At 37.4% G+C, this 60948-nt stretch overlaps 1 protein-coding gene and 4 pseudogenes across 1 annotated transcript; all 5 read left to right on the plus strand.

Annotated features, from left to right (window-relative positions):
- The first annotated feature begins 4333 nt into the window (after window positions 1-4333).
- Window positions 4334-5258, plus strand: LOC113178619 (olfactory receptor 7A17-like; annotated as a pseudogene).
- Window positions 5259-14097: 8839 nt separating this feature from the next.
- Window positions 14098-14502, plus strand: LOC113178183 (vesicle transport protein GOT1B pseudogene; annotated as a pseudogene).
- A 4964-nt stretch (window positions 14503-19466) lies between these two features.
- On the plus strand, window positions 19467-27553 carry LOC113178394 (putative gustatory receptor clone PTE01 pseudogene; annotated as a pseudogene).
- Window positions 27554-42201: 14648 nt separating this feature from the next.
- LOC113178660 (olfactory receptor 7E178-like) lies at window positions 42202-43083 on the plus strand (annotated as a pseudogene).
- Window positions 43084-50226: 7143 nt separating this feature from the next.
- On the plus strand, window positions 50227-56500 carry LOC144253564 (olfactory receptor 7E24-like). The gene is made up of 2 exons (XM_077795792.1): window positions 50227-50255; window positions 55558-56500. Exons 1-2 carry the CDS (start codon window positions 50227-50229, stop codon window positions 56498-56500), a joined length of 972 nt encoding a protein of 323 aa, XP_077651918.1.
- Window positions 56501-60948: the final 4448 nt, after the last annotated feature.

Raw genomic sequence — 60948 nt, forward strand, 5'->3', positions numbered from 1 at the left:
GTGCCACTGAACCATGCACTGAAAAATCGTGACAATGGCATATTTTTCTATTTATATTTTACCACAATAAAAATTAATAAAAAGTTTAAAAAAACACTTGAAATATTTAAAAAGTAGATTCTGAGATCTTTCCCTGAAGATATTGACAAGATAAATCTTGAATAGAGTAGGAGGCTGTATATTAGCAAAGCCCAAGGTGATGCTTTTGAGAAACCTAAATCCTAGGACAGTGTTTCTCAAAAGACTGTCCTGGGGGCTGCGAATGTGGCTCAAGTGGTAGCGTGCTCACCTGGCATGTGCAGGGCACTGGATTCTATCCTCAGCACCACATAAAAGTAAAATAAAAATGTTGTGTCTACCGAAAACTAAAAAATAAATACTAAAAATTCTCTCTCTCTCTCTCTTTTAAAAAAATTGATACTTGAGCAAAATGCAAATTATCAGACTTAAAATCAGACCTACTGAGACAGAAACTGGGGGTGAGTGGGTCTCATTACTCTGAATTTAAACAAGTCCTCATGGTCATCCTGGTGTAGGCCAAATTTTGAGAATTCCTACCCTAGAGAATCCTGAGACCCTTTGCTACTCAGCCATCTGCCTGATTAGGAAACTGTAAGTGGAAAATGGTGACATTTGTCACCAAGAGGGAATCTAACAAGACTAGTGACTCTTCCCAGAGGAGAGGAACACAGGAGAGAGGAATCCTGATGGACCTACAGTTAGCCTCCCTGGAATAAGGAATTGAGGAGTTAGAGACTTCTTCCTGTGTATTCCTGCCCTTATGGAGCCAGACTGATCAAGGAAGGAACATACCATTGATCAATTTGTTTAATAAACTTCAGTGGGGATACAGCCTCTGGGGTGCAACTTGAAACTCATCAGCTAATAGTCACCAAGGCCTTTAAGTGCCAGGCTAAGACACTCATGCCTTCTCCAGAAGACGTCAACCAGACCCATACCATATGCCTGGCTCTGTCTCCTGCTCTTTCAGTGGACAGATCTTCTGTCTTCATCAGAGAACACAACTTGAGGAAGTTGGCCCTGCAGTGGGTCCATGCTGCCAAGCCTACATAGCCCAGTAAGTGATGAGGGAACAGAGATGTTATTCATGGAGAGGGAGCTCTCAAGAATATTTGCTTGGAAAGTAGAATGACTAGATTAGTTGCTTAATGTTGCCTTTGTATAGTGAAGTTTTACTTTGATTGTATAGTATTTGGGTGGATAGCTGAGGAGGTTATGGGGAGGGTTACTCTGTGTTGGTCATCAGGGCACCCTGACAGCTTGCTGTGGATAACACAGTCCAGTGTTAGAGTTACCAGTCTGGGTTTTACAAATGGATGCTTTGTGGTAAAGTCTTGGTCTTTTCTAGTCATTCTTTTTGTTGTCTGACCCACGAACTCCAAAGTCTTCATTCTTCCTTACCTAGAACAAGCCTTTCTGAATTCTGCTGTCACTGTCACATGCTTAGTAACACCCCTGCTTCTCCTGAGAGACCTGGCCTTCTTCCCCACTTCACCTGTATCCATGGTTCTCAGTAGAAACATTTAAGGGAGAAGTGCTTTCATAAAAGCACTTCCCTTCTAAAACCTGAATGTTTGTGTAGGCTATATATCTTTTTCTCAGAGGACCTAATATAGAGCTGAGAAGAGATTCCAGCTTCAGAGGCCAATCCTTTCATTAACTATTCCCCAAATCAGCAAAGGTCATAAGAATACTTTGGAGTACTCTCTTCTCTTGTGCTCATTAATTACTTGTAGAAGACTGATATCCCACTATTCTCATAGGCATCTGAATGGATGGGGGGATGCTTGGCATAGCACTGGGAAGGAGAGGAGGGCATTTTCCCAGCATGGCTCTTTTCTTATTTATGTTCTGAGGCTCCTGCAATCAGACACAGCAGAGGGAATGTTCTCATCCATTTGCCTTCTATTTTTCTCTTTGGGAAAGTGGTGTTTGGGGAGAGAACACAGAGAGAGGACTTCCTCACTCAGAGATGGAAAGTATTCAGCTGTTCTACATGCAAGTGGAAGGACAAATATAAACACTGAGGTACTTCCAAGACAGGAATGGAAATGATGACACTCCTTATTTATAATCCCACCAGAACTAATGTTATAACAGTTCTTTGTGAATTTCATATAAATGTGTGATTTCTCTATTTATTATTCCTTTTGTTTTCATTGTAAAAGAGGACAGAAACCCAGGGACATGTATGTAAGTGACTCAGACAAAACTTGTGGAGAGGAAGTTGCTGATGTTTCCATGGGAAAGGATTCCTGGTGAGAGAGTAAGTAGAAGGGCAAGAGAAGATGGGCTGGCTACACTGTTGCTTCTTGGGATGTGCTAACTTGGGGATATATCCTGCCTAGGCTTGAGAGGAGGGCCTGGTTATTTAATGAGTAAAAGCACATTCCCTCTTCTCTCTTCCTTTCCTATTTCAAAACTTTTGATTCCTTTTATCACATCTCTGTATATGAACTCCCTTGGGGGCAAGGGTTGCTGAAGATTTTGGAGTAACAGACACCCAGCGTATACTAGATGAGTCACAGCAATGGAATAAATTGTGGGCTCATCCATTCATTAATTTAGCCCCAAACAATATGAGTTATCCTCTATGCCAAGAAATCAATTGGAATTGAGGATGGATGGGGTTGGAAATAGCCTAAACAGGGGAGAGCTGTGTCAAGTATAGAAATACAGGAAGAAATTAGAAGGAAGAGTGTTTGAAAATCATGGTTATATAAGAGGCTCTATCCCATTTTGTTACAAGGAAGGTTTTCAGTATGTTCAGAATTTAGAGTAACATTTGAAAAGTGCTGAGAAATGAGGCTGTAGAATCAGAGTGGACCCATGATAGATCAAGAATTCCAGATATTTTCAGAATGACTGACCTGAAAAAGATTCACATGTTGAAATCCTAACCCTCAAGGCCATGGTATTAGGAGATGGGACCTCTTGGCAGGTAATTATATCTTGAGAGTGAAGCTTAATGAATGGGATCAGTGTCCTTATAGAATAGGCTAGAAGGAGCTTTTTCACCTTCTCCCACCTTGTGAGGACACATCAAGATAGTGCCATCTATGAACAAAGAAAATGGGCTCCCATAAGACACTGGGTCCCTCAGTGCTTTGATGGTGGACTTTCCAGTCATCAGAACAGAGAGAAATACATTTCTGTTGTTTGTTAACCATGGAGTTGTGATATTTTGTTGTATCATCCTGAACACCATCAGAAAGACATGTAAAAATTTCAGTCAGGGAAATAAAATAACCAGTTTTTCATTTTAGAAATATTGGCAGCCTGGGCAACTTATTGAGAACTTGTATCAAAATAAAAAATAAAGAGAACTGGGATTGTAGCTCAATGTTAGCATGTGAGAGTCCCTGTGTTTGATCCTTAATACAAGCAAGCAAAACAAAACAAGAACAGTAAAAAACCCCATACAATAGCAACAACTACTCACCCCCAAACTCCCCAAACCAAAATGAAAACCAAACCAAAATAAAAAATCAAAACCTGGGCCAAATGGTAATCCCCACATCTCTTTGTGAACTTTTCCATGTCTTTTCTTATAGCATTTCAATGGTTTAGACCTTGATAATTATGTTTTCCTTGACTGTTTGACCAATCAGTTGATTTATTATAGGTTAAGAGCACCTGTACAATACCATGTAGCAAATGTGCAGAAAGACTTGTTTCTGTAGAATGTTGAGGGTCACAGGTACACTACCTACTAGTCATTTGTTAACATGGTTTATTATTTGTTGAAAATATTTTCATTTCCTCCCTCCTGCCCTTCCTCTCTCCCTTCCTTCCTTCTGACCTCCTCTTCTGTTATTTCTTCCTTTCCTTTGGAAACTGAAATCCTACTCATCCTGCTCATCCTGAAGTATTTTTTCAGATATTTCCCCTCCTCTCAAATTTTCTTATTGCTCAGAGTCATCTGATCCTCCTCTGAGTCCCAGTCCTGCCACACACAAGGAAGATAACTCAGACCTTTCTTTAGGTCTCTGGGCCCCATGTGTATTGGAGCAGGTGTGGGTTGTTTTATCCCTAAGATCTAAAATTCCTTCTAACTTTCTGTAGTTATTAATTCTAAGACAGAGACAAAGGGAATGGGTGAGTCTCCTCCCATAGGCCAATAGATGTGGATTTGTCAATATCATGAAATGTTGCCTATAATGAATGACAGAATGTAGGTTTTCTAGATTCTATAATATTAAGGATTTCATGCCCAATTTTTTTACCTCAAGAAATAAAGAAGCTGAGTTAGTCTGTCTGGTGTCTATTTCATATTCTTTCTCTTTAATTGTCTAGCTGATGTGTCAACAACATGGGACTAGGAAATCAAACAAATGTTTTAGAATTTGTACTCCTGGGACTTTTCGAAGACTCAGAGCATCAACTGATGTTATTTGGATTGTTCCTATCCATGTTTATTGTCATCTTCCTTGGGAACTTGTTCATCATCATAACCATTTTCTCAGATTCCCATCTTCATATGCACATGTACTTCTTTCTCTTCAATCTGTCCTTTGCTGACATTGGTCTTATCTCTACAACCATCCCAAAGATGCTGGTGAACATCCAGACAGAGAGCAGATCCATCATATATGCAGGCTGCATCACCCAGATGTATTTTTAAATGGTTTTTGGAGGCATGGATATCTTCCTTCTCACCGTGATGGCTTATGACCGGTTTTTAGCCATCTGTCATCCCCTACACTATCCAGTCATCATGAATTTCCATCTGTGTGGCCTCCAGGTTGTTATATCCTGGTTAATCACCTTGTCATATTCTCTGATCCGTAGTCCGTTGGTGCTTCGTCTATCATTCTGTACCAATTGGGAAATTAGACACTTTTACAGTGAACTTGCTCAGGCCCCCATACTAGCTTTTCAGATACAGTGATCAATCACATAATACTCTACATGCTGACTGGCCTTCTTGGACTTGTTCCCTTTTCAGGGATCGTTTGCTCTTACACCCAGATTGTTTTTTCCATCATGAGAATTCCATCAACATATGGAAAATATAAAGCTTTTTCTACCTGTGGGTCTCATCTATCTGTGGTTTCTTTATTCTCTGTGACAGGTCTTGGTGTATACCTCAGTTCTGAAGCATCATCATCTTCCTGGAAGGGCATGATGGATACTGTGGTCACCCCATGCTGAACCCCTTCATCTATAGCTTGAGGAATACATACATTAAGAGGGACCTGAAGAAACTTCTTGGCAGAACATTTTATGTTCAGTGACAAGAATACTGGTCCTGGGCTCTTAAGCTGGCAAAAGTACCAGCAAAAGAAATTCTGCATCAAGAAATTCTGCCTCTAAATTATATAGGCTTTCACCCCTCACCCACTCTGTTTCTCTGTCTTCAATCAAAATATCCCTGTGCGTACTTTGTCTGAAACTTTTATGGTGATCACTCTGTTACCCTCAGTTGTATTCCCCACCTCTCCTCCTTTTACATTTCTACCAACAATCATTGTTAGTGCTTGTTAAATTCATTCATTTGGCAATATTTATTGGATATCTATAGTGTACCAGGGTGTTCTAGGTGCTAAGAATATATCAGTGAAAAAAAATCCTTGCCCTCATAAAGCTAAAATCCATGTTCAGGTAATAATATCTGGGTAGACAAAAGGAGATTACTACTTTGGGCATGATAGTGCATATCTGTAATCCCAGTTACCCAGGAGGGTAAGGCAGGAGGGTTACAAGCTTGAGGTCTGCCTGGAAAACTTAGTGAGATGCTGTCTCAATAAAAAATGAAAAAGGGATTGGGATGTAGCTTAGTGGTATAACATGCCCAGGTTCAATACCCAGTACTGCAAAAGAAAAAAAAAAGTATGCACAAATCTGTATGAAAGTGCTGTGTGGAGCACAGACTACAAATTAAATCAAAAACTTGTGATCACCACCCTGTAATGACCACAGGAATTTTAGTCCTGAAAACTTCCATTTGAGAGATAATTACTCTCTTGATTGTACTTATTAATTGAAATAGTCTGCTATGATCTGAAGATTTATCCTCCTACAAATTAATATGATGAAACCTTATCACCATTGTGATGGAATTAGAAACGGTACCGTTGGGAAGTGATTAGATTATGAGGGTGTTGCCTCATGATGCTCTTATAAAAGAAACTGCATGTGAGTTGCTTTGCCTTTTCTCCCATATAAGGGCACAGTAAGAAGGCACTATCTGTGAAAGCGACCTTCATCAGATTTTTTGATATTAGACCTCCTGGTCTCCAGAACTGTGAAAAATAACTTTCTGTTGGTTATAAGCTACCTGGTTTATGGTATTCTTTATAACACCCTGAAAAGATTAACACACTACCCCTAAGGCTAAAGTGCTTACAATAATATTGAAACCTGAAATATCTATAATGTCTTAGGTAATGTCGGAGAAATGTACAAATGAGGAGGTGGGTACCTAGATAAGTTCCATAATGAAATGGAAATGATTTATACAGGAATGTATTACTGGATAAATGCAAGCAAGTACTTACAAGCAGGTAGCCTTTGCAACCATCCAAGGAAATGTCTACTTCCATTGTCATTTGGGCAGTGCTCTATGTATAGCTCTAAACTGATTAAGTACTTGGTTTATGGATGGCAGTTACAAGCTGAACAGATGGTAGGCTGCCACTCTGAGAGGAAGGTAGAGACAAATCATCTCAGTGAGCTGAATTGCATGGTGTTTGCCTATCTACTTGTATTTTTACTACCTCATGGGTATTGGCCAATGGCTTAGCTATGTGGGCCAAACTGACCAATTACAGGTATGTTTATGTGGGGCATGACCCTGGGAAATAAATCACTATGGAGATTTAAGGGAGGTAGTAATAGAGGACATGTTGGTGCTGATCAGAAGTCCTTTTTTAGGAGTGTAAGATGATTGGAACCAATGAGTGGATATTCTGGTGTGCTCCCTTGAGGTGTCCAGCTGAGTCATGAGATCAGTGGCATTGGCTCATGTGAGAAAGTGCAAGAAGGTTTAGAGTAGAAATGATTGAGTCAAAAACTTAACCTTATCAATGAATCCATATCTATGGGATTAAATGAGTGGTAACTAGAGGCAGGTGGAGTGTGGCTGGAGGAAGTGGTTCACTAGCGATGTGGCTATGAGGTATATATTTTGCATCTGGAGAGTGAAGTCTTTCTCTCTGTTTTATGATTACCATGTGAGCTACTTCCCTCTGCCATCCTCTTCCTCTATGATGTCCTGCCTCACCTTGAGCCCTGAGAAATGGTGTCTACTGTCTATGAATTGAGACCTCTGAAACCGTGGGCCATCAAATAAACTTTTCCTCCTTTACAATTGTTCTGGTGGTGTCTTTTAGTCACAGTAGTGTGGGGTCTTTGCAGTGACTAATCTGACTGTGTGGTTGATAAGTTTTTTGAACATTTTGAATAGGTGGGAGGAATTTTGAAATATTTAGCAGTGTAAGCTAGAAATGCTTTAGGTTGTTGTAAGCAAAGCTTAATGGCTGATTCTGGTGGGAGCTCCAAAGACCAGAATGCCAATAGGACAGTGAAGACAGGCCTCAAGAGGGCTTAGAGGAAAAAGAGGATTCTATTGAAAGTTAGACTAGATGTCATTCTTGTTATGTTCAGGCTAAGAAGTTATCTGCATTTTGTCTGTGTCCTGAGACTCTCTGTGACGCTGATTTTAAAAGTGAGGAATTTATTAATCTGGCAGGAGAAATGTCTAGGCAACATAGCATACAGGAAGTGGCATGGTTATTGCTGGTGGCTTTTAGCCAAGTTTATTGTGATATTCAGGAGCATAAAGCAGAACAGAAATATTTAAAAAACTTGGACTTGAAAAGCGGAGTAAAACTGGGGCTAAGGAAGTTGTAGTTGTTAAAGACATCACTGACACTAAAGAAATGCTAAAGATTTTTCCCAGAGACAATAAGAAAGATGGCTTAGAGCATCTCAGGACCTGGCAAAACCACACCCATCTCAGGCTCAAGGGAGTAAAAGTGAAAATTCTCTTGAGAAGGGACCAGTGGGGAATCTTTGCATAAGAGGGCCTAGGAAGTTTTTTCAATGTGTTCAGCCACACAGACATTCAGAGGCTGCTGGAATAATAAACCAGGTCCCTAGAGGCTTGGCTACTGCTCAAGATGTTGGCAGACCTTGGTGTCAACCCCATGATGCTAGTTCCTCAGGAATGCAGAATGCTAGATTTAGGGGGTCATGGAGGCTTCTGCCAAGATTTCAGAGGAAGGCTTTGGAAGCCAGGCAAAGTGTAGCAGGGTCAGATTCCCTGAAGATGCTCCCTGAGAAGGCAAGGTGTGGAGATTTGAGGAGGAAGCTGAAGCTGCAGTGGGGATCCCTGAGATTAAGAAATGTCAAAAATGTAGGAAAGCTGTAGGAATTGAGCAGAGGCAAGAAAACAGAAAGGCTACTTGTACTGCAGCCATCAAGGCCACAGAGGTGGAGCTATACAAGCCCTTTGGAGAGGATATCATGACATGTACTCCAGAGGATGAACACAGAACTACAGGACTTGTTTATCCAGCTGGATTTTTGTCTTGCTTTGGTCCCCTTCCTTCTTTCTATACCCCTATTTTTATGTTTACTGTATACCTTTATATATTGGATACTTGTAAATTGCTTTCAATTTTACAGGAGCTTACAATGCAAGATTGCCTTGAGCTTCAGATAACTTTGGACTTGAACTTTTAATAATCTTGGAACAGTTGAGACTATGGGGACTCTTGGGAGTGGACTAAATGTGTTTTGCATTGTCAGATGAGAGTGAGCTTTTGCGGACCAGGAGCAGAAAGTTATGATTTAGATGTGGTGTCCCCCAAAACTCATGTGTGGGACAATGCAAGAAGATTTGGAGGAGAAATGTTTAGGTCAAAGCTTTAACCTAATCAGTGAATTGATTCCTGATGGATTAAAGTGAGTAGTAACTAGAGGCAGGTGTGGTGTGGCTGGAGGAAGTGGTTCACTGGGGGCATGGCTATGGCATATATAATTTGGATCTGAAGAGTGGACTGTCTCTCTTTCCTGATCAGCATGTGAGCTGTTTCCCTCTGCCACACTCTTCCTCCATGATGTCCTGCCACTTCTTGTGCCTTCTGAATGTGAGCCTTCTGTTTATAAAATGAGACCTCTGAAATTGTGAGCCCTCAAACTTTTCCTCTTTTATAATTGTTCTGATTGGGTCTTTTAGTCACAATAGTGAAAAAGCTGACCAAAACGGGGCAACCGCAGTGTATAGATGACCTGAAGGTAGACATATTTTTCTTGCACCTCTGAGATACAGAGTGCCCATATGAACATTCTGTGTGCCAACAAGAGAGAAAGAGGCTGCATATGGTTAGGGGACAGAATCCTTAGGAGGATGGCCCTGCACATGGCTGTTAGGTTGGATTTATGTCCAACTGTAGAACATAAGTGATCCTGACAGCAATCGAAACTTAACTCTGGACTGGGCTTTGATTACTAGATGGTAACAGTGAATGTTCAGAGTACCATAAAAGAACTAGAACAGAAGAAAAGGCACCAATTTGGACCCCTGTGTCTCATTCCTCATACCAAGAAACACACTTTCATCCTCAGACTAACAGTTTTGTGATAGTTTTCCATCACTATAACAAATGACAAGCTACTTATAAAAGTTATAAAACTTGGTTTTGGCTCACAGTGTTCGAGGTTTCAGTCTATTATCAGTTGGTTCTGATGCTTTTGGGACTGTAGGAAGTAGCATATTATGGCAGGGGTATGTGGTCAAGGAAAGAAATTCAACTTATGATTGGGAAATAGAAGAAGAAGGGTCTGGGGTCAAACTATCCCCTGTGAGCATGCGCCCCACGTTCTGAAGACCTCCCATTAGACCCCACTGCTTAAAGATTCCACTGCCTCCCAATGGTGTTGCTCTGGGGACTTTATGGGCCTTTGGGGGACACTTACCTAAACTACAGTAGGTCTAATAGAAAAGTAGGGTGGGCAATTGAAATAACTTGAGTTGTCTAAAATAGCCAGAAATAAAGGCATGAAGGGCCTTTGTGAGTGTGAGCTCACATTCAACACTGAGGTTTGTTCCCAACTAGATAGATTCACCTGCTTTTCTTGTGGATCTGGTGAAGAGGAGAAGGGAAGGAGAGAATGTTGGCATAAATCTATAATTCTTTTCCATATTATTTCAACTTTATTTTTCTTATTCAATGCAGTAGCCCAGGCAGGAACAGAGCTGAAACCTTGGGCACCAGAAGAAGGGGTGATTCCAAGGCAAAAACTTTTAGGTATAGCTTTAGGCCTCTGTGTCACAATTCCTAGGGCTTGAGTAGGTGAACCCTGTATTCACCCATCTGACAAAGTTAGAGTTCATGGTGACTGTCCCTTATTGCCTAGTAGTCATGATAGCTCTCAAATTTTGTACCTATGTAACTTTCCTCCATATGAATGGGAGTGGACTTAAGGGTAGGAACTTGCTATAGACTAGTATTATTGCTGGCAATCTGGACCAGAATATTACCCAAACTAATGTCCCTTCCAAAGGTGAAAAAGTATGAACAAAAATAAAAGTGGGCCAGGGCAGGGAGTGAGGGAGGGGGAAATACAGAAAGAAAGAGATGAGGGTATAGGAATGAATAAATGGATTATTTAGTGAAGGAAATTCATTACTACCTTAGTGCCAGGATTTAGAATACTTAGAACTGAATTTAGTTAACTTTCAGCTAAGTTAGTTTTGTACAAGTTTATTGCAGGTACAAATAGCATTAAATTAAGTGGGAGGGATAAGTACATTAGCAAAATAAATGAAATGTATACAAAGTATTTACTAGACAGATTAGTTTTTTTTTTTGTTACTAGGGCTTGAACTCAGGGTACTTTACCATTAAGCTATATCACTAGACCTTTTTAATTTTAGTTTGAGTCCGGGTCTCATTAAATTGCTGAGGGCCCTCACAAACTTGCAATGTTTGCTTTAGCCTCCTGAGTCACTGGGGTTATAGGTGTATGCCACCACACCCAGCGCAGATTGGTTATTTTTTAAAACAATGTATCTCAACACAATATTGGCTTCTCCAAATGATAGGCACACTCAGACTGATAGGGTTTATTTGTTACATAAAAGGTATGCTGAAGGTAGATGTTCCAACAACTATGCTCATTTTGCTCCAAGAGAGTCTTGTTTGAAGGCCAGGTTGTGATGTGTGTAGTGAAAATTTAGCCTTATCCAAGAGAGTCTGGCCTTTGTCCTCAGCTATTAGGAGTAGTCCCATGGAATGTCCTGCTTTATGGGGTGTGTTTGCAAGGGGGATTTGAACACTTGAAGTTTAATAATGTGATTATTGTTGGATATTTGAGACACCTCTGTCAGTTCATTCTAGAGGCAAAAGTATTAACTTGAGATAATTATGCTATCTGATATGCTGATTCTCAATACAGATCTAATTTTCTCAAAATTTCTTGGTAATATACATGCTTTAATGAGATTAAACTCTGGATTTTGTTTAAACTTAAAAAGTGAGTTTGAGATTTATGAAGCTTCAGAGTTATAAGCGGGGAGTAGCCAACTTTCCCTATGCTTCTGTTCCATTAATATTAACGAATCTTCAGAGATTAGCATTACACGAACCAATTTGGCTAATTATGAGCTCTGCCTATAGAGCTCTCAGACCCACCCATACAACTATAAATAATCGGCCTATGTTCTGCAGGTTCTTGGTCCCAGTCCAGTTGGTTCTGTGTGTCTCCTCTTTCCAGAGTCATTGTCTACATGGTAGGTCCATGTATGAGTCTGTCCTCCTGCCAATTCTGAGTATGGAGCCTGATTTCTCACTACTCACCAGGCAGGGGAGAGGCAATGGATCATCACTCCTTGGTCATGCCCCAGTATAGTGGCAGCACTGACTGGTGAATGTGGTGGAAGAAACTGGATACAGAAGGGACTCAGAGAGCATCAGTTCCTCATTACCTAGACAAGAAGTTGAAGTATTCAGATAGGAGGCCCCCCAAATACAAAGTTTTGGCTCAGAGGCCTATGAAATAAAAAATTAAATTAAAAATTAATTGACATAATAATTTTATAAATGTTTATGGAGCACAGTGTATAATTTGATATATGTATATAATATTTAATGATCAAACCAGGATAATTAGCATTCATATCTCCTTAAACATTTCTTATTTCTTTGTGTTGGGAACATTCAAATGCCTCTCTTCTAGTTCTTTATAAAATATATGATAAATTGCTGTAAACTTTGCCTACCCTTCTGTGCTATAGAACACTAAAATTTATTCTTCCTAGCTAACTGTATTTTAGTACCTGTTATCCAATCTCCCTCTTTCCCACTTCTCCCTACCCTTCTCACCCTCTGTGACCACTATTCTAGTTTATAGTCCTGGTTCTGGTCAGGATCCAAGACTGAGAGGAGTTCTGTTCTCTTTTCACACTAGTTCTAGCTCTGGTGGGTATCTCTCTCATTAGCACAAGAGATGGATCTTTCTAAACTGTCTCTTATGTGCTCTAAAATGATCATGAAGGTCAGGGTGAAGATAAGAACAAAGATGACTATAATGATGATGTCATGAATCTTTATTAAACTTTCCCAAGTGCCTGACTTTATATACTTTATTTAATTTCATCTACAATGATCACTCCCAGGTAAAAAAAAAACATTACTGTTCTTTTACTTGAAAGGAATAGAACTTTCTATTTCAATTCTCTTGGGCTCCAGTGCCTGAGACCCAAGAGATTTGTCTTCTGTACCATATAAACAACAAAAGGGCATGAAAACTGTGTAGGATTGTACTTTATGAATAAGCCTGGAATAAATTCCAATGATGATTCAAATTCTGTTTACAAAATAATGAACAAATATTTATTAAGTTTAGGCACTGTACATCTCTAGAGTTTGGTATTATTCTCCCCATTTCCAGATAAGTAAAGCTAGTACAGAGAAGGGGAGAGTCCTTTATACATATTACAGTGTGAGTGTTAGAAAAAGAAATTGGACTCAGACCGTTTTCTATTGACTGTACTTTCAGGACTTTGTTTTCTCATGAGAGCCAAATTAGAGTTTTTCTTATAAAACCTCCTCGAGCACAGATGAACAAATCAAGGCAGAAGCATTGTTTCTTTCTCTTGCAATTCCGTGAGTTCATCTGAGAAGTGGCAGCATGAACTGTGGTTTATAGAGGCATTTCTGACATAAGTATGTAATTTTAAAAATTAAAGATCCTCAGTTCTCACTGCTCATTAGATGTGAAGAGGGAATGAATTTCAGTAGCACTATTAGCAAGACCACCTCATTAGGAAGGAAGCCTAGTTCACTGAATGAGTGTTGGGAGGCACACAGAGATGCTGGAGATATTATTGGGAGCATTGCTTTCTCAAATTGAGGATCAGCAAGGTCATTGGAATGGCTATACTGAATGGGTCTAAAATGCAAAGTTTTTGCTCAGAGACCTATGAAATGCATTCTCTGTTCATAGAGGGAATTTAAGAAATGTCACTGAGAATTCTTCTTTAAACTTAAGCAGTTTAAAGCATAAACTGAATGTCATTTATCTATATATCCAAAGTCTTATACAGTAGGGCAGAGATAGGCACACTTTTACCTTATATAAAATCAAGTAAATTATCCACTGTTTCAGAGGAGAATCTTAAGATATTTTTACATTCATATTCAATATGGTACTTCTTCCCAGGACCACTAGACCTTCCATAGATTAATTTCTCAACTCTTTTTTTTTCTGGTACCAGGGATTGAACCCAGAGATGCTTAATCACTGAGCGACATCCCCAGCCCTTTTTATTTGGAGACAGGTTCTGGCTAAATTACTAGGGCCTCAATAAATTGCCGAGGCTACTCTTAAACTTGTGATTCTGCCTTAGCCTCCACTTTTGCTGGGATTATATGTGTGTGTCTCCATGCCCTGTTCTCTAATTTCTCAGCTTTTGAGAGAAATGTATGGTTTAAAATTATGAACAGTGGATGTTTCTGGAAGATGTGACAGCTCTCCTGGGATGCGTCCTGCCTTCTTTTCTCCCTACTCAACTTTCCACACTGGGCATTTTGACGTGCTGCCTCCACTGCCCTCACCACTACAACCATGATCTCCTTAACAGACACCCAGAAAATTGAAATGGGATTAACAGTTTTTCCTGTTGTTTGGAATGATTCTCTTTTTTGACAAAGTACTACTGGCTATTGGAAATGTTTTGTTTGTGACTGGCTAGGCTTTTATAATCAGTTTAGAAAGCACATTCAGATTCTTCTTCCAAAAACATAAAATGAAAGCTACAGGATTTTTCCTAGGTGGTGTATTTGTAGTTCTTATTGGTTGGCCTTTGAGAGGCAGGATCTTTGAAATTTATGGATTCTTTAACTTGTTCAGGGGCTTCTTTTCTGTGTTGTTGGCTTTATTAGAAGAATGCCAATTCTTGGATCCCTCTTAAATTTACCTGGAATTAGATCATTTATAGATAAAGTTGGAAAAAGCAACAATATTGTTTAACAACAGGAGAATTTGAAGACTCATTTAAAATGTTGTATTGTTTATAAAATTCTTTGAAGAACATTCAGTACAAAATTAAATTACATCAAATAATTTGTAATGTTCTTTATAGAAGCTTAAAACATGTAGCCTACAAAGACCAACAGCAATTAGTACAGAAGCAATGAAAACAGGCTTCTAATCAAGTGATCTAAGAAGACAGCAAGCAAACTAAGGGAGACGAAATCCATGTTATGAAGCATATTGAAACTCTAGAGGGCTATTTTTATTATCTTTCCACAATGTGCAGAACACAACCATTCTTAGAGAACTGTGGTGTCGGTTACTTTTGTTTTTACTACTATTATTATTGTTTTGAGGGCTCAGGAGCCCCCATAGGCATTTGCTTTTTAGAAATGTCCACTGTGATGACAACTCTATTTCCAGTTGTGCTGTATCTCTGAAAGTAATGCATGAGTAGGGATGGATTATGTCATTTTAATGTATTAAACCCAGTGAAAACCCAGTTCATGTATGAATCACTATGTTTTGTAAACATGGAGTTAAAATAAAACTTTTGTGGTTCTTCTGAAAAAATATAAATAATGAGATCTATTCTCCTCTACTAATAGTATGTCCAGTATTAACTCATAAAATAAAGGGTTGATTTATCAACTCTTTCCTTTCTAGAAAAAAAAGTCTCAAAGTGTATAAAAGTATATGGTCAGAAAACTCTCAAGTGAACATCCAATATAGAATGAAAAAAGTTTTAGTGTTTTTTTTTTTTTTTTTGTTCAAGGATACTGATCATGGAAGGGGAAAGTGAAAATAAGCATTTTGCTATGCAAACATAACTATCTTTTGTTTTCATTTGTCATGTGCTCTAAATTCATCCTTGACTATAACCCTAGTATTTTATCCCTCCATCTAATATGAAATGACTTTTGTTTAGTAATACATTTTGTACAGACCGGTATTCTAAATGCCTGAATATACTCAGCTTCTTCCTCTCATATCTATCTATATATATCTGCCATTTGGGATCCCCTCAAAATAATTTAATTATTCCTTTTATAATTTATCAATGTACAGCTAAACAGCATACTTTGTCCCATATCCATTAGATATGCATTAAACTTTTCTTTGTATCAAGCCCAATGTTCTGATAGAAGATGAGGTGGGCAGGGGCTAAGATACTCCCAATGACCTTACCTCCTTGTTTTTAGGCCCTTGTGTGACTTCCATGATGTATGGCATGAACCTAATGACTCCCTTTCAGCAATGAGAACATGGAAGAACTGGGAATAGAAAGAAAAACATCAGGCTTTCTACTGTGGAAAACACAAGAAGTTTTCCTAAAAAAATTAAAAACAGAACCACCATATTATTCTGCAATCCATTTGCTGTGTATGTACCCAAAGGAAATGAAATACATCTGTTGAAGAGACATCTGAATTCCCATTGTTACTGAAGCACAATTCATAATAGCCAAGGAATGGAAATAACCTAACTGTCCATCAATGGATGAATGGATGGATACAGAAAATGTTGGACATACACACAATGAATATTATTCAGCCATAAAAGGATGCCATTCTACCATTTGAGACAAAATGGATGGAAGGGGAAGACATTAAATAAGCCAGACTCTGAAGACAAGCACCCCCTGATATCATTCAGAAAGGTGGTCTCAGAAGTTGATAGTTAGCATGATAGTTATCAGAGGCCTTGAAGATTAGGAGGGAGTGATGGGAAAGAATTAATTACAGAGTTTTCTAGTTTGAGAGTAGCAAATAAAATATATACTGTAATTTTTTAAAGCTACAGGAAAGAATTTTAAATGTTTTCACCATAAAGAAATGACAGATGTTTGAAGAGATATGTTCACTATGATTTGACATTACATAATGTATACCTGAGTCCAAATATTACATGGCATTTTAAATATGTACAATAATTATATATTGGTTAAAAAGAGAAATTAATATTAAAATATAATTTTCTCCTGCTGCTCCTGGAGTATTTGTTTATTTATTTAATTTTATTAAATTTTTTTGTAGTTCTAGATGGACAGGTATCTTTATTTGTTTTATGTGGTGCTAAAGATCAAACACATGCTAGGCAAGCACTCTGCCACTGAACTACAGCCCAAGCCCTGCTCCTGGAGTATTTAATTACAGTATATTATCAAAAACTTATGCAAACATCAGTGGTTTTATAATGTATCAATGTAATTTCATTAGAGAAAAAAGAATCAAGATTCAGTTGGAATAGTAAAAATCCCATATATCTTCAGTACGTAAAGTACCAAACCAAGCAAAGGGAAAAGTAAATTGAAATATGAAGTTCTCTTTAGAGACATATAGGAATGAAAATAGTGTGAGATTCTTGGAACAAGAAATCTATCTAATTCTCCATATGTTTTCAGATTAATACAATGAGTTGACAGATACCAAATCCCATATTTGATTGTTATAGTGAAGAAAAAGTAGTCTGAGTTTTACATAAAGATCCAACAACTTGGAAGTCAGACCAAGTACTTTTACTTTTCTCTTTTTCTGTTTCCTTTAATATTAACAAGTCCTCAGAGATTGAATTATCCTGGACCTATTGGCTAATTAGGCACTTTGTGCATTGAGCCTCCAAGGTTGCACAACTGAACTAAGTAGCCTGTGCTTCTAGCCCTTTACTTTGCCAGTTCCAGTGTAGTGGCTCCACAGCATTGTCTACTGTCTTCATTGGCATCATCATAAATTTGAGACATTTTCAAGTCCTGAGTACAGAGCCTGAGGATTCATTACACACTAAGAAGGAGAGGAGCACTGGATCCATACTCTTTGCTAATTCCCCAGCAGAAATGCAGTACTGCCCAGTAAGTTCTGTGGGAGATGGTAAAAAGAGGAGGAACTGTCAGGATCATTGTTTCCTCATCACTGGGGCAACCATGTCAGTTGGAATGATACCAATATGCAAAGTTTCATCTTAGAGGACTAAGTTTATGTTTTGGTTCTGGGATGGGGTCCAGGAATTCTCAAAGTTCTGTTTTTCTCCTACACTAATTCTAGCTCCTGTAGGCCTCTCCCTCATGGTACTAGTCAATGAATCTTGCCTTCATGGGAAGTATTAGCATGAAATTCTTTTAACTAGGTTAAGAAGGCTGAGTTTCAAACCCGATAGAGACATATCTTGAGGTGTTAAATTCTTTATTTGTAAATAATAGGATTTATGATAAAAAGAACTGATATTACCAGGACAATAAGGAATACAAATAAACAAAGCAAAACCAAATAACAACAACAACAAAAAAAAAAACAAAGAGCAAAATCTAAAAACAAAAAACCCTGCCAAAAATAGAAAATAGCAAAAGTGTTCTTATGTATAAGATGTTTCCTTATATTTGTATGGAGTTGATATAGATAACCCTGTATAAAACAACATTTCAGAAGTGTTTTTTAAATTCGTTATTGTTGAATTATTGACAGATGCACTGTATGCTAGTGTGTGATCAGTGATGCTTCATGATTATGTGCATATTCATCAAAATTTGAAGTCCACTAAAGCCAAGCTTAGGGTTATAAAATGATTTTAAAAAGATGATCTACGTATTTGAATGAAACCCTCTTTCTGTGAAAGAATGAAATGTTAACGTGAAAGAATTATGGAAATCCATGAATATAACTGGCAAATGAAAGTGTGATTATGAACTTTCAACTTTATTTGAATTCCAATAACATAGTCTTAGCTCTCACAGAGTTTTTATAAATATTGTGCATCCAGGAAATTCATATCATTGTCTTAGAATAAAATAATCTATGATTGACTGTTTTTCAATTACCTTTAATCAGGATGATGTTTTTTTCTCAATGAAGGAAGGGTATTTTTGTTTTCCATTTTATTATTTATGTATTTATTTATTTATTTTTATTGGTTCTTTTTAGTTATGACAGTAGAATCCATTATGATATAATTATTTAAAGATGGATGAAATATAGCTTATTCTAATTAGGAACCCATTCTTGTGGGTATACATGATGGTGGATTCACTTAGGTATTTTCATATGTATACATAGGAAAATTATGTTAGATTGATTGCACTGTCTTTCCTATTCCTCTCCCTCCTCCTTTCCCTTCATTCCCCTTTGTCTAATCTATTAAACTTCTCTTCTTCTCCCCGACTTTATTGTGGTTTAGCTTCCACATATCAGCAAAATCATTTGACCATTGGTTTTTGGGATTGGCTTATTTCACTTACATGATAGTTCCCAGATCTATCCATTTACTGGCAAACTTTATGAAGTCCTTCTCCTTATGGCTGAGTAATTTCTTTATCCATTCATCTGTTGAAAGTTACCTAGATTGGCTCCATATCTTAGCTATTGTGAACTGTGCTGCTGTAAACATTGTTTTTTTTTTAATCTAAAAAAGTGTTGGTTGTATTTTATGTAAAAATGAAGTATTTGTGGAATGGCGTACTCCTGTAATCCCAGTGACTCGAGTCTCAAGAGGAGAATTGTGAGTTCAAACCCAGCCTCAGCAACTTAGTGAGGCCCTAAGCAACTCAGTGAGTCCCTGTCTGTAATAAAAATAAAAATAAATATATAAAAAAACCCCAAAACAGCTGGGGAAGTGACTCAGTGGTTAAACTCCTCTGGGCTTAATCCCTGGTATCACACACACACACACACACACACACACACACACCAAAAAAAAAATAAAAACAGGATATGGGATTTATGGTCAAATATATATGGTCAAATGTGAGGTCTGTATGAGAGGTATAAGGTCTGTATATTGTATATTGCTTTGTCCAAAATATAGACACAATACTAGATGACATACTTATTTCATTTTCTCTAACTTTTCATTTAAAAAAGCTATCCAAACAACATAGAACTACAAAATCCAACACGTGTCTCAGAATTTCATCTCATGGGCCTCTTGGATTATCTTGGACTGCAGCCCATTCTCCTTGACTGTTCCTATCCATGTACTTGGTCACAGTACATGGGAACCTGCTCATTATCCTGGCTGTCAGCTCTGACTCCCACCTCCACACCCCCATGTACTTCTTCCTCTCTAACCTGTCCTTGGCTGACATCGGTTTTGTCTCCACCACAGTCCCAAAGATGATTATGAACATCCTAACTCACAGCAGAGTCATCTCCTATGTGGGCTGCCTGACTCATATGTTTTTTTGATCATTTTTGGATGTATGGATGTTATGCTGCTGACTGTGATGGCCTATGATCGGTTTGTGGCCATCTGTCACCCCCTGCACTATTCAGTCATTATGAACCCTTGCTTCTGTGCTCTCTTAGTTTTGGTGTCTTTTTATTTAGCCTTTTAGACTCCCAACTGCATAATTTGATTGCCTTGCGATCTACCCACTTCAAGGATGTAGAAATTTCCAATTTCTTCTGTGATCTTTCTCAAGTTCTTAATCTGGCCTGTTCTGGCACTTTCACAAATAACATAGTCATGTATTTTGTTGGTGCCATTTCTGGTTTTCTTCCTATCTCTGGAATTTTCTTCTCTTACTGTAAAATTATTTCTTCTATTATGAGAATCCCATCAACAGGTGGGAAGTACAGAGCCTTCTCCACCTGTGGATCTCATCTGTCAGTTGTTTGCTTATTGCTGTAGTCTGGCTGGGCATAAATCATGAGCCACTGAAGCAGGAACAAACTTTATTTCTGAACTCCACAGGCACACTCGACACACACTCCCGGGAACTCTACCAAACACCGCTCACGTGGCTCCTCCAGGAACCACCAACCGGAAATCCCTCCTCCGGCACTTTTCCAACCAATGCAAACTCTTCAGGAATCCCTGCGAGAGCTCAACCAGAACTCAACGGGATCTCCGTGCGAACTCAAAAGTCATCATCTTAATGGCTCGCCTCTCAACCAATACTATTGGCAAAATGCCAGGGTCCATTCCAACTCTGCTTTGGCTCTCAGCATCTCCCCCTCTTCTGTTTAATTAAACAACAAGCAATGTGGCTTAGGGACCGTGCCTGTTAATTTGTCCAATACTACATATGGTCCTTACCCGTCAACAGATGAGCTGAACTCAAGGCGTCACCCTCCTGTCTTAGGTTGGTACCACTGCAATTGGATCTTACCTGTCACTGACTACCGATCCAGCATACAGCCATACTTGTGGATAGGAGTATGCACCAGTGGGGGTGTGAGGTTCTTTGCTTCACCTCTGTTGGCCCCCAAATTTGGCCTTTGCATCAGTGGGGGAGTGAGGTTCTTTGCCTCACCTCTGTTGGCCACCAAATGTGGCCTTGGTGCCAGTGTGGGGGGTGAGGTTCTTTGCCTCACATCTCTTGGCCCCCAAATTTTAGACCATCAGTAGCAGAAGGGAGGAGAAGGCAGAACGCCATGACACCAAGCCAAATGACGCCTCCTTTGGAAACATTGTACCACTGATGACACCATCAGCAAAGATATTCCAGCACTACCACAATTCACTGCACCAACAGATAGTTCACAGTGCATATAAGTGATACATAGTCCAGGCAAGTTCTGCAAGCAGTTTAAAGCAGAGGAATCCATCAATATGTCCATGTCTTCCTAAAGTAAATCGACTCCTTGAATGAGCATTACTTGTTGAGTTATTATTCATTGATGCATCAGTTTATACAGTTTACTGTGATAGCTATTGAAGAAGCTGTAGTTTGGTTTTATCTTTGTCTTCACCAGCATTGAGAGGAAGATAGGAATTCTGGCAATGAAGGCTAAAAAGAAATTATGTAACATTCCAACAGGTACTAAAAAAATAATTTTCTGAACAATTTACATTATCCTGAACAGAATTATTAAATATAATAAAAAGGAAAGGTGAAAGCAAACAAACAGATCTGTTAACCTCTTTTTTGGTTAAAACAATCCTCAAGAGCTGTGTATCCAATTTAAATTAAACCATTTAAATCACGTGAATAAAAAAATATTTGGATCAATTTTTTCATGAGCGCTCCTCACATATATGGACATATGCACATACAGACATACAAAACAAAACAGAAGTGTGCACACATAACATACAACACATAAGACAATAGTAAAGGCCTTGTAGCTTTACACAGGTGCAATCTCCATTGCAATGTTTAAAAACTCCACAGTCAAAAAATAGAACTGATCAGAAACACCTTAACCTAGGTCTGTATGAGCTCAAAAAATAAAATAAAACTTCGTGATGTGGGAAAAGGCAATAATAAAATAGATATTGAAAAAAGCATCCTGGTTACCACCTGGGTTTGACTCTTATTTGGATATCCCATCCTTTTTCCTGTAACATGCATAATGGGTCTGAAGGTATTCCCACAAGCAAGCCACAAGGTTTTTTACATTTGAAATAGGCCTTAATGGTGTTCATTATTCATTAGCTTCCAGGTGTGGGAGAATCACTGTCGCCAAGCTGGAGTTCTGGATATTCGATGTTATGGATTTGAGTCAAATCATCTTCTTTTTGGTCTGTAGAAATTGCTTTGGTTAGTCTCTCTGGAATCCAAATCGGCTACTGTTCTCCCTGTGGAAACACACAAACAGAACCCTGACTCCACACAATCACTGGGTCAGTACCTTTCCATTGTCCTGTTAGAATATCCTTCCAAAGTACCTTAGGCTTATGTACATTTTTTGGATACATATGTCTTTCCGTAGCACTAAGCACCGATGAATTCAAATTTAAAATGTTTAGAGTAAAAAGGGTTATTTTAAGTTTATCTTTGGGGGATATATACCCCTTCCCAATTCCCTCTTTTTGCTTTAATAAGTACATTTTAATAGTTTGATGAGCTCTTTCAACTATGCCTTGTCCCTGTGGATTGTTTGGAATTCCTGTTATGTGAGTAATGTCAAATGATGAGCAAAATTTTTTAAAAGAGGTAGAGGTATAGCCGGGGCATTATCTGTTTTTAACTGTTTTGGAACATCCACAGTGGCAAAACTTTGTAAGCAATGAGCTATAATATCTCTAGTTTTTTTTCTCCAGCATGAAGGGAGCCCATCAAAAATCCAGAAGAAGTATCAACTGTAACATGCAAATATTTTAATTTTCCAAATTCTGGCAAGTGTGTGATGTCCATCTGCCAAATATGGTTAGGTATCAGTCCTCTAGGATTGACTCCAAGATTAACTTTTGGTAAAAAGGTCACACAATTTTGACATTGTTTTATTATTTGTCTAGCTTGTTCCTTAGTTATTTTAAAATGCTTCTGTAAAGTATTAGCATTGACATGGAAGCTTTTATAAAAATTTGTATGTTCTTCTAGTGTAGAGAAAATATGTATGTCATGTGTAGTTTTTTTCTGCTAAATCATTGCCCAAACTAAGGGCTCCAGGCAATCCTGTATGTGCCCTGATATGTCCTATAAAAAATGGGTCTTTTCTGTCCCAGATTAGACTTTATATAGTGGAAAACAAAGAGAAAACAGTAGAGGAAGGAGAAATCCTACAAGTATCTTCAAGGGATACTGTAGCATTAACTATATACTTACTATTAGAAAATAAATTAAGTACAGAATCTTTAAACATCACAAAAGCTTGTAGTATTGCATTAAGCTCTACATTTTGAGCTGATTTTTTTGGGTACTAAAAATGTAAAAGTTTGATCAGGTGTAACTATGCTGCTGTACCATTATTTGACCCATCAGTGAATATATTTGGAGCATTCATGATAGGTGTTTTTCTTGTCATTTTTGGAAAAAACAACAGGATGCAAAGACCAAAAAAGACAACAAAGGATTAGATGGTAAGTGATTATCAAATGAAACATTAGATTTACACATGATTATTGCCCAAGTATTTAACTCATTAGCTAACTCATCAATTTGATCCATAGTATATGGAGTAATAATTTTATTGGGAGAAATCCCAAACACTCCCTTTGCTGCTTTTATTCCTTTGAGTATCAATTGTCTTACAGCCTCAGGATACCTAGTAAGAATAGTATAGGGAGAATAAGATAAATGTATCCACAATAATGGACCTTCTTGCCAAAATACTCCTGTAGGAATGTTTTTTGTTGGTATTACGATAAATAATAAAGGCAAACTTATATCAATTCTATACAAATGCATATTTTCCATATATGTTTCAATGATTTTTAATGTCTTTCTTGCTTTAGGCATTAACATTCGGAGTGAATTTGGATCTGATGAACCATTTGGGATATCAAATAAAGGTTCCAACTCTCCTGTTGGTATGCCTAGATAAGGCCTTATCCAATTTATGTCTCCTAATAACTTTTGAAAGTCATTAAGTGATTCGAGTTAATCTACTCGTATTTGAATTTTTGGTGGACCATGGTTGAGGATAATAGAACTCCTAAATAATTAATTGGAAAATTTAATTGTACTTTATCTATTAGTATCTCTAGATTATAATTTTTTAATAAATTTGTAAGTGTGGCATAACAATCTAGCAATTTGTTTTTATCTTTGTGTGCCAACAATACATCATCCATATAGTGAAATATTTGTAGTTCAGGATTTTGATTTCTAAGTGGCTGGATTGCTTTGTTAACATAAATTTGACACATAGTTGGGCTGTTAGCCACCCCTTGAGGGCGTACTTTCCATTCATATCTCTGATCAGGACCTTCATGATTCAGTGCAGGGATAGTAAATGCAAAACTTGGACTATCCTCAGGATGAATTGGAATTGAAAAAAAACCATATCTATAGCTAAAACATACCAGGTTTTTGGCAAAGCAGAGAATTGGGGAATCCCTGATTGAGCAGGTCCCATAATAACCATCTCATTATTAATGGCTCTTAAATCTTGCAATAATCTCCATTTTTCAGATTTCTTTTTGATGACAAAAATGGGAGTATTATGGGGATATATGGAAGGTTGAATATGTACCTTAGCTAATTGTTGTTTGATGAGGTCATGGGCTGCTTTTATCTTTTCTTTAGTCATGGGCCACTGAGGAACCCATACTGGTATTTCTGATTTCTAAGTAATTTTTATTGTCTCAGTGACCCCTTCTGAAAACCCAATCCATGTCTATTTATTCCTTGATCAATTTAAATTGGTGCTACTATACCTTGTTCTTGTTCTCCTAATCATTTTTCTTTCCTAAAACCTTGTCTAGCCCTAATAGTTGGCACATTTGGACTGATGTTATTTGTTTATGTCAAACCTAATTGATCTAAGACATCTCATCCCCATAAATTTATAGGAAGATGATCCAATACATATGACTGTATAGTTCCTTCATATCCTTCAGGATTCTTCCAATCTAATACCATTGCACTTCTATGGGGATTAGTCGCCACTCCTAGGCCTTGAAGCATTTGAGTGGCTTGTTGTAATGGCCAATGTTTCGGCCATTCTTGACGAGAAATGATGCTAAGGTCTGCACCTGTATTAAGTAGCCCATTAAATTCATGTCCTTGAATATTTAGTTTTAGCATTGGGTGAGAATCTAAATTTAAAGACAGCATAGCCCAATCTGCACCTGTGGAGCCTAATCCCCTGGAACCTCATTCTATAGTACTACTGGAAAATTTATCATGTAGGCTGGGTATTATTAATAACTGTGCTATTCTATCTCCTGGTGAAATTACTGATATACCCTTTGGAGAACTAGCTATAATTTTTATTTCACCTTCATAATTGGGATCAATTACCCCAGGACTTATCATAAGTCCTTTTAGAGTAGAAGAACTGCGTCCTAACAATAAGCCTGCTGTTCCTTGGGGAATAGGTCCTTGTACTCATGTGGGAATGATTTGAACTCCCATCTCTGGAGTTAGTACTGCTCTGGTGGAGGTGCAGATGTCCAACCCTGCACTCCCTCTGGTTCGTCTGATGAGAGATCTGATGGATAATGTGTCTTGGGCACCACCATGATGGTGTTGCTGGGTTCCTCCATGGTGTTTCTGGGTTCCTCCAGTGCCCCGTATATTTGTGGCCATGGGCCCCAGAGCATTGGGCCCCCCCTGTCCATTGTTTGGCAATGGAGCCCAATGCCTTTCTCCATGATATTGTGGGTGAACACCTGGTCCTTGTCTGTTTTTTGATAATGGAGTACCTTCTATGGTGGTTTGAGAATAGCATTCATTAGCCCAATGTCTCCCTCTATGGCATCGTGGGCAAATACCCAGTATTCTACCCCTTTGATACCTAGTTTTGTTAAACCCTCCTCCTATGGGGAAATTCCTTTTAAAATGTCCTGTTTGTTCACAATTGTAGCATGTTTTTGGCCTTGCATGTAAAGCCTGTTTTACTGCAGCTGCCAAGACTTGCCCTTGTTCATTAATGTCTGTACATAATTTAATATATGTGTTTAAATCTCCTTGTTTCCATGGTCTAATGACCTCTCTGCACCAACAATTTGCTTGCTCATAAGCCAGGTGTTTTATTAATGGCATTGCTTGTTCTGTATCCCCAAAAACTCTCGTAGCTGTTTGAATAAGCCTATCTACAAATTCAGCGTAAGGTTCATTAGCTCCCAGTATTAGCTTAGATAATTGACCTTGTAAATCTCCATGTCCTTGTAAAGTCGTCCATGCCCTAACTGCACCTGCAGCAATTTGTAAACATATAGCGGGATCATATTCAGTTTCTTGCTGTTGACCTTCATAAGGTCCTTTTCCTAACAACATATCTAGATTTCTTTGAGTGTAACCAGATGCTGCATTTCGTCTAGCTGTCTCCATGCAAAATTCCTCATTGGCAACCTTCCATAACAAATATTGTCCTCCATTTAGCACAGATTTACACATGCTATCTCAGTCTGCTGGTGTCATGTCCAAATTGGTAATGGATTCGACCATGCTTACAGTGAAGGGTGCTTGGGGACCATAGGTTGTTACAGCCTCCTTTAACTGCTTCACTGTTTTGAAATCTAGAGCATGGTGAATTTAATGCCCTCCTGCCTGCTCAAGTACAGGGCATGCTAATCTTTGAGGTCCTGTCTCAGGATCCCTCTATCAACTACGGGGGTTGAGAACCACTCAGCTGTCTCCATAGGTGGAGCTGTTGGTTGAATTACACCCTCTGGTGATAGAACAGTGTTAGTAGCAGCCTCCTGTTGTAGCTTTTTTCCTAATAGCCCCTTTTCCTTTAAATTTTCTTCCTCTATCTGACTAGCTCGAGAGACCTTCTTTTTTGCTTGATCTAAAATGTCTTTCTCCATGGTCTGAACCTCTAACAATTTACTTAACACTCTTTCAGTTTGTTTTTTACTAATGTACTATAAAATAATGCAACCCAACAAGATAACACAAAACAAAACTGAATCAGAATGAAACAAAAATGGAACAAAAAATCATTGTATCAATTTTTCTATTTTCTTGACATGTGCATTTGTGGTCTATTTCTATCTCTTCCTCAGGGGCAAAAACTTCAAACCTTGAGCCAACCATTTTTTCCAGTTTGCCTGAGAAAGTTCTAGGGATAGGCAGCTTGAAACAAAAACAAAACAAATCAAAACAAGAACACATTTTTTAAAAAAATGTTCACTCATTCTCTCGCCTTCCCTTAGGGGCGAGCAATTTCACATACCTCTGAGCTTTAAGCGTTCCCCGTATGGGCCGCCAAATGCCGCAGTCTGGCTGGGCACAAATCATGAGCCACTGAAGCAAGAACAAACTTTATTTCTGAACTCCACCAGCACACTCCACACACACTCCTGGGAACTCTCCCGAACGACATCCATGTGGCTCCTCCAGGAAACACCAACCGGAAATCCCTCCTCAGCACTTCCCCAACCAATGCGAACTCTTCAGGAATCCCTGCGAGAGCTCAACTGGAACTCAAAAGGAACTCCGCATGAACTCAAAAGTCATCATCTTAATGGCTTGCCTCTCAACCAACACTATTGGCAAAATGCCAGGGGCCATTCTAACTAGGCTGTGGCTCTCAGTAGCTTATTTTATGGGACAGACATTGTAGTGTACCTTGGATCACCTGTGTCACAGTCTCCCCAAAACAACACAGTGGCCTCAATGATGTACACTGTGGTCAGCCCTATGCTGAATTTCTTCATCTACAGCCTGAGGAACAGGGACATTAAAAGCTCACTGAGGAAGATACACAGCAGATCAGTCTAACCTCAGGACCTCTGACATCCATTTGGAATCTTATTTGGAAAATGCAACAAAGCCAAATATTTAGATCTGTAGATTCTACCTCCTTGGATATATAAATTTTTATAGTTTAATGACTAATTATTACATTTCATAATAGAATAGTAGTTGCTATAATTGGTGGGAAACAGGAAGGGGAGATTTTAAAATGGTACATTTTCAGCTTGTGAAGATGAGAAATTTCTGGAGATGGATGATAGTGATGGTTGCACAACCACAAAAGTGTAATTCATGCCACTGAACTGGATAGTTAACAGTGGTTAAAATGGTCAATTTTTTGTTCTGTATATTTGACAGTTACAAACAATGACAATAAAAGGCACACTGCTATTTGAAAAAAAAGAAGTGAAAGAAATGAATAAATATTATGCATGAGCTTACTCATTAGTAGAGGAGTCCAAATTATTTCATGGTCATTGATTCTCTCCTCCTCCTCCTCCTCCTCCTCCTCCTCCTCCTCCTCCTCCTCCTCCTCCTCTTCTTCTTCTTCTTCTTCTTCTTCTTCTTCTTCTTCTTCTTTTCTTCTTCTTCTTCTTCCTTCACTAATATTAGCAAGTCCTTAATTATTAGGATAAATTAGGCCAAACTTGGTAAATATGAACTCTGTGCATTGAGCCTCTAGGGGTATATAATATTCAATAATGAGTCTATGCTTTGGGACTTTTGGTCTGATGGCTCCAGTCCCATGAATTCCATGCCTGTGCCTTCTCCTCTCTTAGTTGTCTGCATTATGAAAGTCTTTTGATAATATCAACCCTGTGGATGGAGCCTGAACCTTCATTGGGCATTATACAGCCAAGGGACATGATACCTGCAGTCCTTGAAACACAGAGACACTGATAATTCAATAAGTGCTGAGAGAGAGAATGCATAGAGGAGATAGCCAGGGGCAGATTGTTTATTAATCATCATCAGGACAAAAATGGCAGTTTGTGTGGTCAGGTGGCAGGATACAAATACATAAAATTTCAACTGAGAGGACTGCAACATTGATGTTGTGGTTGTCATGGAGTCCCAGAAATCTCATTCAAACTGTTTCTTTCCTTCCACACTAGTTCTTTCATTTCTGATTTCCAAGAACTGACACTTCACTTGCCACAGAGAAGGCATCAAACATAAAAATCTCTGTTAAACATTGAATATACCCTTCCTTGTTTCAAACAGTAGCCATAATCACTGTGGCTTCTGTGCACTGAGCACTTTCCTGATGTTCTATACTTTCCTCTCTTTCAGGAATATCCCATAGAATTTGAGATACAGTGCCTGTGATCCCACTTAATTGTATTGGTAACATTCAGTTATTCAAGAACCATTGCAGAAATCTTCATGTGATATAAAAAAATCAAGCAGAAAGTGAAGGGGTGAAGGTGTCAGGTACATTTTATTTCTAGAACTGAGAGACATTTTAGAGTTTCTCATAATTCTGGCTCCAGTTCCTTTTTGTGTGTGTGCTTTAAGCCTATTTATTTTATATATTTTTAAATTTATTTGTTCTAATTAGTTATACATAACAGTAGAATTTTGATACATCATACTTAAATGGAGTATAACTTCTAATTTGTCTGGTTGTACATGATATGGAGTTACACAGGTCATGTAATCATATATGCACCGAGGGTAATAATGTCCAATTCATTCAACTATCATTACTACCCCCCATGTCCCCTCCCCTCCCTTCATTTCCCTTTGTTTAGTCCAAAATACCACTATTGTGCCCCTGCACCTTATTGTGAATTAGCATTTGTATATCAGAGAAAACATTCAGCCTTTGGTTCTTTGGGATTGGCTTATTTTGCTTACCATGATATTCTCCAGTTCCATCCATTTACCCGCAAATGCCATAATTCCATTCTTCCTTAAGGCAGAGTAATATTCCATTGTGTATATATACCACATTTTATTTATCCATTCATCTGTTGAAGGGCATCTAGGTTGATTCATAGTTTAGCTATTGTAGATGGCGCTGCTACAAATGTTGATGTGGCTGCATTACTGTAGTATGCTGATTTTAAGTCCTTTGGGTATAAACTGAGGAGTGGGATAGTTGGGTCAAATGGTGGTTCCATTGCAAGTTTTCTGAGGAATCTCCATACTGCTTTCCAGAGTGGTGGACCAATTTTCAGTCCCACCAACAATGTGGAAGTGTACCTTTTTTCCCCACATCCTTGCCAACATTTATTGTTTCTTGTATTCCTGATGATTGCCATTCTGACTGGAGTGAAATGGAATCTCAATGTAGTTTTGATTTGCATTTCTCTAATTGCTAGAGATGTTGAACATTTTCCATATTTTTATTGATTGTATTTCTTCTGTGAAGTGTCTGTTTAGTTGCTCCAGTTCCTTTTGACAATTGTATTAATCAATAAACTTGATCTTTTCATAATGACTGCTTGATTTTTATTTTATTTTATTAGTGTATTAGATATATATGTAATATTGGAGTTCATTTTGACAAAATCATATAAGCATGGATTATAATGTGCTCTACTTCAGTCCCCATTACTTCCCTTTTTCTTTCCTCCTACCTCACCCATTCCCCTTCTCTACTCTACTGATCTTTCTTGTATTTATTTATAGTTTCTTTTTTAAGTTAGTATTTTATAGATATACATAAAGATAAACTTCACTGTAGAACATTCCTATATGTACATAGCATAGTTTCATCAGTTTAATTCCACCATTCCTCTCTTTTCCCATCCTCCCTCCTTTCCCTGAAATCTATCTATCTATCTATCTATCTATCTATCTATCTATCTATCTATCTATTTGCTTTTGAGGTACCAAGTATTGAACCCAGAGGCACTATCTACTGAGTACCTAGCCCTTTTTATTTTATTTTATATTTTGAGACATAGTCTTTCCAAGTTGCTAAGGCTGGACTTGAACTTGTGATTCTCCTGCCTAGACCTCCCAAGTGACTGAGACTATAGGTGTGTAGCCCTGTGCCTAGGTGAATGCTTTATTTAAGAAAAATCTATATTGACCAAATATTAATTAAGCTCCAACCTTTCCTTATGTGCCACACATGTTGTAGAGATGGGTGTTATCGTATTTCCAGTGATCAGAGATGTGGTGAGATTTACACACATTTTGTGTAGTAGCAGGTCAATAATATAAGACTTAAATGTGGATGTCCTAATTCTCATTCCAGGGCACTGTCTCTTCTACTGGAAGCATGTGGTAATATTCCCCATAGAAGATGCAATTTCTTCATGGTTTATCATGAAAGGATCATTAATATAAACTATAAATATTTTTATGGTATACAATAAGGATGTATTTGAGAATGAATGATCATTTATTATGACAGTATAGGTGATCAGAAATAAAATTGAGCACGCATCAACTGTTGTAATTTAAACAACTCTCCTTTACCCACACAGTATTTGAAAATTCTCACTTGTTTGATATGAACAGAGGCACAAGAATTTTGAAATGATTATTGTATTAATAAACTGACAAATAGTGTCTATCCCTCAGGTAATGCCATGTACCTGTTAAAGCATTTGAAGTTGATGTATGTCTTACATCACCACATGTTGATGTAAACTAGTATATTTCAAGGGCAATAGATTTTGTGCTGTAGACTACTTAGATGAGCTTTAGGTACTTCTTAGGTAAGTTTTTAAGAAACAAATTTTAATTAATGCATAATAATTGTATAGATTAATGAGATTCAGTATGATATTTCCTTACAGGCATACAGTATTCACTAATCAACTAATCGATTCTAATCACCCTTACCCCAACACTCTCAATTTTCTCAATGTCTAGTAATCACTATTATAATTCCAGGTTGACTTTTTTTAAGCTTCCACATAAGATGGAGATCATGTGGTATTTTGTCTTTCTCTGTCTGGCTTCTTTCACATAGCATAATGTCCTCCTTTCCATCCACTCTGCTTCAAATGACTGGATTTTATTCTTTTTTATGGAAGAATAATATTCCACTATGGATATATGTACCATGTTTTCTTTATCTATTCATCTGTTAATGGACACCTAGGGTAATTCTGTATCTTAGTTATTGAGAGCTGTGCTGCAATAAACATCAGCATGAGGGTTTATATTTAGTATGATGATTTCTTCTTTTATGGGTTTATTTTCTTTCCTTTGAAAAAAGAAGTGAAACAGATAGATCAACTAAATCATATGGTAGATTATTTTTACTGTACCCATTAATACATAAATCAATAGTGACATGGAAACACTGACGAGAAAATCTACCTATCAATTCCATGATAGTGGTTGCCTTTGGGGGACAGGTGTGTAGAAGAATGTAATCATGCAGAGATGCCCAGAATTCAAATTTCCCACCCTGTTATCAAAACAGTATAAAATATTAGGTATGAAACAAATGTTGCTAAATTTTTGAACTTTAATAAAGAGGTGTGTATTATTCACAGAAATAAGTAATATTTTCCATTTTTTGGTCTTGAAACTTGTATTGGACTTGGGGAAGAGAAAGGTGAATTAATAGTAATATTAGGGGCTGGGGATGTGGCTCAAGTGGTAGCGCACTCAACTGGCATGCATGGGGCACTGGCTTCGATCCTCAGAACCACATAAAAATAAAATAAAGATGTTTTGTCCACCGAAAGCAAACAAAATATTTAAAAAATTATATATTCTCTTTTTTAGGCATACATTCTTTTCTCTTTTTATTAGTACATTTAATTATGTAGAATAAATAGCTACATTGTGGCATATGCACATATTCTTTTTGGGTTTATTTATGCAAATAACATAGTTTGATCATACCCACCTCCTCATTAACCTCCCTTACACTCCTCCCTCTCCCTTTTCTCTAATGATCACTCTGTTACTTTCTCTAATGATCCACCCTTTGTTCCACATACGAGGGAAAACATGTACCCCTTGCCTTTCTGAGTCTGGCTTATTTCACTTAACATTATGATCTACATTTTCATCCATTTTACTGAAAAAACATGATTTTATTCTTTTTTATGGCTGAGTAATGCTTTATTCTGTATATATGCCACATTTTCTTAATCCAGTCATCTGATGATAGGCCCTTAGGCTCATCCTATAAATTGGATATTATGAGTTGTGTCTTGATATATATGGGTATGTAGGAGTCTTTATAGTATGCTGACTTTAATTTCTTTGGTTATATGCCCCAAATCTTACAGATGGATTGCATGGTATTTCTATTTTTAGTTTTTTGAGGAAATTCCATACTGATTTCCATAGTAGATGAACTAATTTACATTCCCAAAACTGTGTATAATGGTTACTTTTATCCTCATGTACTAGTCAGCATTTTTTTTGGTATTTTTGGTGATAACTATTCTGACTGGGATGAGATGAAATCTTAGTGTAGTTGTAATTTATATTTCCCTCATGGCTAAAGGTGTTGAACATTTTTTTCATGTAATTTTGGCTATACATACTTTTTCCATTGATAAGTATGTGTACATTTCATTTGCCAAATAATTTGTTGGGTTGTTTCTGTTTTTGATATTAAGTTTTTTGAGTTCTTTATATAATATGTATGTTAATCCCTTTTGAAAGAGTAGCCCATAAAATGTTTCTCCCATTCTATAGGCTATCTCTTCACTCTATTGGTTCCTTTACTATGTAGAAACTTTTTAATTTGAAACAGTTCCATTTGTTGATTTTTCTTATTATTTTCTAAATTATCAGGAACTCATTGCTTATGCCAATGTCTTGACATTTACCCTGACTTTCTTTTTTCTAACATTTGCACTTTGGGTCCATAGTTAGGACTTTTATTAATTCTGAGTTAACTTTTTATATAGCTTGAGAGAGAGGGATTCAAGTTTCATTCTTCTACATATGTATATCCAGTTTTCCCAGCATCTTGTTGAAGAGTCTGTCTTCTTCAAGGTATGTTTTTGGTGCCATTGTCAAGGATCAGATGTCTATATTGTTAGGGGTTTGTCTCTGGGTCCACTATTCTATTCCATTGATTTATGTGTCTATTTTTATGCCAGTACCATGCAGTTTTTGTTGCTATGTGTATTTTGAAATCAAATATTGTGATGCTTTTAGCATTGCTCTTTTTGCTCAGCATTACCCTGGCTATTTGGGATCTTTCTGTATTTCCATATAAATTTTAGGATTGTTTTTTCTAGTTCTGTGAAAATGTCATTTGTATTTTTATGGAGATTATATTGAATCTGTAGATCACTTTTGGTTAATATGGCAATTTTAACAATATTAATTCTACCTAACCATGAACATGGGAGGACTTACCATCATCTAGTGTCTTCTTTAATCTCTTTCTTCAGTGTTATGTAATTTTCACAGTACAGGTCTTTTCACTTCTTTGATTCGATTTATTCTTATGTATTTTATTTTATTTTTTTTGAAATCATTGCAAATAGAATCATTTTGCTGATTTCTTTCTCAGCAGATTTGTTATTGGTGTATAGAAAAACTATAAATTTTTGAATGTTGGTTTTGTATCCTGTTATTTTGCTGAATTTGTTTATAAGCTCTAAAAGTCTTCTAGTGTAGTCTTTAGGATATCGTAAATATAAGATCATATCATCTAAAAAGAGGTATAGTTTGATTTTTCCCTTTCCTACTTGTATCCATTTTATTTCTCTATCTTGCCTATTTGCTCTGGCTAAAGTTCAAGTACTATATTGAATAGTGTTTCAGTTATCTTTCCACTACTATGACCAAGATCTCACAAGAACATTTTTAGAGGAGGAAAAGTTTATTTGGCACTCATGGGTTCAGATGTCTTAGTCCATACATGGCCAACTCCATTGCTTTGGGCTTGAGGTGAGGTAGAACATCATGGTGGAAGAGTGTGGCAGAAGAAGGCAGTTCTGGGCATGGCCCCAGGAAACAGAGAATTCTGCTCACCAGGGACAAAATATGTACCCCAGAAGTACACCCCAGTGACCTACCTCCTTGAGCCATACCCTTCCTGTCTATAGTTACTATCCAATTAACCTATATTAGTGGTTAGGTTAAGGCTCTCAAAACCCAATAATTTGGCCTCTATACTTTCTTGTATTTTCTCACACTTGATCTTTTTTGGGGGGACACCTCATGTATTAACCATGTCAAATAGGAAGTAGTAAGAGTGGACATCCTTATCTCACTCCTAATTTTAGAGGAAATGTTTTCATTTTTTTTCCCATTTAGTATGCTGTTGGCTATAGGTTTTTCACATGTATGTTTTATAATGATATGGTAAACTACTTCTATATAATTTCTTCAGAACTTTTACCATAAAGGCATATTGAATTTTGTCAATAGATTTCCCCATATATATTGAGATGACTAATTTTTATCCTTGATTATATTTATGTGGTGTATTACATTTATTGATTTGCATATGTTGAACCACCTTTGTATTTTTGGAATGAAACCAACTTGATAATGATTTATGTCTTTTTAATGTATTATAAAATTTCTAAATGCCAAGTCTAAGGCAGTTGTTATGGATTGGGATAACAAATACGTTTTCCTTAAAAATTATTTTGTTAGGTTTGTTGGTCAGAGCAGGAAAAAGCTAACTAAAACAGAAATTGGTACCAGAAGTGGGTCATTACTGTGACTAACCTGACTGTATGGTTCAGAAGTTTTTGAAGCTTTTTGGAATTTGTAGGAGGAATTTTGGAAAGTTTAGCAATATAACCTGGAAAAACATTTGAATGTTGTAAGTGGACCTTAATGGGAAATTCTGGTGGGAGCTCAGAATTCCAGAATGCTGGTATAACTGTGAATAGTAGGGACAGGTTCCAAAGGTTTCAGAGGAAAAAGAGGATTCTACTGGAAATTGGACTAGAGGCCATTCATGTTGTGTTCTGGTTTGCCTGTGTCCTGAGACTTTCTGTGAGGCTGATTTTAAAAATGATGGAAATCTTAATGTGGCAGAAGAAATTTCTAGGCAGCATAGTATTTAGGCAGTGGAATGGGTATTTCTGTCAGATTATAGCCAAATTTATTGTGGTATTCAGGAGCAGAAAGCAGAAAGATTTGAAAACTTTGGACTTGAAAGGTGGGAGTAAAACTGGGGCTAAAGAAACTGCAGTTGTTAATGACATCACTGCCAGTCAAGGAATGCTAAGGCTTTGCCCAGAGACAACAAGAAAGGTGTCTTGAGGGCTCCCCAGGAATTGGCAATATCACACTCGTCTCCGGCTCTAGGGAGTAAAAGTAAATATTCCTTTGAGAAGAGACCAGTGGGGCACCCTGTTTGCACAGGGAAGCCTACAAAGTTGTTTCACCATGCTCAGGTGCTCAGGCACTCAGAGGCTGGTGCAGCTTTGGACCCTAGAGGCTTGGCTACTACTCAAGATGACAGCAGATCTTGGCATCAATCACATGGTGCTGGTTCTGTAGAAATGCAGGATGCTGGAGTTAGGGAAATTTTCAAAGGAAAAGGATTTCAAAGGAAGGCCTTGGAAATCAGGCAAAGTACAGCAGGATTAGAGTCCCTGTGGGCTGCCCCTGAGAGGGCATTGTGTGGAGATGTGAGGAGAAAGCCAAAGTTGCAGTGGAGACCCCCAAGATTAAAAAATGCCATTATTGTAGCACATCTGCAGAAGAAAGCTACAGGATTTGAGCAGAGACAAGAGAACAGAGAGACCATGTGGGCTGCAACCAACAAAAACACAGGGGCAGATGTACACACTCCTTCAGAGAGAACCCCAGATGCTGGACATAGAACTACAGGGCTTGTTTGCCCCATTGGCATTCAGTCTTGTTTTGGTCCCATCCCTTCTTTCTATGCCCCTATTTCTCCATTGTGGAATGCAAGTTCTTACTCTGTACCTTTATATATTGGATACTTGTAACTTGCTTTTGAGTTTTGCAGGAGTTCATGATGAGAATTTGCCATGAGTCTCAGGGGAGACTTTGGACTTGGACTTATGGGCAATCCTGGAACTGTTGAGACAATGGGGACTCTTGAATATGGACTAAATGTATTTTGCCCCATGAGATAAGCATGAGCTTTTGGGGTCCAGGGGCAGAATATTATGGTTTGAATGTTAGATATCCCCCCAAATCTCTTGTGTGACACAATCGTAGAAGATTTAGAAGTGAAATGATTGGGTTATAAGAGCCTTAACCTAACAGTGCATTAATCCTCTGATAGGGATTAACAGATGGTAACTGAAAGCAGGTGGGGTGTGGCTAGACCTAAGGTGGGTCACTGGGGGTGTACCTTTAGGGTTTATATTTTGTTGTGGTAAAGAGAGTTCTCTCTCTGCTTCCTGGACTATTTATTTATTTATTTATTTATTTATTTATTCATGGTACCAGGGATTGAATCTAGGTTGCTTAACCACTTAGCTTCATCTCCAGTCCTTTTTATTTTTTTTTGAGACAGGGTCTCACTAAGTTGTTTATGGCCTTGCCAAGTTGCTGAGGCTGACTTTGAACTTGTGATCCTCCTGCCTCAGCCTCCTGAGTCACTGGGATTTTAGGAATGTGCCATTGTACCCAGCTAGTGCCATGTTTTGAGCTACTTTCCCCCACCATGATGTTCTGCCTCTTTTCAGGTTATGAGGAATGGAGTTCACCATCTATGGACTAAGATCTCTGAAATTGTGAGCCCCGAATAAACACTTTTTACCCTTAAAACTGTTCTTGTCAGGTTTGTTGGCCACAGCAGTGAGAAAGCTGACTGAATAGCAGTGGTCCTCAAAACCAGTGTAAAGAAGGATCACTAAAAATACCATATGCAGATATTCTGATTACATAGGTTTGGTTTGAGACCAAGGCACCTGAATACTTTAAAATATCCATAGGCAAGTGTATTGATCAGTGGGACTTAGAGTACTAATTTATGCAATTTAATTGATTTAAAAAGGCTTTTCTTACAACTAATAATCTTGATAATTATTATTCTCATTTTCAGATGAAAATATTGTAAATATGCTATAATATTTCCTGTACTATTTTAATTTTTCCCTAGTTAAATCACGAATTAAGGTAGAAGAATAATGAACCCAAGTTGTTCATAGGTAGGTAAAGTAAGAGAATTGCAATCTGTGAATTTGAAAGTTTTGATGTGAACAACAATTATTTAGGCATAAGAAGTTTGAGACTGACACCTGGGTTATGGGGATTTCCTTGAATCTAAAGGTCTCAACAATTTATTAGAAGGTTTATGATCAGAAAAGAATAAAACCATACTGTCAGGACACTACATAAAGTAGATTTAAAAAAAGAGTCAAAGAGGTGCTTTCTACCTCACATATTTTACTGAGATTGTATGGGGTTAATACAAATCTGTATAACAGAACTGAGAAGTACTGGTAGTCTGTGGACCTCAAGTGTGAATAAATTACATGTGAATATTTGAATTTTAAATATATGGAGAGTCATATGCAGAAACTAGAGCAAAGTTAGGGAAAATGTGTGGTTTGCATGTTATTCTTAGTGTTAGCATTTCATTTTAGAAATAATTGGTAGGTGAAATGTACACTACTACTACATTTGTGTTCTGAGATGTTATCACTTATGTGCATTTATATAGTACAATGAATTAATTTCTCGTCATGTTTCATAGTTGATAATGGTAATCATCTTTGGGAGTGGGAGAAATGTGGAGTTATTAATTGATACAATGTTTCAGTTTGATTTGATAAAAAGTTCCTAGAGGTGAATGTTGGTGATGGATGTACCACAATGTGGTTTAATGAATGTTGTTGATTTCTGAACTTAACAATGGTGAGAATTCTAATGTATCTTTGGAATTTAAATTTTATCTAACACAAATAAAAATTATTTTTTTTTAAAGTCAATGAATTTTTTTCTTTTTTAAATTTGTTTTTATTGTAGTTGGACACAATATCTTTATTTCACTTATCTAATTTTATGTGGTGCTGAGGACCAAACCCAGGGTCTCACATGTGTGATGCGAGCACTCTACCACTGAGCCACAACCCCAACCCAAAAGTCAATGAATTTTTTAAAAAAGAAGTGACAGGGCTAGGGCTGTAGCTCAGAGGCAGAGCGATTGCCTAGCATTTGTGAGACACTGGGTTCAATCCTTAGCACAACATAAAAATAAACAAATAAAATAAAGACATGCTGTCCATATTCAACTACAAATAAAATTTAAAAAAAGAACTGACAGAAATGAATAGTACACATGATCTTCCTCCTTTATCAATATTCATTTCTCTCTTCTTTTTCTTCCTGTATTAATAGTAGGAAGTCCTTGGAGTTTGTGATAACCTGGACCAATTTGGCTAATTATGAGCTCTGTGCATTGAGCCTCAAAGGTCATATAGTAGTAAATAATCAGCTATGCCTTTAGCCCTTCAGTTTGATGTTTCTGGTATAGTTGGCTCCATTTGTGGCTCCTGCTCCCACAATTAACTGCATCAGGAGCCTCCTGTCTGAGACTGCACTGATGCCAGTCCTGTAGACAGAGAAGTACTCAGTGGGCAACAGGCAGGGTAGGGGCATTAAATCTGCAGTCTTTTACCATGACCCAGCAGAGAAGCATCATCACCCAGTAAGTACTGAGGGAGATGAAGGATGGAGTAAGGACTATCACAAGCATTGTTTCCTATTATTTTGATGATCACACAGTTTGGGTAACCTAAGGGAGGATGCCTATGTGAAAAATTTTAGCTATGAGGACTGTGACATGTACATATGGGATTGTAGTAGGTGTCCTAGAAATCTCTTCCTAAATTTTACTTCCCATATACAATGAATCTATTTCCCACAGACATCTCATCTACTATGTCAGAAAATTAGTCCCTCTAAACTATTTCTTAAACACTCCCAAAAGATTATGATGGACATGATGGAGATGAGGATGACAGTAACCACAACAAAACCATTATTGAGATACTCCAGAGGGCCAGGTGTTGAGCTATGTGTTCTATGTAGATTGTTTGAATTCATCTGTGTAGTCTTCCCCAAGCTGTAAGTGCCACATTCTTTTATTTTACAAAAACTAAAGGAGCTCAACATTTTTATGTAACTTGTGATGGGTGTTTGGGTTGAATGCACTGAAACTGTTAGAATTGAGCTGTGTGACTAGAGACACAGAGCACCTGGGCACAAGAGTCTTGGCAGGTTGTCCCCTGGACCTCTTAACATCTTTTCACATCCCTGTCACTCCAGGAAGAAACTCCTTGCTCTTGCAACTCCTCTTTCTGCATCATGAGGACAAGCATGACAGTTTTGGTAATCAGATGACAGGATATGCAAAGTTTCGGCTATGAGAATTGTGAAGTTTACATTCCTGTTTATGGTGCAAATAGCAGAAATCTTTAATAAGATTTTAGTTTCCAACCACACAGGTCCTGCATATCACAGAAATATTACTCAGAATAGTAAAAAAATTGATGCTTGTGAATTGTTTTTTAAGCACTCCAAAATGATTATAAAGGTGATGTAAGGATGTTGAGGAGAATGGAAATAACCATCACATCATAGGGCTTCCTAAGTGTCAGGTCCTGAGCAACATGCTTGGAGTCACTTGTTTAATTTCATGGGCACAGTCTTACTCTAGTTACATATGCTCACATTATTATTACCTTACAGAAAATGAAAGAATACATTATATTTTTGTAACTTGTACTAATTTTTTAGGTAGAAAAGAAAGAGTCCATGGTTGGATTGGGCCATTTGAGTTGAGCCATGTTTGATACAGGGCTTCATACCAGGAAGATCCTGGAAGGCAGACTGTCCCCTTGATGTCCCCCAGTTGTATCCTGTTCTTTCAATTCAGGAAGAGACCTCTTGTTTAGTGTTGCCATTCTTTTTTTTTTTTTTTTTTTGGTTTTCTGGTAGATCAGAGGGCAGGGTAGCATCCAATATTAGAAAGGTAACCGTAGATCACAGGAAAAGCCTACAAAAATATAGGCACACCATAATTTAGCACAGAACTCTTTCTTGCTCCCCCTTGCAGGACTTTTATATAACAGACCACATCCCCCTCCATGTTTGTCATTATCCCACTCAATCTAAAGGAGACACAAAGTCAGGTCTTTATTCATTCCTATGCTGGAAACTGGAAAGAATTAAAAAACATACTTGCAGTTAAGACCACTGACCCTCTGCTCAGTAGTTTCTGTTGGCTGGGAAAATAAAGACTTTAATGGACTGGACCCAAAACCTGACAATTTAAATTTGAATCCTCTCTGTGTCTTAGTTGGCACAACCTCATCCAGTATTGAATGGACAGAAAATGGGTGCTCCCTGTGGAATTAATTTGTGAAGTGTGTATAAAAAGGGCAAAAGGAAATTTGGAATTATTATTTATTTATTTAGAAGTCTCTCATCAAAGAGATCATAGATTTATTCAATGACAAGATTAAATGACCTTACAGAGAGACTTAAAAACACATGTTAATATGAACTAATATATTTCAAATGCAATAGGCATTGTGTTTAGATTACTTAGATGAGCACTAGGTACGTTTTTTGGTAAATTTTAAAAATAAATCAATTTATGAATATATAAATCAATATTGACATGAAAACACTGACAAGAAATTATACCCACCCAACTCATGACTGTAGCTGTGTTTGGGGACAAATGTACAGAGAATGAAATCCTGCAGAGATACCAAGAACTTAAATTTCTTAGGTAATTATACACGACTATATCAAATGTTAGTCCTGATGTGAATATTATCAAATGTTTGTACTTCTATGTAGTCAGTGTGTATTATTCATAACAATTGTTGATATTCATAGGGAATTTTCTAAGTGCCAGGAAATATTCTAAGGCATTGGTTCTCAATGCTTGTTAAGAAGAAACTGCTCCAAATTTCAAATGCAATTCTTATTAAATTGATTTTAGTGTGAGGCTAGGGTATCTGGATATTCTAAAATATCAACAGGTAAATAAATTAACAAGACTGAGAACCACAAGTTACGCTATTTAAATGATTTTAAAATATTTTTATTTACTCTAATTAGTTTTACATGTCAGTATAGTGCATTTTGACATATCATACATAAATTGAGTATAACTTCTCATTAGTCTGGTTTCACATATATGCACCTAGGGTGATAATGTCTGATTGATTCTCCCATTCTTACCAACAAGCCCCCTTCTCTCCCTTCATTCCCTAATTTTGTCTAGTCCAAAATTAGCATTCACATGTCAGAGTATTTAAATGTTTTTTAACTACTTTCTTACAACACCATATAAGGTAGTTATATATTACACCCACTTTACAGATGTGGAAATTGCCTGTGTGAGTTTTCGTTATACCTGTTTTTTTTTTCTCTTTTGTATTTCCCCCAATTCAAGCATAGCAAGACTTGACAAAGTAATGAAGCAGGTTATCTTCATGTAACTAAAATAAGAGGATTTCAATCCATGTTTCAGTGAAGACTGATAATGCTCCTCAACTTCTAACATTGTTCTAGTCAGTGCCTCTAAAATGGGTGTGGATAGAAGATCCTGCAATAAAGAAAGAGGCTAAGAAGATTACAATTTCCACAATTGAGTACTTTTTGTGTATAGACCTCAAGTGTGAATACTTAACTAGAATTTAAATATATACAGGGTGCTGGGTGCCCGTTTATGTTTTTGCTTTTTTCCTACTCTTTTTTCTATCTAAAGGTGTTTTAGCACTATGAAAACACAAAATCTAACACACATTTCAGAATTTTATCTCATGGAATTCTCAGATGATCCAGAATTGCAGCTTCTCCTCTTTGGACTTTTCCTGTCCATGTACCTGGTCACAGTGCTTGGGATCCTGCTCATCATTCTGGCCATCAGCTCTGACTCCCACCTCCAAAACCCCAGGTACTTCTTCCTCTCCAGCCTGTCATTGGCTGACATATTCTTCATCTCCACCACAGTCCCAAAGATGATTATGGACATTAAGATTCACAGTAGATTCCTTTCCTACATGGGCTGCCTGACACAAATGTCTCTTTTTGCCATTTTTGCATGTAAGGATGATATCCTTCTTACTGTGATGGCCTTTGATTGTTTTGTGGGCATCTGTCACCCCCTGCATTACTCAGTCATTATGAACCCTTGATTCTGTCTGTGGCTTATTAGTTTTGACATCTTTTTTGTTTAGCCTTTTGGACTCCCAGCTGCATAATTTGACTATCTTACAATTTACCAACTTCAAGGAAGTAGAAGTTTCTAACTTCTTCTGTGACCCTTCTGAACTCCTTAATCTATTATGTTCTGATACCTTCTCTAAAAACATTGTCAAATATTTTGTTGTCAAATATTTTCCCTTTTCAGGTATTTTTTCTCTTATTATAAAATTATTTCCTCCATTCTGAAAATCCCTTCCTCAGGTGGGAAATTTAAAGCTTTCTCCACCTGTGGTTCTCACCTGTCAGTTGTTTGCTTATTTTATGGAACAGGCTTTGGAGTGTACCTTGGATCAACTGTATCACATTCTCTCAGGAAGGGTGCAGTGGCCTCAGTGATGTACACTGTGGTCACCCCCATGCTGAATCCCTTCATCTACAGCCTGAGGAACAGGGACATTAAATGTGCCCCGAAGAGAGTTTATAGCAGAACAGTCTAATGTCAGAAACTGTTGCATGTGGTTGTGACCTATTCAAGCATAGCAAGACCTGACAAAATAATGAAGCAGGTTATCTTCATGTAACTAAAGTAAGAGGATTTAAATCCAATAAATTATATTTATTAGTAGACCTATGTTTAAAATACAGCAAAGCTAAACATCTGGTCTGCACCAATTTAAGAAGAATGGCTGAGGTCAGAAGAAAAGATAAAACAAAAAGTGGGTGCAAAATAATTCAGCACAGATCTCTCTCTTTCTCCTGTTCTAGGATATCCTAGAGGCTGTCCACACCTCCTTTGTTCTTGTAATTGGCCCACTTGATTTGATTAATGTGATCAGTTCTTGATTTTATTTCTACTTAGGAAACTGAAAAAAAGTTTAAAATTAAGATCTATGAACCTCTGTTTAAAATATTCTGGTGTCTGGGAAGCAATGAAAAAGATTAGTGCATCTTAACTCTGAGATCAACAACTCACTTTTTTTTTTCCGTTAAGCAGGGTTTGAAACTAGGTGCGTTGATTCTACTGCTTGGTGCTTTAGATAATAAATTTCAATTCAGCAACTTACTTTTGACTGCTGTTGGCTCAATTTATTATTTTGTGGACATAGAGCAGGTTGTTAGTGTCCCTGAGATTCAGCTTTATCATCTGAGTTGAATTCCAGTTGACACAACTGCATTGAGTATGGATTAAAAAGATAATGGGTGATGTGTAATAAATATGTGATCAAAGTATAAAATAGAGACAAATGTAAGTGAGATAGCTATTATTAATAATAAGTGTTATCATATCATTTAACTAAAATGTTTTGCAAACTGAAGTTATTGCATTCCAATTTGTATAATGTGCTCTTTAATTTAGTCCTCAAATAAGTGTATGCTGTGTATTTGCAGAGAAATGATTAATTCTCTTGAATTTCTGATTTCCCAGAGGCTATACCATTTGTGGCACCATGGACAACAAAAATTAAAATGTGCGTTGAACATCAAATAGGCTATTGCATTGTACACAAATCCTAACCATAACTGGCATGGATGCAACACATGTGGTGCATTCCTGAGTGTACTTTCCTCCTATTCAGGAATGTGCCATAGAATAAGGGCAAGATTGAACGTGACTATGCCTGTGTCATGGACACAAATCTCCTGTTCTTTCACTTAACAACATCTACAACATTCAATTATTCCAACTGTACCAGAGGTTTTTCATAAGCAGTAAAAAAAAAAATCAAAGGAGATACAAAGAGAAGGGATAGGAAAACCTTGTTGCTTGGGATGAGACACATTGTAGACTTTCAATATCATTCTAAATTTCCAGTGTCCCTTGACAATTATATTTATCAGTAGACTTACTATTTCCATAGTGATTAAATTCTACATTTTAAAAAAAATAATGTCAAAATATTTATTTGGCTCTAAACATTGCTTATGTGCCACATATTATGTGCTGATGAGGAAGACACTAAAGAACAGCTGACCATAGAGGTGGATGACAGAGTACAGACTTCAGAACTCAATATTGGACAGTTGGAGGCCAGAGAGACTTGGAGTTTGATTATCAGAGCCGGAAACAAGGACAGAATTCCTTGATCCTAAACCTTGATTAATGGTGGGGTCAGAGGGGAGGAGTAACACAGACAGAAAGAGAGGGAGGAAAAGCACATGGCTTACCTTCTTTACAGCAACTGTAAAGAGAAGCAGACCAAGTTAAAATAGGACAAGGACAACAAACACAGTGCAGGAGATCAAGCAGTTTAACCCACGTGGTGGACTGAAGCTGCACCAGGCATGGCATCCACAACCAGCCAGGTTCCCTAGGAGAAATTAAATTAACACAGCTTCTCCCCACCTTCAGATAGCAACAGATGAGACCAAAGGGCAAATCTCTGAATGGGTCGTCTCAGTCATCCATCTAGAGGGATCTTGTGGGGGATGACTGTTAGCTGAAAGTTACTGAACCCCACTCCCTCTCTCTGTAGATAAGAGGGTTGGGATGGAGCTGATTCCCAGGGAGTTCCAGCCCTAACCCAGATGCTCCACACAGCCTCCGCAGGAGCTCAGGTAAAGATGGGCCAAATGACATGCTGTCCCCATTATGGTGACAGCTAAAACCTCATTGCATGGCACCATTTATAATGGAGGCCATGGATAGTTCACAAAAAGTCTCAACCTATAGGCAACTGCCAGGTGTTTCAACTGCATCACCCTGAGTCAGTGCCAGTGGAGGGAGCAGGTGTCAACGATTAACAACCTTGGGTAGTAAGATCTCAGATGCAGGCTGGCTACCCACTCTCTATCCCAGTCACAGGGACAGTACTTCAGTCACCTATATCAGCCTCATTGGAGGATTCTGTGCTGCAGACAGCCTTCACCCACAGGCCCCACAGGTGCAGGTGTCCACCAAGTGCTTTGATATGACTGCTCCAAAAAGTCCCAGCAGAGGGCAGCAGGCACCAGGAACTCAGATGCAGGTGGGCCAACTAACTCTACCTGAGTCAAAGAGATGGTACCCTAGGGATCCACGTCAGCCAAGGAGAAGGCTTCTGCACCACAGACCAAGCACAGACAGCCCCAGATAACAGGTCTCACAGTTTCAGATAGCCACCTGCCTCCTTGATTCTTTAAAGAAACCCCTTTGGAGGTGAGTAGGTGCACAGTGTCCCATAGCAATCAGTGTGACAGCCTTGAGCACTGCACTGGATCCAGTAGAAACAGCCAGCAGACACAGCACAGCCTCCTTCAAGCATGCAGGCTCATGCTTGCTTTCTTGAAGGGCTAATGAACAAGAACTGGCTGGTGATAAATATATAGCAACCAGGGAAGTAGCTCTTGTACCCCAGCACCTCTAGCAGGATTCAAAGCTGAAGAGTGGTGGACATTTTCTAAAGGTCCCAAATCCTGATGAAATCCAAACGAGGAAAACTCAAAAAGAAATTTCTCCACTTTGGCCTGGATTATTATAATTAGCTCTAAAGTCAAATTTGACCTTGCATATGTCATTCTTCATTCTGGATTGATAAATGTACTAGTATTTGACATTGTGTCCATAACCCATTTGATTGTATTTCTTCTAATGTTTTACCTGTAATTAAAGTATTAACTGTATTTAAAATATTAACTGGAATCACTCTATGTTCATTTTCTTGGAGTAGTTTATTTACACTTGTTTTTCTTAGTTTCTCTTTTCCCTCCTAAATTACTTGCAGCTGCCTCAAATCCATTCTCCATCCATAATTTTACCTTTTTACCTTGGTGTGTATTATTCTTCCCTATCTTTCTTTTTTTTGCCCATTTTCTCCTCCACTTTTCAACCCCTATGAAATGTATATAGTAATTGTACTGTCTTTAATAGCTTATTTATCAATCTACTCCAGAGCATTACAAAAATTGTATACCTGGATTAGAGGAAGTATGGAGACTATTTTCAGCAAGTTTTGTTTTCCCTAAGGTTGATCAGCACAAGACTTTGACCTTAAGTATTTAGTAAATAGGGTTTAGTGCCTTCTCTCAAAGTGGTGCTGATACTAGGAAGAGCAGAGGAAACCTGTTGAATAAAGTACCAATACCTGGATATTCACCAAGTCCAGGGCACATAAGACAAAGAAGCTCATGACCTGTGAATGGGAGTCATATGTGGATTTTTCCAGGCATGCCTCCACCCCCAAAACACATTTTAAAAATTAATGAATTATATATAATATTGGGGTTCATTTTAATGCACATACATGGAATATTTGCTCCATTTCTGTGCTCAGCACCTCTCTTTTGCCTTCCTGTCTCCCTCCCCCATTCCTCTCCTCACTACTGTACTGGTTTTCTGTTTATTTAATCATGCCTTTTTAAAAAAATTAGTACTTTACAGATGTACATTAAGGTGGAATTCACTGTGGTATATTTATAGATGTACATAGCATAATTTTGTTAACTTCATTCCCTCCTCTTTTTTAAAAATTTTGGTCTAGCTTCTGCATATGAGAGAAAACATTTGACCCTTAATTTTCTGGGTCTGGTTTATTTCACTTAGCATGTTCTCCAGTTCATTCATTTACCAGCAAATACCATCATTTCATTCTTCTTTATGGCGGTGTGAAACTCAATATGTAAATAAATTGCTTTCCTATGTGCCAATAATGAATCTGCTGAGAAAAAAAACAGGAAAATTTTTCATTTGTAATAATCTCAAGGAAAAACCATTTGGGAATAAGTCCAGGGAAGTAAGAGATCTCCACAATGAAAACTTTTAGAATATCAAAGAAAGAAATTGAAGATCTTAGAAGCTGGAAAGAACTCTCATGTTCTTGGAGAGACAGAATTAATATTGTCAAAATGGCCATACTAATAAAAGTGCTATACAGATTCTGTGCAATGCAATCCCCAATATCAATAACACTTTTCACAGAACTGAAAAAATACTTTGGAGACCCAGAATAAATAAAGTAATCTGGAGAAAAATGTTGATGTTAGGGACATCACGATACTGGACTTCAAATTATACTACAGAGCTATAGTAACAAAACCACCATGGCATCAACACTAATGCATACATGAAGACCAACGGAATAGAATAGAAGACACAGAGACAAACTCACATAGATAAGTTCCTGATATTCGACAAAGGTGCCCCTGATAATTCTGTAACAAATGGTGCAGGGAAAGTTGATATACATATGTAGAAGAATGGAACTAGATCCCTGTCTTTCACTCTGCACAAAAGTAAACTCACAAAAGTTGGTGAATGACCTAGGAATTAGACCAAAAACTCTGCAATGGCTAGAAGAAAACACAGACTTAACATTCCAACATATTGATACAGGCACTGACTTCATTTACAAGACTTCTAAAGTGCAAGAAATAAAACCAAAAATCATTACGTGGATATAATTAAATTAAAAACTTATTTACAGGGACTGGGGATGTGGCTCAGCAGTAGAACACTTGCCTAGCACATGAAAGGCCCTGGATATGATCCTCAGCACCACACAAAAAATAAATAAATAAAATAAAGTTATTGTGTCCAACTACAAATAAAAAATAAATATTATACAAACAAACAAAAACTTATTTACAGCAAAGGAAGGAAGAATGTGAAGAAAGAGCCTACAGAATGGGAGAAGATCTTTTCCAGCTGCTCCTCTGACAGAAAATTAATATCCAGAATATATTACAAACTCAAAAATCTTAATAGCCAACACTAAATAACCCAATTAATAAATTGGCAAAAGAGCTATATAAGCACTTCTCAAAAGAAGAAATACAAATGACCAAAAATATATTGAAAAAAAATGTTAAACATCCCTAGCCACCAGGGAAATGTGAATCAAAACTACATTGACATTTCCTCTCACTTGTATCAGAATGACAATTATCAAGAATAAAAAGTAATAAGTGTCGGTGAGGATTTGTGGAAAAGGGTATACTCATACATTGTTGGTGGGATTGAAAATTAGTATAATCACTCTGTAAAGCAGTATGGAGATTCTGCAAAAAACTAGGAGTGGAACTACCAAATGACCTAGCTATCCACTCCTTAGTTTTATCCAAAAGAACTAAAATCAGTATTCTATAGTGATACGGACATATCGATATTTATAGAAGTTCAGTCTATAATATTGAAGTTATGGAATAAGCACAGGTGCCTGTCTATAGATGAATGAATAAAAAAATTGGTTGGTGTATGCATATACATATGTGTATATATATATATGCATATATATGACAATAAATGTAGGTGATTAATAGTTTTAATTGAATATTTATAAATTGTGGTTAACATACTGTTCTCTATGTAGACAGAGAACAGTATGTTAACCACAATTTTGAAAAGATTTTGAAAAGATTTTTATTAAACTTACAAGTTAAATGATGCCCCTCTCTCAGGTTCTGCTGTGTATCAGTTAAAGTGCTGGAAAAAATAAATTTATAATGTAAAAACAAAACTAAAAACAACCCCCTCCACAAAACTACACTGAGATTTCATCTCATTCTAGTCAGAATGATGATAATCAGCAATATAAATAATAATAAATGCTGGTGAAGAATTGGGGAAAACGGAACTCATATGCACTGTTGGTGGGACTGTAAATAAGTATAACAATGGTGGAAATCAGTATGGAGTTTCCTGATAAGAACCATCTCTTGACCCAGGCATACCACCCCTCAGTATTTATCCAAAAGAATCAAGATGGGCCTACTCTAGAGATGCATGCATACCCATGTTTACAGTAGCAAAATTAATATGTATGTGGAACCATAGATATGTAATGAATTTACATGTGTATAGTGAATGATACACAATTTATGTATGTGAAACAAGCCTAAGAGTCTGTCGACAGATGGATGGATAAAGAAAATGTGATATATTCTACACAATGGAGTTTTATTTAACTGTTAATAAGAACAAAATTATGCCACTTGTAGGAAAATGGATGGAACTCAAGAACATCAGGTTAAGTGAATCAAGACAGACTCTTAATGTCCAGGGTGGTTTTGTCTTATATGTGAAATCTATAGATAAAAAAGGGGGGAAAGAGGGGATCTCATGAAAATAGAAGAGACACAGGTGTGGGAGAGGAAGTTGCTCAAGGGAAGGGCGGAGGAGAGGACTAGAGAGGTATGAGGAATTGAAACTGACGGAATCATAAAATGTACATGGATGAGCATGCCGCTGTGCAACCAACTACTATGTATAATTATGCACCAATGAAATAGTAATTTAATAATTTATCATAGTAAGAGTGGAACTGAAAAGTGTATGAGTTTTTAAAAAAGAGAAATGAAAGAAATGAGGAGTACATATGAACTTTTCATTAGTAAAAGGTGAAGAACATTTACTGATATTCATTTTCTCCTCTTCTTCCACCATTAATATTAGCAAGTCCTTAGAGTTTGTAAAAAGTTGTAATAATTTGGCTAATTATGAGCTCTGTGCATTGAGCCTCCAAGACATATAATAGTCAATAATCAGCCAGTGCCTGCAGGTCTTCAGTTTGATGGCTCCAGTCCAGTGGGTTCCACAGCTGTGTCTCCTCCTTCCAAAGTTGTTTGCATCAGAAAGCTGCTGTCTGAGGTTGTGTTGATATTAATCCTGAAGGTGAAGCAGGAGGTCATTGCACACCTGGCAGGGTGTGCATCTGCTCTGCTGGGTCATGACCTCCCAGATGCACAGCATGAGTCAGTAAGTGCTGTGGGAGATGAAGAATGGAAGAGGGAATGTCCAAGCATTGCTTCCTCTTTGTCAGGAGAAGCATGCAGTTTGGGTAGCCAGGTGGGAGAATAACAGAATACAAAATTGCAGTTATAAGGACTGTGAGTTTATATAATTGGTTGTAATGAGAACAGCAGAAATCTCATTCAGTTTTGCTTTCCTTCACACTGATTCTAATTCCCATATATTCTATCCAGGAGGGGAGAAAATCCATCCTTTTAAACTGTGTTCTAAGGAATACAGAAGGTTTATAAAGGTGTTGAGGAGGATGAGGATGAGTGTTAGGATAGTATCCCTACATAATGAGCCTTTACTGAGAGATTCCCAAGTTCAATAAGGTGCTTAGCTATGTGTTCTACATAGATTCTTTCATCTGCCAAGTCTTCTACAAAGTTTAAATTCCACATTATTATATTTATAGAATAGAAAGGAGCACAGCTGTTTATGTAACTTGTATTAGGTGTTCCCGTTGAACACACTGAATCCATGTTTGATTGAGCTGTCTGGTTACTGACTCAGGACATTGGGCAGGAGAAGCTGAACAGTTTTATTTCTCCTAAATAAACCAGTTATTTCCCTTCCCTGTCACCCCAGATGAGACTTCTTTCTTACTAGGCACTATTGACTGGGGGTGTATGGTATATTATAGTATAGATTAGTATGTGGCACCTGGTGCCACAATTTAGGAAGAGTGGCTTAGACCATAGGAAAAGTCTACAGAAAGAGAAGACACACAACCATTCAGCACAGATCTCTTTCTGGTACTTCAGCCACAATCATCCTCCTGCATTCATGTAACCAGCCCACTCAGTCTCAAAAGGAGGTATTAGCCAGATGTAGTGGCACACACCTATAATCCCAGAGGCTTGGGAAGTTGAGGCAAGAAGATCACAGTTTCAAAATCAGCCTCAGCCTTAGCAAGACCCTGTTTCAAAATAAAAAATGAAAAAGTCTGGAGATGTGGCTTGGTGGTAGAATGCCTCTGGGTTCAATCCCCAGTTCCAGGGGTGGAGTGGAGGGAAGGAGGCATGAAATCAGGTTGGGTTTTATTATTACTACTCAGGAAACTTATAAGTTAAAAATATACCTGAGATGTGCTTGCAGTTAAGACCTCTGGACCTTTGCTTAAAATATTCAGGTGGTTGGGAAATAATAAAAAAGATTAGCAGATCTTACTGAGAGCTTGGCAATTTAATTTACTGCTGTCAGATCCATTTATTCTTTTTTGAACATAGGGCAGGTTGTGAGTTTCTCTGAGATTCAGCATTGTCATCTGAATTGATTTCAACTTGAACCAGTTGTTGAGTATGGATTAAACAAAATATGGGTACTATGTGATTAATATGTGATCATATATAAAATAAGGCAAGTACAATTAATACTTATTATTGGTTATGGTAAGTATTTTCTTTATATCATTCAACTAAAATATCTTGTGGTTAAAATACTGTCCTCTAACTACATATTATATAACAGTTCCCACTTGGGTAAGTTGAGAGGTACAAGAATTTTGAAAGGATTGTCATTAACAATAAACTTACAAGTTAAATGATGTCTCTCAGGTCTTGCCAGGTATCAGCTAAAGTTCCAGAAATGTGTGTACTACAGGGAGAGACTTAAAAGCACATATTGATGTCAAGTAGGCCATTTAGGGGCAGTATATGTTGCATTATTTACTACTTAGATGAATCTTAGGAATTTCTTTGGCAAGTTTTTAAGAAAAATATATGGATTTTTGAATCAATATTGTCATGGAAACATTAACAATAACATCTACCTATCAAATGACTGTGACTGCCTTTGGGGGAGAGCTGTGAAGGAGAATGAAATCATGCAGAGATAACAAGGACTCAGATTTCATCAGTGGTAATTCAAATCTCAATATGCTTTTAGTTATGAAGCAAAGATTGCTCAATGTTTATATTTTCAAATTCGTATTTTATTTATGATAATTATGATAATTATAAATATTGCAGCATTTTTAAGTGCCAGGAAATATTCTTAGGCAGTAATTCTCTATCCTGGTTTAACCCATTTTTTTCTCATCATTCCCAGTTGTGGAACATGTAGAAAAGTTAAATATGGTATATGAAATAAAAGTGTAAATATATCATATTAATAATATAATTTACTATAATATCATATTACACTAATCATAATTTATACAATAATATATAAGCCCTGGATTATTATTTTTAACCTATTTTAATTCACCTGTGTCAATTTCTTTGGAACATTTGCATAACTGAAACTTAGGTTTTCCAAAAACTGTATATACACATATTCTGATGAAGTTGATTTTGGCCTAATCCAAGGGTATCTAAATATTTTAAAATTTACAAGGGTAAATACACAGATATATGATATTCAAGAAACACTATTTAAGCAATTTCAAAAATTTAAAAATTTCTTATAACAACATTATGAGTTATGTATTTATTTTCCCCATTTTTTTCATATGGGAAATCTGTCCCCATGTGTTTATAAATCTGTCCCCAGACTTTTCTTGTTTGACTTTTATCCCAATTAAATCCCAGTGATGCCTGACAAAGTAATGAGTCTGAGTTTCCCTCACATAGCTAAAGTAAAAGAATTGATGTGAAAATGTATATGTAAAAAGGTTGGCATTACTATAGTGACACAGCCACACCAATGTTTATAACAGCTCAATTCACAATAGCTAGTCTATGGAACCAACGAAGGTGCCCCTCAATAGATGAATGGAAAAAGAAAGTGTGATATATATATATATATATATATATATATATATATATATATATATACACACATATATACATACACACACACATATATACATACACACCCACATACATTCATACACTCAATGGAGTGTTACTCAGATTTAAATAAGAGTGAAATTATGGCATTTTACAATAAATTGTTGGAGTTGGAAAAATAACATGCTAAGTGAAATAAGCCAATCCCACAAAACCAAAGACCAAATGTTTTCTCTAATATGCAGATGCTAATTCGCAATAAGGTGGTGGGCACTAGGGAAGAATAGCGTTACCTTAGATTAGGTAGAGGGAAGTGAAGGGAGGGGAGGAGATGTGAGGATAGGAAAGATAGTAGAATTAACATTACTGTATGTATATATGTGAGTGCATGACCAATGCAATTCTGCAACATGTAAACTCAGAAAAGTGAAATTATGTCCCATCAATGTATGGTATATCAAAGTGTATAAATGCATTCTACTGTCATGTATAACTAATTACAATAAATAAAAAGAATTTAAAAAAAGGTTGGGACTGAAACTTGGCTTTGGGGTATCCCCGGTGCTTAAATTCTCAATTGTGAGAGGATTTATGATTAGAGAAACAGTGAAGCACAGCAGCAAGCCACTGTAGATTATAATATGAGCAGTGCAAAGAGCTGTTTTTCTCACTAGATGTTTATGGGGTTGATTCCAGTGTTATGGTATAAAATTTTAAAAAAACATGCAAAGTATTATAATTTTTTATTATTTAATCAGTGTCAGGTGAAGGGTACACTAGTGCCACATATCTGGTCTATGATGGCATTGACTGTGTGCAGTTGCCTAAACCATATTTTTAAAAAATTTAAGTTTGTCTAAACCAAGGATAATAGTAATATAATTAGTGATTATTTTTTTTCTTTTACTGAATAATTTCATTTTTTGAAAAAAATATATCTTTAACAATATTATTTTTATCTATGTCATTGTGTGGATTTCTTTTTTTTTAATTTTTATTTTTTGGTTCTAATTAGTTATACATGTCAGTAGAATGCATTTTGACACATAACATATAAATGGAGTATAACTTCTCATTTTTCTGATTGCACATGATGTGGAATCACACTGGTTGTGTAGTCATATATGCACATAGGGTAATAAAGTCTAATTTATTCTCCTATCTTTCCTACCCCTGTATGCCCTCCCCTCCCTTCACTGCCCTCTGCCTTATCCAAAGTACTTCTATTCTTCCCTACCACACCCTCCCCTTATTGTGACTTAGTGTTGCATATCAGAGAAAACATTTGGTTTTTGGTTCTTTGGGACTGGCTTATTTTGCTTAGCATTATATTGTTCAGTTCCATCCATTTACCTGCAAATGCCATAATATCATTCTTCTTTAAGGCTCAGTAATATTCTGTTGTGTATGTATACCACATTTTCTTTATTCATTCATCTGTTGAAGGGCACCTAGGTTGGTTCCATAGTTTAGCTATTGTGAATTGAGCTGCTGTAAATATTGAAGGGGCTGCATTACTGTAATATGCTGATTTTTAAGTCCTTTGGGTATAAACGGAGGAGTGGGATAGTGGGTCAAATAATGTTTCCATTGCAAGTTTTCTGAGGAATCTCAATACTGCTTTCCAGATTGTTTGCATCAATTTGCAGTCCCACCAGCAATGTATTAGTGTACCTTTTCCCCCATGTCCTTGCCAACATTTGTTATTGCTTGTACACTTGATAATTGCTATTGAATGATTCATAAAAGACAAACAGTATTATACTGAGAACTTAGATCCAAAAAGGAGGGAACTTAGAATACCTAGAAGGACAGAATCCTGGACGAAAACTGGCCCATAAGTATGTGTTATGATTATGAACTATCAAATTAGTGTTTTCATTATGCAGTTTTAACCCTTATGAAGTGGTTGATATATATTCTGCATTATAGGAATTTGTACCATTGTCTTAGAATGTGATAAGGTATATCAGACTGCTTTTTACTTTACTTTAATTAAAATGAACTTTATTTCTAAAAGGAGAAAACATATTTCTCACACTTTTTTTCCCCAGAGTTAATCTGCATGCTACTGTGACTGTAAACTTCTTTTATACCTGGTGTTAGGGGCCTTCTAACATTGTTCACTTGAGTGTGTTGAGGAGGGTAGGTTAGGTGTTGCCCACTCATGTAATCCTAGATCCTCAGGGGCCTGAGGCAAGTTAGAGACAAACCTGGATAACTTAGCAAGACCCTGTATCAAAATGAAACAAAAAGGGGCTGGGTAGGTAGCTCAGGGGTAGATGGCTTGCCTAGTATGGATGAGGCTGTGGGTGGAATAATAATAATAAAAAAGTAGGTATGTACAAGAGGAAGTGAAGGATAGAAAAACAATAATGAGAGAATTACAAGATGTCACAATGTGAAATATTTTTTAATGTGTATTGACCTCAATGTGGATAACTACTTGTGAAGGCTTGAACTAAATGCATGTATGGAATGCTCAACACTTGCTAATTTGTTTCATTCTCCCCATCCTCTTTTCTATGTTAAAGGTGTCCAAACAATACAGAAGCACTAAATGTAACAGACATCTTAGAATTCCATCTCCTGAGTCTCTCAGCTGATCCAGAATTGCAACCTGTCCTCTTTGGACTGTTCCTGACCATGTACCTGATCACAGTGTTTGGGAACCTACTCATAGTTCTGGCCGTCGGCTTTGACTCCAACCTCCACACCCCTATGTACTTCTTCCTCTCCAATCTGTCCTTGGCTGACATCTGTTTTACCTCTACCACTGTTCCGAAGATGATTGTAAACCTCCAGACTCACAATAGAACCATCTCCTTTGAGGGCTGCCTGACACAGATGTCTCTTTTTCTCATTTTTGGATGCATGGATGATCTGCTTCTGACTGTGATGGCCTATGACCGTTTTTTGGCCATCTGTCACCCCCTGCATTATCCAACCATTATGAACCCTCGACATTGTGGCTTTTTAGTTGTGGTGTCTTTTTTGGTTAGCCTTTTGGAATCCCAGCTGCACAATTTGATTGCATTACAGTTTACTACTTTAAAGGATGTCAAAATTGCTAATTTTTTCTGTGACCCTTCTCAGGTCCTCAGTCTTTCCTGTTCTGGCACCTTCATCAACATCATAGTAATGTATTTTGTTGGTGCTCTATTTGGTGTTTTTCCCATCTCAGGGATCCTTTTCTCTTACTATAAAATAGTTTCCACTATTCTGAGAATCCCATCCTCAGGTGGGAAATATAAAGCCTTCTCTACCTGTGGGTCTCACCTATCAGTTGTTTGTTTATTTTATGGAACAGGCTTTGGAGTGTACCTTGGTTCAGCTGTGTCACATTCTTCTAGAAAAGCTGCAGTGGCCTCAGTGATGTACACAGTTGTCACCCCCATGCTGAACCCCTTCATCTACAGCCTGCGGAACAGGGACATTAAAAGTACCCTAAAGAGGTTCCACAATAAAATCATCTAAACCTCAGGATCTTTGATGTCCATTTGATGGATAGTTTGGAAAAAGCAATAAAAGCTAGCACTTAGACCTGTAAATCCCACCCCTTTGGTTACATTATTTTCTAGTTGATAACTTTAATTTCTCATGTTTCATTGTGGAATGGTAGTTGTTGGGGTTTTTGGATGAGATTAAAGGGAACTTGAAAAATGTTTTTATTAGGGCATTATAGTTATACATTTGTTCCATTGCAATCTATGTACTTCTACCTTCCCTCCCCTTTTCCCTTCACCTGCTCCCCTTCCTCACTTTGGTACTCTTTTATTTATTTTTTTAAGTTGGTGGTTTACAAATATACATAAAGATATGTTCATGGCATGGTTTGCTCAATTTTATTCCACTATTCTCCCTTTTCTCATCTTTCCTCCCTCCCTCTCAATCCCCTACATCACCCCACTGATCTGCTTTCTATTTTCAAGATCTTCTACCTTTATTTGTTTTCCATATTTTCTTCTAGCTTCCACACATGAGAAAGAATATTTGGCCTTTAACTTTCTGAGTCTGGCTTATTTCACTTAGCATGATATCTCCAGTTCCATCCACTTAACTAGCAAATGGCACAATTTTATTCTTTATGGCTGAGTAAAACTCCATTGTGAATATATACCACATTTTATTTATCAGTTTTTCTGTTACATACCTTTTATGGTCCCATAACTTAAAAAAGGGTATAAAGTTTCAGTTTAGAAAGGTGAAAAATTTCTGTGAATGAAATTTGGTGATAATTTCCTATCAATATGAATGCAATTAATACCATCAAACTATGAATTAAACCATGGTTGAAATGATAAATTTTTATTATCACATAATAAAAATTTATTTATTTATTCTCAACAGAGAGAATAAATAAAAATAAGATGGCTCATAAATTTTAAAAAGTTATTTCTATGGATATGCTAAAGAAAAATCAGAAGGAGAAGGGTATAGTTAAATATGATTCATCCTGAGACATATTTTTGAATTCACATCACTCCAGACTCCTGGGCATTTGAAAATTTTATTCATTATTAAGCTCATTTTTCCCATTGTAATGAAATTCTTTATTTGAATAACACCATAATAACCTAGTGTTCATTAAGTGCCAAGGTTCCATTAGGTGACAAACATGGCCTGGAGATGAGTGTTATTCTCTCCACTTTGAGTAATGAGTATAAGCAGAGAGGTGGAGAGATTTATATACTTACTGCACATAGAAGCAGGTGATCGATATGGGACTAAAATGTTCATTTTCTCATTTCCATTGTAGGTCATTCTCTCTTTTAGTGGTACAAAATAGAAATATTATTCCTAAAACCAGATAAAATTTCTTGGTGATTTGTTATGGTATGATTATTACTATACAGACTATAATGATGTTTCAACAGTAGAACTTCAGAATATGAGAATGTTTTTAATAATGACTTATTTTTCCTTTGGACAACAAATACACATGTCTAATAGTAAAGATGAATATCCATCAATTAGAAGTCAAACAAATATAGTCCACCCTCATATCATATAAAAATTCTTTAGTGTGATATAGAGAAAGGCAGGACCTTTTCAGGATTGTTGTAATAATAATCTGACAGATTGAATGATGTTGCTCCCTCCAGTTAAAGTCTGTGTTTGTGTTAAAGCATCTGTTGTAAAGGGTGTACTTCAAAGACAGGATCAAATCCATCTGTTGATGTAAACAAGACATTTCTGGGCCATATGTATTGTGTTGTAAACTACTTAGGTGAGCTTACTATTTTGTGTAAGGGACTATTAGTGACCTTCCCATAAAAGCCCTAGGTTGGGTGAATATCCATGTATTGACAATTCCACTCAGTGTTTGTCCTCTGCAGTTCCCAGGATCACACCACTTTGAGAGATGACACTAAACCCTTAACTACAATCACTTCAGAGAAAAGCCACATACTATTCAACCTTCAGAAAAACAAAAACTTGTTGTTGGTGTTCTCCACAGTTCCTCTAATCCAGATATAAACTTGTAATAGTACTCTGGAATAGGTTGAAAAGTTAATTATTAAAGATAATAAAATTGCTATCACATTATATAAAGTGTTAAAGTGGAAGAGAGAAAAATTGGGCAAAAGAAGAGAAAAGAAAGAAAAGAATAATATAAACCAAGGTAAAAATGGAAAAAAAGATGAATGGGGGGCAAAATTTGAGGTAGTAGCTGGTAATGTAAGAGGAAAAGAGGGGCTAAGAGGAGTGGGTGTATGGAATGATTCTACTCAATGCTTTAAAACATAGAAAACTACAATCAAATAGGTCAGGGACACAATATTGAATATGAGGGTAACAACTATAAAATCAAAATGAATAATATAAGTATGGTCAAAGTTGATGTTATAGTTGTTTATAGTAAACTGTGCGAAGGAGAAGATAATTCATATTGAGTTTTATTGTTCTGGACTTCATCAGGATTTGGGCCATTAGAAGATGTCCATTACTCTTCAGCTTTTTATCCCCCAAAGGTGCCAGGGCACAGGAGCCTCTCCCGTGGTTGCTATGGACCCCTCATCAGCCAGTTCACAGTTTTCCTTTGTCAGTCCAGAGGCCTGAGGCTGGATGCTCAGAGGGCGCTGTGCTGCCCCTGATGGCTCTTTCTACTGGGTGCAGGAGTATAGGATGCAGGAATCAAGGCTGTTGCTCTGAATGCAGTGGGACACCATGTACTGTTCCCCTCCTCAGGGATCTCTTGAAATTGGCATAGAACCTGGTGGCTGTCTGCAAGCTCAGGACCTGTGGTTGTGGGCTCTCCATGGTAGTCTGTGGTGTAGAAGTGTCCCTTCCCTGACCAATGCAGATCACCAGGGCTGTGGCCTGTGCCTGCAAATCTTGGGTGTAGTGCCCCTCTTCTGCCTGGGACTGAGTCAGCTGTCCTGTTAAGGACATCTACCAGGGGTTGTGCATCTCAGGCATCCACTCCCATCTCTTCCCAAGCTGCTGCAGAGGTCGTGTGAAGCTCTGGGTTAGGTTAGCCGTTCCTGGAGTGACCAGCTCTCAGATCCCCACTCTGCTATCCACAGTGAGGGGGAGGGATTTGCAGCAACTTTCATCTAGTAGCCATTCCTCTACAAATTCCTTCCAGACAGATGATTGAGACGTTCCACTGCAGAGGTTCTCCCTCTGGTTTTATTTGTTGCTATCTGAAGGTGGGGAGAAGCTATGTTGACTTAATTCCTTCTGGGAATGTTGACCAGCTGTGAATTCCACAAAATGACTTCCATGCCCAGCATGGCTTTCAGCTCACAATTTGAGTTAAACTGCTGTCCTCCACTGCTTCTGCCAATCTTTGATTTGTTCTGCTTTTCTTTCTGCCTCTTATTAAGGAGGTGAGTTTATGTGATGTTCCTCTTTCTTTCTCTCTCTGTTTTCCCTCTCCCTGGTATGGGTTTGTGATTAAGCAACTCTGCCGTGTTTTCTTCTCCAGTAACCAAACTTCAAGTCTCTCCAAACCTCAGACTGTCCAGTATTGACTCTTAGACCATTGACTCTGTCCTCCACATTTCTGGTCAGCTGTTTTTTCTCTGCCTCCTTTCTGGATTGTGGAAAGGTTAGGGTTCATCATTTACCTCTGCTTTATAGTGAGATTTAATAGGTTGATAGAAATAAGCCTATATTAAATGAAAAATTTAAGATTTTTTCTTATAATTGCATTATGTTTTATTCATTGACAGGTAAGTATAGTGTGTATGGATACCACATTTGTAGATAGTAATGTTGTGTGTTATTTTAGTCAATTTTTGCTGCTGTGAATGAAAGACCTGACAGGTACAACTGTACTGGAGGAAAGTTATTCAAGGGCTCATGGTTTCAGAGGTCTCAGTTCACAGAAGCCTGGCACCATTCCTTGGGGTTCAAGGTGAGGCTGAACATCATGGTAGAAGAGGGAGGGAAGCAGCTCACATGATGATCAGAAAGCAGAGAGAGAGAGATATCTCCATTTGCCAGATACAAATATACACCCCAAAGCCACACCCCCAATGCCTCACCTCCTCCAGCCACACCCCACCTGCCTTACCACTCAATTAATTACATCAGGTGATTAATTCACAGACTGTGTTAAGGCTCTGGTAACCCAATCATTTGTTCTCTAAACCTTCTTGCATTGTCTCATAAATGAGCTTTTGAGGGACACATTACATCCAAACCAGAACATAGGTTTTTTGGAATCTAAGTGTATTTATCAAAATTTAAAACCTATCAAGATTAATAATAGGAGTCATATATTAAATGATTTTTAAAAGATAAATTATATTTTACTGAACACTTTTATCCACAAAGAAGGGAAAATGGAAAACCCAAAAATGATGAAAAACCTGGGACAAATGGCACATGACAAACTACCAACTTTAACCTGGAGTTCAGATAGGGCAGTCCTAGCTCTTACAGAGAGTTCACAAGCATTCTAAATGGAGTTT

The sequence above is a fragment of the Urocitellus parryii genome, chromosome 3 (genome assembly GCF_045843805.1).
Source record: "Urocitellus parryii isolate mUroPar1 chromosome 3, mUroPar1.hap1, whole genome shotgun sequence".
Lineage (NCBI taxonomy): Eukaryota > Metazoa > Chordata > Mammalia > Rodentia > Sciuridae > Urocitellus > Urocitellus parryii.

Bases quoted from the DNA above. Each gene is read 5' to 3' on its own strand.
- LOC144253564 (XM_077795792.1), top strand. From the start codon at position 50,227: ATGACCTCCCAGATGCACAGCATGAGTCA. The intron at 50,256-55,557 runs GTAAGTGCTGTG...TCTATGTTAAAG, and splicing joins CAGATGCACAGCATGAGTCA to GTGTCCAAACAATACAGAAG.